Source organism: Limanda limanda, chromosome 7 (assembly GCF_963576545.1).
Source record: "Limanda limanda chromosome 7, fLimLim1.1, whole genome shotgun sequence".
In the NCBI taxonomy this organism is placed as follows: Eukaryota; Metazoa; Chordata; class Actinopteri; order Pleuronectiformes; family Pleuronectidae; genus Limanda; species Limanda limanda.
This window is the reverse complement of record NC_083642.1, coordinates 22,218,997-22,291,085: the sequence shown is the minus strand read 5'-3', so window position 1 is coordinate 22,291,085 and position 72,089 is coordinate 22,218,997. Positions and strand designations below refer to the sequence as shown.

The window sequence follows — 72,089 nt, the reverse complement described above, 5'->3', positions numbered from 1 at the left end:
TGTTCAAACTTCAAAGAGACCGCCAGAGACCAATGTCTGGTCTTCCTGTAACGACATGGAGAGAAGCTGATTGGACAAATGTATTTTACTGTGGAGAGGAGGGATCTGATTGTATAAATGGAGTGTACTTTTGAGAGCTCATGGCCATTGCCCTCATATCTGTCACCGTGATGTTTGAGCTCTGTGCCATTGAGGTCAAGTCTGTTGTCGTGACTTGACCTTTGTAAACCGTCCGCAGACGGTTTGAATTAAACATCCAGAATTGATAATTGCTTGTTGTGTCATGATATGTAATAATTTTTCCATTACATTTGGCTGTTGTTGGCAGTGACATCCACGTGAGCGACTCTGGCTCTCGGTGCTGAGGGTAGGTAATTGCGCCGGGGCAGTACGTTTGGAACTAAACCTTTATTATTTCAGTGGGCCTGATGTTCTGAGAATCCGGAGTGCTCACTGAGGTGGGCTAAAGAACCGACTGGGACAGGCAAGCAGTTTCATTCTGGTAAAGTATAATTCTTGTTTTTAGATCTTTTAAGGAAAAAGGTCCAAAGAAATTCACTCATTCAGGGAAGTGAGTTACAGACGTGTATATACTAAGGAGGTCTTAGAGACCGGTGTAGGATTCACAATAAGCTTAATAGGTTAAGATTCTTTTCAAAAAAAGATCAAAATGTTAAACAGGGTTTAGCGAAAGAGTTTAATGCTAAATTACTTTAATATTGGGCGCTGCGGCATGCTCATAGTTATTGTAAACAAGCAGAAGAGTAGAATATAAATATATCATAGTATTATTATTTTGAAATGGAGGAAAAGCTGTGACAGAGAGACCTAGGCCAGGTCTGTATCGTCTCAGCATAGCTATCTGTTGAAAAATCTGATAAATTCCCATACATTTTATACCTGCATGTGTCTTGTTTAAGAGAAATGTGAAATTAAGTTTTCTCTAAGGCGATTTGATTCATGCAGAGTTTTAGAATTGTATTAGGGGAATTAAAATTAAAACTTAGTAATTACAAGAGGTGATTACAGTGGCAATATTATAACTGAAGGGGTTTTTCTCATTGTCTCTTAAAAAGTGTTTTGAAGGTGAAAGGTTACTATCAACGTTACACAAATGTTGATGATTTGATACAAGTAACATGCATGATTTGATGAGACTAATCTGAGAATTACAGCTGAAAAAGAAAAAGTGAGGAGTGAGTGAGAGAGGATTTCTTGGAATTCTCAACACTGGAATAAGGTGAGTATAATTTCAATCATATTTGGGATATATGTGTAAGTTTTAAAGGCTTATATCAAAAGAAAAAGAAAAAGATTCAGATCAATCTTAAAACGAATTTGAAAATAGACGTTTTTTAAGAAATAGGAAAATTATTGGCTTTAGAAATTAATTCTGAAACATTAGGGTCTTTTCCATATCAGTAGAACTTAAATTCCCAAAAGATTCGTATTCTACTGAATAAATCAGAGTTTAAATTGATAAACAACCATTACAGAGATGAATTTACCACAGATTTCTTCTCCTACAGTTCAAGATATGGTTCTGAAGTATGGTCATTATAGTGTTACACAGTTTGGCTTGTGGGTAAAAAACTATGATTTTCCAAACACAGGGAACATAACTTTAAATCAGTTGGAGCAACTTAAGATCAAATTGCTCATTGAACAAGAACGAAGCAAAGAAGCAACAAGAGGGAGAGATGTGGAGCTATTTGTGCCAGACTGGAGAGCATTTGAGTGTTGGTTGACTGAAGTCAACATAAGAGACAGTATACAGAAGGAAGTAACCGAAATAATCTCCAGGTATCAGTCTCTCCAAATAGGTTCTGATCTGGATACATTTCCACTGAGAGGGAGATCGTTGCAGACAGAGCAGGCGTCGGCCTCAAACGTCCCAATCGACACTTCCAGAATTCAGCTTTGTTGTGGAGGTGAAGGTGAGCAGGCTTTCAGTTTCCACCATTTTGCATGTGGAAGATGTGCTAATTTTACAGGGACGCTGAAAGCTGCCCAGCCAAATGCTTGGAAAAGCCAAGCCCGCGGACGTGGGAGAGAGAGAGGACGTGGGAGAGATGGGACTTGTTTCATATGCGCTGAAGCAGGACACTGGGCAAGAAATTGCCCTGAGAATCCACACAACAGTGTTACTGACCAGCAGTTGAGCTGGGAGCAGTAGAAAATGTCATCAAGAGCAGACCATGATGGAGAGAGAGAAGTTCAACAAAACTTCATATCGTAAGAACACAGCTGCAGACACCATGTGAATTAATGTTACACATAAAGCATATGGTTAACATTATTATAGTTAAATTAGAAATCAATAAAACTAATTGCTAAAAACACACAAATTAAATCTATTTTTAGGTTCAGGAACTAAAAGCACCAGTAAATATGTGTGAATAGTGTGATATTACTCTTAGAATGAATGTTATATAGCTCATAATGATAGAAAAACATATGCAAAGGTTGTAGATAGATCCATTTTTATCATTGGGGTTTAATAATGTGGTTAGAGGCTAAATGCAAGACAAACATTTATCTCTGTTGTCACTTTACTGCTGGGTAAAATTTAGGGGGAAGATAGAATAGTATGCTAAATTTTAAAACAGCAGGGCAGTAGTGGAAGACAGAGTTGAATAACATCTGCATTTATTTAAACGAGAAAGGGGGATCTGACACAAGCGTATCAATGGATGATCCGAGACAAATTTCTCACCTCTAAATTAACATCCTCTTGCAAAGAGCAAGGGGAGAGATCAAATTAGAGCACAAATGGTATTTACTTAGATTTATCTAAACACTTGGTAAGACAAATTTAGTTTTAAAGGTTATATAGTAAGTAAATTAAGGATAAAATAAGTTTGGTTGCATTTAGAATAGTAAATACGGTGTTGTCTCAGTAGTTTTTGATAGATACATTGGCTATAAGAAAAGAAAATACATTTAATCAAATTAAAAGATTTTAAAAAGGAAGGTTTAAAGTTAATCGCAAACGATTTTCTTTCATGCTAAATCACATTGGGGTTTCTGAACACATTTCTGCATGAAAATGTATTTCTTTGATGTAATTGATTGACATTTTTAGTTTTGTTGTAAACATTATTGATTTTTCTGAGTTGATAACAGGTACTATCATGTTTGTGAAACGGACACATATATGATTTTGGTCTGATCAGAAGAGCAGACGCAATAGAAAAGAATATCTGAAATCTTCTTGTGGAATATGAGTAATCTTTTGTTTAAACAGAAAAACTTTTTCCTTTAGGGGAAAAGCAACAGATGCAAAGTTTCAAGCAAGTCTCAGAGCAATGGCAGCTTCTGAGAGAACAGAATAATGTGATATGTGTGATACTTTGAAATAAGACTCTACTAGTGTCATATGCTGTAACAATGATATTTGCTGGAGAAAATAACGTTCACTTTTCAACAGCTAGGAGGTTCAGCTATGATACAGTATTGTTTTGGATGATAGACATTACTATTTACAAATAGAAAGTTTTTAACTAGGAAATTCTTAACTTTATCAGTAGAGCAGATTTAAATGGTTAACAGCTGATTACTGTGAAACTGAAGTGTTTGATGACAGGTTTTCAGCATCACAGTGTGATAACGAATGACAGAGGGGTTTTACGACTCTGTTTGAAACAAAGGAAAACCGTCCCCATCATTACATGCATGGACCAAAGAGATGCAAATATGCTAGTGGCGAGAGTGTCAAGATTTACACTGATAGCTTGTTTGCATGGGGGTTCTGCATGTGATTTGGGCTGAAGAAGAAATTCATGAGATTGACTTCACACCATTGTCTTGCCTTGACTGTGTTACTGGTTGCAAACAGTATGCAGTCTGTAGAGGACATGGAAGGCATTTGAATGATTCTTAACACTGACATTTAATGTGGGTTACAGGAGCGGTTAGCAAGACTACATCGAACTAAATTTTTTTTAGAATGTAGATTTTAGGTTTATTAGTTTAGGAATTACGTAGTCTTGATAGACTGTGTTTTGTTTAGTGGTCGATGGACTTTTGATGTGAGATATGGATGATTTTGTTCAACCTGTGTATGTTTTCTCATTAGGTTGGATTGACACATGACTGGAGTCAGTGTGTCAAGAGAGAGGAGTAACATATGCTGGATATAGATGAATTGGGTTATTGGGTGTACACAAGAAACACTCTAAATAATATTCAATAAAACTTTTTTAACAGAGTTATGTAATTTGAGTTACAAATAAAATAAGGACATCCAGATTCTACAAGATTGACATCCACCTCAAAACAAACGGTTTAATCATTTATAGAGAGGTTTAATAAAGATTAAGTTAAATAAAGTAGGTTAGGGAAATAAATAAATACTGTTTTGTTTTATGACATGATTTCTATGCAAGCAGAAGTGTTTCCCAAACATCTAAACAGGATTCTCCAGCGGTGAAACAGATACTGTTCGGAGAACTCATTCCATGATGGAAGATTTCAAAAGGATGTCCGCTGACAAGGGTAACATATTCATAAGTATAGCATTATGGATACTGGTGAGCATGAGTATCAACACAAGGCAACATCATGCCACATCCCGCCAGGGATGGGACAGTGGAGAGAGAAGGAAGTAAAAAACAAACATAGCAAACACATTGAAAAACACATTGAAAAACAAACTGGTAGATATTGTTTTAAACTGTTTCCTGTACTCTTTAAAATCCACAGGCAGACGAGGAGATTCTATCTAAATCCATGGAGAGAGGACTGCGTGACCTGAAACCAGGAGACTGGATTGTGCTTAAGGACGTGCGGATGGAAGAAGAAGACGACGTCGATGGAACGAGTGCAAGCCAAATGCCTCTCAACACAGATGACAGGAAGGTCGCAGAGGTCAACCTGGAGATGAGGGCCAACGCAGGAGGATTTCCAGAGCCAGGGGTGGATCTACAGGACGGGAAGTGCTTTGTGCCAGTGTGTGAGCTTCAGTCTGAAATTTTTAGGTGTTGCAAGGAGAGTCAACACATTTGAAGAGCTACACGCTGAACACAACCGCACCAACAGGAGATCAGCAACACATGATTATACGACTGAGAAGCATTCAAGGGAAAAGAGATGGTTTCCCTGCTCACGAATGCTTGGCAGGAACAACATCAAATTTCTGATCATCAAAGTCAGAGCATACAAGATGTCTCTGAAACAAGATGTTCTTCAACAAGGAGGTGTTCGACACACGATCAGGACGAAGTGTGGCACCAATACAGTGAACATTTTGATAATATGATGATCATCATGTTAATAATTGTAAAATACGTTATTGAAGTTTGTAGAAACTGATCATTTTCAATTGTGTAACTCTGTTGTATTGTTTTTGCGCTAAGACTAGTGTTACTTCTTTAATTCACATATCCTGGAAAATTCCCAATCTAAATGATGAGATGTTATAAAGATGTTGATCCCAGATGGATAAAAAGGGAGGAATTGTGATGGGAATTTTGTATTTAGACATGTTCAAATGTAACAGATTACATTTATATAGAAAGAAGTTTACTGAAAGATGTATTTCTGTGTTTAAGACTCATAGTCAGAGTTTAGCTCAAGTTAACACTATGCATAATACTCTTGAAGGGCCTTATAGACGTGGCCTTCTCAGTCTAGTGTGAACAAAAGGTTTCTCAACAGGGGCCAATTAAGTCTTCTGCAGCAGGGAGCTTCAAAGGCTAATAGGTGTGACCTGCAGAGACAGGAGATCTCTGAGAAACTCACAGGGTCTGGAACAAGATGCGTTTAGCATCTTGTTCAAACTTCAAAGAGACCGCCAGAGACCAATGTCTGGTCTTCCTGTAACGACATGGAGAGAAGCTGATTGGACAAATGTATTTTACTGTGGAGAGGAGGGATCTGATTGTATAAATGGAGTGTACTTTTGAGAGCTCATGGCCATTGCCCTCATATCTGTCACCGTGATGTTTGAGCTCTGTGCCATTGAGGTCAAGTCTGTTGTCGTGACTTGACCTTTGTAAACCGTCCGCAGACGGTTTGAATTAAACATCCAGAATTGATAATTGCTTGTTGTGTCATGATATGTAATAATTTTTCCATTACACCCTCTTACATGTAATTCAGCCTTCCAAGGATCCTCAAGCCTTGGAAAATGTGATTCACAGGAGGATTGGACACACACACACACACACACACACACACACACACACACACACACACACACACACACACACACACACACACACACACACACACACACACACACACACACACACACACACACACACACACACACACACACACACACACACACACACACACACACACACACACACACACACAGACACACACACACACACACACACACTGTGTCCGGCCCATCTAGCTCCGTGGCCCTATCTTCAATTCATTCACCATGCATCATCCATACACATAACTGCACTGTAAGCTATGATTCAGTGCACTATTCTTATCATAACCCGGCGCAGTGATGTTCTGAGGCATGCTGGTGCACTGACCCCCCCTCCCCTCTGTCTCCAATGAGCATAACCATATCTGACAAGGCCAGAGCTATTGAAGGGGGGGGGAGATTCTCGCCTCCTTTAGATAGCTTTTCACGCTTCTGTTCTCTTGGCTTACTTCCACCGGCGCTCTGTGGCCTAGACCTCCTCCTCCTGCTCCTTCCTCTCCCCCTTTCTTTTAAATGTAGCCGTTTTCCTTTTTCATCCCGTGTTTGCTCGTCTGTTTCTTTTTGCCCCCACTCCGCCCCCCCGCTACATCCTTGGGCATTTAGCGTCCACCGGCAGATGAGTAAACAATAACTGCGCAGACAGCTTCCGACAGGTAGGGATTGGATCCAGCAGGGAGGAGTCCAGATGTGGAGTCGCACCGAGAACCCATTGGATGCATGTTTTTTTTTTCAAATGTGTTTATTGGAATTTATTTCCTTTCAAGGAAGAACAAGTTGCAAATACAGTAAACATAAGAAACAAGCAACCAGACCAAAAAAAATACAAATTAAAAAAAATAAAATAAAATAAAATGAAAAAAAACCAAAACATGGATGCATGTTCCAGGATCTGAGGCCACCAATCATTCTCTGCGTTCCTGTGAGAACACTTAGCAATGCTTGGAGGGTTGGATATCGGACACACACACACACACACACACACACACACACACACACACACACACACACACACACACACACACACACACACACACACACACACACACACACACACACACACACACACACACACACACACACACTAACACACTTGAACGAATTTCATTTACTACTTACACACTTCTCCAGTCGATCTTGTGTCTACAGAAATAATGTGCATGCGGCCATTATCTCAGGAAGGGCCCGCCGGAGCGTGAGGGGCATCGTCCGCCCGACTGACTTTCATTTACAAAGTGGCCATGTTACTTTTGTGTGTGGAAATGAGATAGCACTGCAGCAGACACCGGGCTACATGATCCCGAGCCGGGCGAACACGTCCTGCTCTCTTTCTTGTTTCCCCCTTTATCAGCGCCTTTTTCTCACATTGTTCACCAGCCCGCGAGACACACACAGAAAGAACCTGTCTCCCAGGATCAATTAGTCACTTCCAGGGAGTGGCGAGGCCGAGAGGAGCCGGGGAGACGAACGCCACGGCCACATGGCGTCCCAGCCAGGTGAGGAAGAGACGTGCTCTTCCTTCAAGGACATTAACGTGACACTTGTCCTGGGGGGGGGGTGGACCCGACAGCAGAGTGGTGCCCCCCCCCCCCCCCAGGACACGAGGAGAGCTCTCAAAAAAGCAGTCGCCTTCTTTGACACACTTCCCCCCCCCCCCCCCCACACACTTTGCATCTTTACTTCCTTCTTTCTCCCTGATGTTTTCATCCAGTCTGCCTGCTCGCTCCTTCTCTTTTTCACAACTCCATCTCTCTCCTCTCCCCAGAGCTCCTTTCCCTTCTAAAACTCTTCCTCCACACATTTTCTTAAAAGCTGTCTCTTTCTAAAGCTCCAAAGTCCTCCCCTCATCCCTCCAAAATTCCTCTTCTTTCATCTTCGACTCTGCTGCAGCCTCCTCTCCCCACCCCCCTCCCTCTTCTCTCCCCACTTCTTGCTTTTGGATATTGCCCTGTCCACCTTTTCCTCTCCGGCAACAACTCATCTGTTCTCTCTCTTCCTCGGAAGGCGATCAGAGGTGACACTGCTGATGCAGAAACAGTGAGCTGGCACAGAGAGTCACTGTAGGACACAACACAACAAGGGGGGGTAAACAGGGACTATTTTTAGGAGCTGCCGCCTCCTAAAGTAGTTTCTGTGTACCTCCTTAAAGTCCGGACATCACAGGACCAGAGGAGTTCTCCTGAGGTCGTTAATGAGACATGAATGGGAAGCATGTGAGGTCATCACTGTGGCGTCCAGTCACTCAGAGACATGATCTGAACCAAGGCCTATTCCAGAGGTTTTAAAGACCAATTTCTACAAATCACTTATACCGAAAGCGACAAAATTCAAACACATTTACGGTTCAGTCACATTGTTTTCTCTTTCCTTTCGTCTCTTTTATTTCTCTGTTCAATATGTGTGACATGTTTTCCTTTCCTTTTGACTACACATCTCATCACCATTTAATTAAATTATTAATATTATTGTTATTCCTGATTTACTCTGGGTCATATCTTTAAAAACCCAACACGACTATTGTTAAAAAAGGACTTTTTTAATTAAATCACAATGTGAAAACAATGTGACATTGTGAAAAGGGTTTCGCTCGTAGCGAATAATCACCTGCATGTGCAGCTCCTCGCAGCTCTGCAGAGCTTTATAGTGTGTTTCAGCTTATTGTTGAGCTGTCTGGCTCATAAATTTACCATATTGGTTCACTCTCACTGCTCCCATAACATTGTTTCTGGAAGCAGCAGGCAGTTGTTTCCTGTAAAAGAAAAGCTCTGTAAACCCGCTGCACACTCCCCAAACAGCAGGCGCAGTCACAACTCAGATGTTCAGTGAAAGTGTTTTTGAAAGTGACTTGAAGAACATGATCACTTGCTCGTTAGCTCTCCGTCACTCAGCTTATGTCAGAGGTTAAAGTCAAACAATTATCAAACCTCCCGTTTCAAAGGGTAATTTTCTACACGACGAGTTACTGATGGAATTGATGACAGATTGATGACACTACAGCTCCCCAAAAGTGAACCCAAATCCTCTTGATCGCCCCCTGGTGGCTGGCAGCAGTACAGGTGATAACCTTGGTAACGCAGCTTCACTCTATGATCACTACATGGCAAACATTGGCCCCAAATTAAGTCAAAAGTGCAAGATAGTGGCATCTGTATTTGGGATATTCTAGCTTAGTTTTCATAGAATTGTAAGAAGTGGAGATGCTTTGACCACTTTGAAAAACAATCCATGTTTTTCCCATCACAACTAAGCATGCGACCAATGATGCTTGTGTGTGATTATTGATTTCCATTAATTTCTAAGTGTTATTAGCGCACTCTTAATCTGTCACAGTAAACATCCAGTGGCATCACAGTAACATTTTCTTATTCATTTCACATCCTTAGACAAATCCTGCCTTGTCAATAATGTCATAAGACTGAAACACAAATAAAACGTGCACAAACTGAGAATGAGTGGTTATATACTTGCGTTGTACTGAAAGGCTTCAGATCAAACTCCCACTGTCATACCAGGAGCAGCATTCAAACCCATAATCATTAGTTTTGTTCACTGAATTGTGTTGATTTTGAGCTGCTGAAAGTGTTTGGACACAAGAGATTTATCAAACGCGTGTGTGACCGGCAACCGAATACATTTTTTATCTTTTCTGCTTCCCTGGGTACAAAGGCTACCCCGTTCTTTGAAATGTTCTTTATGTGTGTTGCATCTAACACTTAACATGTCTTTGGATGTGCAGAGTGTGTTTATGCATGGACAGGCTTTATTTGCGATGGCCCATCATACACTTATTCCAAATTGTGGAAATTGGTCGAACAGGGAACAAATCTTGCAACTCGTTAATTCTGCTCGGCGTCTTCACGTCAGCGAGTAAAAACTCTGTTATTTCTGCTTTTATGGGATTTATTTGGCGCGTAACTATTCCAAGCCTGCAGCGATGGTCTTCACAATGTGTGAAGTGAGGGGAAGGGAGAAGGAGTGACACACCAATCCACCCTCTCTGTCTCCTCCTATCAGCCTCGCTTCCTGGACGAGGGCACCGCTGAGTTTGACCCGGCCTCACTTCCTCTCTCGCGGCACAACCTTCTGAAGGTAAAGTACCACGCTATCCCTGTGACCTCTTTCTCACAATATGGAGCTAAGCTGATTTCCAGTGTTTGTTTGGTCATCTCACGTGCTGAGCTTGTGAGCTTGACTCAAGTGTGAAAATTTGAATCCTAAAACTAACCAGGACAATTTAATGTACACAACTGCTCAGATTCACATTGAAGACATGGTGGGCCATACTTACCATTTCACCCAAATGTAATAAAGTAACACATTCTCACTTAATTTGAGATTAATGAGACAAATTTCATTCTTAAATTGAACCCCAAAGGCAATCAAATCAAATCAGATTACTTAACACAAATATTAGCAGCAACCAGGTTGATATTTTTGATTGATGAAGAATCATCTATACATCTATTGGATGGATTGTAACAGCCTAATATTCAGGATTTATATATTTTTATTGCAAATAAAAACCAATATACTTAACCAGCTTTATAACACATACAACCTAGTTGTTGTATGTTAAATATATTTGGTATATTAGTACTATTACGTAAATCATTTATTTTATGCATGACTGAAAAATATGAATCACAATAAGTTTATTTTTTATGATAAAACTGTGTAATACAAATTATGTTTTACAATACAAACTTTTTAAATATCAAGGTGATTGAATGAAATTCGACAGTTTCATCTTCCTTAAAGTAGACATTTTCAATAACTTTGAGGCTCGCGTCACTTTTTTTGAAATTCTACATTTAAAATATCAGTATCTTGAATTAATAAATAAATGAAACCTCCCACACCAACACTAGTAAGATCAACCTCAGCTTGGCCTTAGTGCTAAATAGCATGATATACTAAGCAAAGACCTTGAGTTACGTTTATACCTGCGGAACGTCTGTGAGCCAGTGTTTACCCCTGAGACTCCAGAAGTGTTTTGTGGACTCACCCATGCCTCCATCGGCACAGTGGTCAGTAGATAATGAGTGGATTTCCATTTTTCTGAGAACTATCCCTTTAACCTTGAGTAAATATCATTTTTCAGAGCTTTGAGCTTCACAAACAAAATTCCATTGTCCTACACTGTGGTGGTGATTTCTAATGAGAATCGAAGATCTGCATTAGCCACATGAAGTGACAGGTCTTGAGGCACAGATGTCAAGCTGTTGAGCTGCAGCAGAAACGAACACACACTGAAGATGTCGACACTTGGTGAAGCTCTTTCTCCAAACCTCTCCACAGGGCAGAGCCACTCTGTGTAAGCTGCTTACATCTGAAGCTGTTCATCTGCTGTTGTAAGAGGAAACGTCTCCTCATTGATATTATGAAACTCTGATATAAGGGAAACTCCATGCTACAGAGAATTCAAAGCTGTAGGTGGTCACCACACCAGCACGACACTGCGTACATTACCACTGATGGCAGATTCCTCTGTTTACTTCTTCTCACCATTATCCGATACAGTACATACACACACACATATATACACTCCGTCTCCCTCCGCCCCCTTTACGCTGCCGTGACAGATTTGTCACAAAGATGAATTCATCGTCAGCGCTGCAGCCAAAACAAGTAATTTGATTGCCCCGACCACAAATTAAGTTAGTGTGATTCAATTTTCGATTTGGGCTTCTCCCGCAGCCATACATCAAGGAAGACATATTTCATTACACAGCGAAACCACAGGCAGGCCGGCCGCGGTGGCCCCCCCCTCCATAGGAGGACATCATGGGTGCATAATGCCATTTACTCAATACCGCTGCAGGTACAGTGAGGCCGGTGTCAGTGCTAACAGACAACATGTTTAGCTTGTGCAGATAGCTGAATGCCAAGCTGTGACAACGGGCTTACAACCATGGCTGCACATAAAGAATAGAAAAAGTAAAAAAATGCACACCGACACACTCCTCCCTCTCCTTTAGCAGGTGGGACCCTCCTGGTTGAATGAAGACCTGCAGACTCGTGCTCAAAGCAGGACAGGAGGAGAGGAGAGGAACAGGTTTGTTCACTTTCACAACGCTAACAAGGGAGAAACAGTCTGCCTTCAGTAAATGCGCTGTTGGAGGCGTCACATTTACATAACATTTACATTTTACATTTACATTTTTGTATCCAAATAACGCGTCATGTCACCACATCCTGGTTTCACTCTCACCGTAATGACGCTGAGTTCAGGGAATCGTCTTGTGACTTGCTTCAACTGTGCAGCATTATTTTTGTCTGCAGGTATCAGAAGGTAAAATAACCTGTTGCCTAGTTTCATACAATACACAATTAACCATGGAGCAATGTGGGCTGGATTGATCTGATTGATAGATAGATAGATAGATAGATAGATAGATAGATAGATAGATAGATAGATAGATAGATAGATAGATAGATAGATAGATAGATGGATGGATGGATGGATGGATGGATGGATGGATGGATGGATGGATGGATATATGGATGGATGGATGGATGGATGGATGGATGGATGGATGGATAGATAGATAGATAGATAGATAGATAGATAGATAGATAGATAGATAGATAGATAGATAGATAGATAGATAGATAGATAGATAGATAGATAGATAGATAGATAGATAGATAGATAGATAGATAGATAGATAGATAGATAGATAGATAGATAGATGGATGGATGGATGGATGGTCGGACGAACGGATGGATAGATGGATAGATGGAAGGACGGATGGATGGATGGATGGATGGATGGATGGATGGATGGATGGATGGATGGATGGACGGACAGACGGACGGACGGATAGATGGACGGATAGACGGATAGACGGATGGACGGATGGACGGACGGACGGACGGACGGACGGACGGACGGATGGATGGATGGATGGATGGATGGATGGATAGATAGATAGATAGATAGATAGATAGATAGATAGATAGATAGATAGATAGATAGATAGATAGATAGATAGATAGATAGATAGATAGATAGATAGATAGATAGATAGATAGATAGATAGATGACACAATAACACAGAGAATAACTTTTTCCAGAATTTATCTTCTTATTTATTATTCATCCATTTCAAAGCTTATGCAATGCAATATAAAGTCACACGTTGTTTGAAAAGCAAAAGATATTTAAATAAATATATAACTGTATATAATCAATGCATGAGGGGACAGGTCGACCAGACATCAAATAATGAACAATTCAAATCAATTCAAATCCAATAGACTCTGTACACACTGACAACATAAAAGTAAAAACAACAATTTATAATAAATACGTTATTGAGAGTGAAAGAAAGGCTCGGTGTGTATTCCCAGCTGTAAAGGTAGTGTGCTCATCTTGTTAGAATTCTGATTCAATACCATCACATCTCCAAGCTGACTTCCTCCTGCTGAAGGTTTCTTCCTGGATTCTTGTTGACTAAATGGGTTTGAAAACACGGTGCTCAATCAGGGACTGCTTCCTCCTCCTCCTCTTCCTCCTCCTCCTCCTCCTCCTCCTCCTCCTCCTCCTCCTCCTCCTCTTCCTACTTCTCCTCCTCCTTCCCTCACAAGGCAGCCAAGATGTTTTCTAATTAAACTGCTGCCTGTTCTTCTGAGTAACCAGAGTTTGAAAGCTGTGTAGTGAGTATGCACCACTCGGCCTTTATTTAAAAATGAATATCTCTGGTGTGATGCTGCTCCTGTTTTAGTTTTTTTTTTTTTAAGTGCTATCGACAGCAGACCCTGTTCCGGTGTAGACACTGATGTTGTACCTAACAAATTACCTTGCTGTTGTATTCATGAAGTACAAGAGAACAATGTCTTTGCAGTAATGGGCCGTGATCAAACATGATTAGACGTGAAGGCGTGTGATGGTTGTGGTATTTTCCAATGCAGACATTTGTTCTGTATGTAAGATGCAGGAGAAACCTTGTTGGCACGTGAGAGGCTCACACCTCTTTTAAATTTCATTTGCGACTTGCAGCTGTAAAAATGTACAGTTATTCATTCTTGTTTTCCTGTTTTGTTGCAGCAACGTGACTGGCAAGTCAAGCTCGACAAACAAAACACTGTGTCATATTTCAAAATGCAAATGACTGTCAAAGACACTTCAGCTGCAACTATCTGCAGACACAGAAGCCATGTTAGTCTGAGCAGTTTGATATAGAGAAAACTGAGGTTTTTTCTTAATCCCCTGCACTGTATGTTTAGACCTACATGTTTAACGATGACAGTGATGGAGTGTGATGTGACGTGCAACCCACCCCATCAAAATGGTAATTTATAGATAGAATTTCAACTTACAGCTGAGGGCTGGAAAGCGTCCAGAATCCGGGGCCACTGGATTGGATGTCTGCTTTCTGCTGATGATGGAGTTCCTCGGGCCTCATCAAGCTGTGACCTGGTCAGCAGCTCAACTCTCCGGGCATGGTTTACTGTGCGGAAAATGGGAATTGCCCCCTTGAGGTTTGAAAAAACTGTTGCTCAAGGTGAAGTATCTCTTGCACAACTCAAATGGCAACGAGAATGTCAAGGAGTAAGATACATACCTTCGCTAAGACCCCCTATCAAACCACATTTCAAATTTCACACACTCATACATATCAGTTGAAAAGTGCTCACAATGTTAAAAAAGATAAATGATCTGCACCAATATTTAATGGGTTCTTCCTTGGGTCATCAGGCCCTACCCCTCCATAAAATGACATGGAAACCAGTTGAGAACAAACAAACAAACTGGAATGACCCTCAGTAGAGTGCAGATCTCCAGCAGCCTCCCTATGAAACCACATTTAAATGCAGTAGATCCGGATTTTCATTCAGATCTGCACCAGAATGTAGGCAACCCGCTTGATGTGTCAGATTGTTTATTCACACCAAACTCCCTCATAATTAAAAATGATAACTAACAGACAATATCACACATAACTTCCTTGGTGAAGTTTAAAATCATAATTTAATAGATCATCTAAAAATGAAGTTTCCCACTTGTTTCCTGTGCTACTTGTAGTAGCTGTAAATGTTGTTTCTTGGATGTTACCTGGACTCATAAAATGAATGTGTGCAGTTTCCCTCATATTTATGTCCCTGTCATGTCGTCTATGTCTCTATGACAGCCAGCATGTCAGTCCTCATTCTAACGATCTGGACGTCATATGAAACAGAGTAACTTGACCCCTGGGCAGCGGAAAGCGGCTCCATGGGACATCTCACACCGTAGATATATGGTGTGAGATGTCCCCCCCCCGTCTGATCTGCAAACCCTTCAGCAACGTCTCCAGGGGACACAGCTTGACCTTTGGAAATGAATGAGTGCATCCTTTTGATGGATTGCATCAGAGTTCATTAGCCATTGAAATGTGTAAATACATATAGAGTGAATTGACTTTATCTCTTTTGGGTTCTGCAGACTCCTAAATCACCAGCGTGGTCTCTGTCTTTCTCTAACTTGTGTCCTCTCCCTCCAGGGATTCTTCCGCATGCTAACTGCTCTCTTGAGGCCATGAAACGGTTCATATCTATAATCCCTGGAAGCCCTGTCCTCGGGTAGGGCCTCTACTAATGGGCAACAATATTCCGAGGAGAATATGGATATGATGACTTTGCAGATAGTTACTCTAAAGAAAAATATGACCAATCAGGTTTGAAGCTTAAAATGCCCCGAAAGAAAAGTGCCCTTCTCTTTCTCTGTTAAGTCTATCAATTCACATTTTCTTTTCTCCCCCTCTCCCTCCACTACTGGAATGATCCCTCGTGGCATTGTGTCTTCAAGGCTGGCTGCTCAGTTCTAGTGGAGATATGCTGCCTGTCTGGTGACGCAGGATGGAGGAGCACTCCAGAGACGGAGAGAGAGAGCAGAGACAGGAGGAGGGCGAGGGAGGCAGCGACAGAAACACCCACCAAGCGTGGCCTGTTTCTGGAAAATGATAATCTGTTGTGCCTCCCTCTTCATCCAGATGCCAGGGCTGTGGGATTCCAAATTACGGCTGTACATTTTGCACAACTGCCTCATGCTTGATTACCCGTGATCTGAGTTTTCACTCTCTTTTTTCCGTCGCTGCACTTTGCGTCTCCTTTCATTTAGTCTCTTTTGCTTTCTTTCTCCTCTGGCGGCCCTTGTTCATTCTTCTTCTCTGCGTGTCCAGCATGTCCACGCTTATAACCTCGACGTACTTTTAGTTCTGTGGTCTTCATGATCTTTCTCTTAAGATTAAAATTATCCAAATGTGACAACATCCATCGCTCTTACTTACGATGTCGCACACACACCATCAATTTTCAAAAAAAGGCCGTGTATTATGTCTTTAGTACGATTACTCCAGCCCGATATTTTGCAACGTAGCATCTTGCTTCTATCAGCCTCCAAAACTCTGAATGGATTGTCCACTCACTGCAGATCACTTATTCCCTCCGATGGGGGAGAAAGGCTGAACCTTTCCTGCAACACCCAATTCTCATCTTTCCATCTGATTCTAGACATCTGTGAAGTCTTGTGGCTCACTCCCTCATCTGGTCTTAATGCTTTAATATTTCATGCAGTTCAGGGCCTTCTTTGTAATCTGCAGCCGCAGCACTTTTTCTGGACAGTATTTGAATTATGTGCCTCCCGGCCATTCTCTGATTCAAGCAGGAAGCAGTCGTTTCCTTGAAAAAGAAATAGGGGTCACTTGTCATAATGGTGGAACACTTCTTCGCTAAATGGATGCTAAGATTAGCTCTTCTGTAAAAGCATGAGTCATTATCCTCACTATGCAAAGTAAAGGAAGAGGCCATTCCATATTTAAGAGGACAGGGCCGGGATTTCAGTAACAAAGGAGGAGGAACTCCTGGGGGAGGTGAAATGAACGTCAATGGCAAACGTCTGGGTGGCAAAATATTCCATCACAAATTCTAATTTAATTTTTTTTTTTTTGGTAGATGCTTTGACTGCTCCTCCATGAAATGTTAATGTGCACTGCTGAGAGGAAGACAACATGAGGCGAAGCTGCAGAAACAAGACGCTGTTCCAGAGCCGCGGAGACACTTTGCCTCCGACTGCTTGACAAGCAAACACAACACAAAGTTCCTGCTGTGGCTGTGTGTCTGGCTGCTGCACCACAGTTTAACTCCATGGCTGAAATATAATTACAGAGGGACACAAGTACCTTCTCCAAAAGAGGAAGATGTTGTAATAGCATTCACATATGAATTTGTACACACACAAACACACACACACACACACACACACACACACACACACACACACACACACACACACACACACACACACACACACACACACACACACACACACACACAAACACACACACATACACTTGCCTCTTTAGGTCTCTCCACAGATGTCCTGTAGTGTTTAAGGAAATACACTACAGACAGAAACATGTAAAACATCTGTTCCATCTACCCCAAAATTTCCCATTGTATTCATATCTATATTCTGAAGGTGTTAATTAGTGTTAGTTTTGTTTTTATATCAGTCAGAGTTTTCCCCATTAAATATGTTTTTTCAATGACTGAAACTTTATGTAGGCATAAAAAGACCTAATCAAAATCCCCTTTGTTAAACGAGTGTGTCTCTAATATGTCAACAAAGTTAAATCAAGTAATTTGATCCTGGCTTTATCCAATGTCTTGGAGTTCTGTACTAGAAATGTATTGAAAAGCAAGGTCTTGTAAATACATTTTAGAAGATGGGGCCTCATTTGCATATTCAAATAATTTTTTAAAAAGGGGGACGTTTCCTCGTGATATTACTTGAATTTTTTACCCTACTGACTCGAAGTGTTGTGCCCAGTCCGGACCTGTGGCCCCTCAAAGAGAGTCCGGGACTGTCCCGAAGCCACTTCTGCTTTTCTATGGTATTGTCCTACTGAACCATTGCCCCAGTTTCAGGTCGCGTGCTCTGTGGACGAGGTTTTCTTTCAGGCCCTCTTTGAATTTGGCTGCATTCATCCGTCTTTAATTTCCAACCGGCCGTCCTGTTCCTGCAGCTGAGAAGCCGACTCTGTAGCCTGATGCTGCCGTCAACATGCGTCACTGTAGGGAAGGTAAGAGCGAGATGACGATCAGCCAGGAGGTCTAATGTACCTCTGCCCAGTGTGTGAACTGTTCACAGTGAGGTGTGAGATGTGTGATTTATGTAATTTTGCAGAACAATCATTTTCTCCTCGGTAATTGGATGCAATTTCAGGTAAAACTATCATTTGATTATAGGGTTAATAAATTAGCTTTTGCTGTTTGGAACTTTGACATTTTCATCTGCAAATTGTACCTGTTTTGTTTCCTCCTCCTCCTCTGTCTGAACTTTGCAGATCAGAGTGAATTCAGTGCTGCAGGTTGTTGTTCAGCACATTGCAGATTCCCTCACTTCTTTCTTTTAGGATGGTAATATTTCACTGCTCCAAACTAACGTTGTGGGTTTTTGCAGCTTTGATTCCACTCATGTCACCATCCCCCCAAAAAAGATGACCCACGAGGCGTCTGGCTCCATACTTCTGCCGCCCCCCCACCCCCCGTCTCTATCAAAGTGCCATTTCTGCAGCATAGATTAAATTACTGCCTATCAACTCTGCAGCTCCTGCACAGACAGATATATTTTAAATTGCTGTGGAAAATCAGAAAGATCATCAGAGCGTTCCCTGTAATTCACACTTTTACTGGAGAAATGATTCAGAGTAGCCAATAAGTTTCCCTTGTTACAAGAATTGTGGAGGAGTTAGAGTTTACCTGCTGGCTACTCCTGCTGTGGAGGAAATATGGTCTTTGACTGAGGGATATTCAAGATTGAATTTCTGTATGACTTTGCATACTGCTCGACTTGTGGAACAGTGATAACACAAGCATAGTGACGGTGGCATTTTTTGCATAATATAGCCATCTTTTATTCTGGCCTTCTACGCCTGGTCTCATGATCGCAACAGACGACAAAATTATGACAGCAAGTCGACTCAAGGTCATCTTACTGGCTTTTTGAATTGCTGCACAATTTACGGAGATCATGGTTCAACTTTGTGCCACAGTTCTCACCGTACAAATCCCTCATTCCATAGTTTTCCTGATCTTTTTTCAGACATGAATTCCTGAGAATGTCTGAAAAGTATCAAGTATTTTTGTTTACAGTTTTACGTCTGTCTTGTGTTAGGAAAGGCATGAAAACACCTACTCTCCTCCTCCAGTACTCGGCTGGCAAGAGAAACTCAAGAGGATGTTCCCAGCAAATGATGCATTCTTTCATACTCTGGAGGATATCCATGAGATTATCTGATGTTCAATTCATGTCTGAAAGCAGCTCTCGTGATATTTGGTTGCATTTCACCTCCAAAATATGTGACTTCATTAATCTGCTGGTTTACAGCTTGTCTGACTGAAAGCTTGTGTTTCTTCTAACTTTGAACTTGTTTCCCCGTGTTCAGATCTCAGCAACTCTGTGGAGTCCCATGCATGCACAGTATTCAGCCAGAGCAAAAAGAAGAAGACCCAACTTGTTATAAACCGGATTTATCCTTTACAGTCTGACACGTAACAATAAGTTCACAGTCATGCAAATACCTCCCGATTAGAGGCGTCTTCTAAATCCTCTGCGGGGAAAGTTCATTGATAGCTTCTGCAGCCACGACTTACCCAGGCAAGCTTCTTTTCTTGCCTGCCCTACATTCTGCAGCCATATTGTTTGCATTCAGAGGCAGTGCCCACACAGCTGGAGGATAAGCCAAGTCTCTCGGCAGATAAAGTATGGCGCCATTGGCTGCTGCACCCTCTTTTCATTTCCTTCTGTCTACTGGGGTGTCAGGGGCTCCTGGCCACAGCTGTAAGATGAATAGTACTGCACCACTCCACTTTGTCATGGTGTCCAAGAAATGGCATTGAGAGAGTCTCGGGCTCTCGTTAATGGGATCTCTGCAGCCCTCTGTAACCTTGTCCGTTCAGAATAGGCCGAATCTTTAAAGTTGTCCGATACCAACATTCCCTAGAGATTCAAAATCTCCTGTGGATACTGATGCAGGCAGAAGACCCCATTAACTACATGCAGCAATTCAATCTTAATTTATTTCATTTGACTTTTAAAATCCTTTTCAGGATGTGATAATTGAGAATAAATAATCAACATCACCAGTATTCATTAGGCAGCCTTGATATGCGTTACCATGTGTTTTAGTGTGTGCATGATGGTGTAGCTGAGTGCTATATTTATCTGTTTGTACGTGTGCAAGGCCGCATGTGTGCTTAAATAAAACCTCGCCTTAAATCCAGACGCACACGCCACGCATCTTCCAGCGCAGCTTCCTCCCTGTTCAGTTTGGTTGTTCCTGCACCAGGGGCAACAACAGCTACCTGCTCCGTCTCACTGTTCTCATGGAAACGCATCAAAGCAGCCGAATGACAGACAAAAAATGAGAGAGCGGGAGCGGGGGGGGGGGATTCAAGGCACCCGAGTCACCCACTCAACCAGCACACACTGCACGCATTTGTCGGTTTCAGGGTGCGCCCCATACATATTTCAGTGGTTTGAAGATATTCCTCCATATTGGGTTGTCCCCATGTGATGAAAGCAGGGCTGACACATGAGAGAGCCCGGGGCCGGAGGAGTTTGGAACCGAGATTAAATCAGAGATGCCCGTAGGCCCACAGGCGGTGATTACAACAGCTCCCATTAAAAGCAGCCTTGATGGAAATCCACAGCGGCATGTGTCTATGGGGAGGAAACGAGGGAAGGATGCGTGCACGGCCACCTTGTAGACATAAGGCAGTAAATGTTGTGGGGTTGAGTGGTAGTGATAGCCGGGCATATGCAGCAGCAACTGTTGTCAACTGTCACAACAGCTCCTCCGCCAGCGAGCGGGACGCCAGGACCAGACTGGGGCTGGGCTGAGGCGTTCAAGGGTATAAATTAGGATTGCCGTCTCGGATGAGCTTGTTGAGTCTGTGGCGTTTCTAGAGCACAAAGGAAACCTGCTGCGTGCAAGAGTAATGCTGATGACTGGATAATTCCTTTGATATGATCGCATAGCAGGCGTCCTCTGTCTTCATGAGCCGGGCTCACACACAGCCAGAGCTGTTCATGGCTCAATATCACTGAAATATGCTGAGAAGATGAAGGTTTGAAACTTTAAAAGACATAATAATTCACTTTTAATTCACAGTTAGATTTATGAGCAACAAAACACATTAGTACTTCATTTAAATAAATTCCAACAGCTTTAGTTAATGTGTTATGGCACGTTCACACAACACAGAGATGAGATTACAAACAAAGACAATACAAAGACACAAATAGACATGAAATTCAAATCATTAGCTTCACTCACTGGAGTCGAAACATTTGAACTTGAATGAAGAAGCAGCTTTGAGAATGAAACTCACCGGGGACACTCCTGACACCAACCTGGTGCTGCCTCAGCAAGTTTTGACAAACTGACGTTATCGAGTCTGTTTGCTGACCTTTAGACTTTATGACATCATGTTACTGCCCAATTTCTTTATAAGCTATGGATGAATATTTTTTTGCAATGATTTGACTTGGGACTTCTGGTTGTGTCTGTGGACCTGTGCCTTGTTGTTGTCATTGTGTTTTTGTTTTTTTCTCTTCTTGCATTTTAAATGATTTCCTGTCTTATCTTATTTTCCCCATGTGTCTCTTTTCTGTGCACTTCACTTCCTGTCTGTTTGCCCTACTTCACTGATCACTGGCCCCTCCCTGATTACTTACACCTTCATCCTGTTAACTCCTGTATTAAAACCCTGTGTTTCCCTCTGCTCCTCTTTGAGAGCTTCAGTGTTTCTCTTGTGTTTTTGACCAAGCTTTGTTTGTTGACCATACCTTTTTGCTTCATGGTTTTTGGACACCTCTGTCTTTCCGTGCACAAAACCTTTTTAGTCTTAATTAAAAAATTGGGGCGTGCATCATCTACATTTGGCTCCAAACCATCTCGATATGACAGTGAGGGAAGTGACCTGGGAGACGTGGTTTCTAAAATCACTTGTTTGCTGATAGTATATAAGTGTCAGTTTTAAACATTGGATTTTTTTTATAAAACGTATAATCAGGGTCAACTGCTTCACATTTGAAAGCAGCTACAGTAAAGAGTGTTGATATGCAAACAAAACTTTACATGAATATTGACACCAATGGGTGATATGTTTCACTGTTTTTCTTAGTCCAAACTTTGTACTTCATATTATCATTTCTATTATTCCTGTAATATAAAAGCCATATTACTTTTATAATGTGATATGATCGTCGTCTATCTAGAGTGGACTCCATGAACACGCAGCTGACTCAGCTGAATGAGTTGTAGATTTGGACAGACCTCCTATTTTTCCCAGTAACACAATCTTAGAGTCTGCAAATCTAGACATGTGGGCGCAGTTCCAACCTGAACTACAATGGAGTTCAGGTTGGAACTGGAAATGGAGTGATAATAAAAGATGGAACAAAAAGTGAGAATATAAAAAAAATTGGCACTGAATGGACAAAATGTTGGCATTGACCGTGAGCTGGGGTTTTGCAGAATTGTCTAATATTGACAAGTTCATCTGTGTGTGGCTGGTCGGGCTCAAGGCTGTCTCGCTGTGAAATCAAACTTTCAACACAGACTTTGCTGGAGTAAGAAACCCACAATACAAAGGTTTTATTAAACATTCGGAAATTCCAGCCTCACACTTTACATCCACAAAAATGCCTCCAGGGAACCTGATTTTACAAAGTGCTGTGTGCTCTCCCTCACACAGTTTGGCAATGTGACATGTTTCTGCACTCACACTGGGGTGTAGGGTTCAGTGCTCAGGTCGATCTGGGGCCTTGAGTTCAGCATTGGTCAGGTGACCCCAGTGATGATAACAATACAAGAACGTCTTATGAAAATGTAGAGAAAGTCATTGCACCATTTTACTGTAATTGCTTCAGTTTTTATACAATTTTTAGTGCTTCATTTTATTTGAGTAATTTGTTTACTTGTTAGGTGAGATTGGACATGCTCAGGGGGATGAGGCTGTTTTTAATCACTTTCACTTTATTTTACTGGATTTTAGTTGAACCTTATTTTTATTAGATCCACTTAAATTTATTTCACTCACTTATGAATTTTACCTACTGCCTTATGTTTAAGGGGCTCTGCAAATAAATGAAACCTATGAATATTTTGCAGAACACCACTCGTTATCGACATGGATTACTTTACACGCAGTGAATCCAACAAAACACTTAGGACCCTTTAAGATGCCCCCCTTCTTGACACGTGGCAATAGACAGGGGAGATTTGGCTTTGAGAAATACAGGAGAAAAAAATGATTGCACACAGAGAGATGAGGAGGCCATCCAGAAAATTCCTTTTATTGCTTGATGTAGTTGATGCTGCTGCTGTATCACAGCAACTAGTCAAATTGAGGTTGGGAGCCCTGTTCATCTCTGACACTTCCGGTAGAATTGATTCAACCAAAAAACTTGCACCCGTGTGAATCCTGGTGGGAGTGTGCTCTAACTCCGAGGCCCGCTACAGGAACAGAATATTGTTGGCACCGTGCCTGGCTCAGCCTTTGAAAGTCTTTAACAGAACAGTTCCTCTCAGCGCTGACAATATTCGGCACGAGGATGTGAAGGCTATCATTTGATCCACACTACAGAGGCAAGTGTTTATCAGGAGGAGGTCCTTCAATTTGTTTGGCAGCGAGTTAATCTATTCCACTTAGACTGAGAAGAGACAAGAGGAAGGAGCTGCACCACCCTTCACAGCAAGAAAAATAAAATGGGCAGGAAAAACCTTTTGGTATTTATTTCTGGTTCAACAAACGGAACAAACGCAAGCAGACAAAGGTTTTGACATGATATTCACATTCAGCTGCACAGGGCTACATCCCTGCTACATTTACATTTGAAAACCATTTCAGTCCACTCGAGCATTTTGTCTCTCTAGCGCTTTGAATTCCAGTCCATTTCAACACAACTGAAAATGCACATCACATGACCACTCGTATAAAGGACATGAGCATGAGCTGAAGGTTGTTAGATACAGAATTGTTGCAGATTGCTTGAATGAGAAGTTGTATCATTGGAAAATACAGAAATTAATTGCACAAGAGCGGTTAGCAAAGACAACCGGGTCAGCTACACTTGTAATAGATATCAATGCTGTGTTCTATGGTAGCCGAAGCTAACGCTGGTTGTTATCTTCTGGAAAGGGGGGGTCATGTTATAGGAGCCTGTCTATCTGTTTCAGCCCGTCCAGACTAAAGCGCAGCTCCTGGAGTTTTCAAACTAAAACAGGATCAGCAGTGTTTCCAAACTTCTCAGTTTTAGTGAATCCAAAAGGTAAGTTAGTTGTGTATGGCTGAGATGTGCACAGAGGCCAAAGCAACTTTTCTGCTCTATCAAAAGCAGCAGCAAACAGAGCTACTTCAACACAGAGAAGCATGATTTCCATTATGTTATTTTCAGACATACTATCACTAAAAGGGATACTTAGCTAAATTCTGGCAACGTTTCTAGAGGGATTGGAAGTCCCACCTAGGAGGATTTAATTAATGCTTTGAATGAATAACATTTCACCAATTTCTCTCTCAGTCCTTGGTAATCAGTTCTGGGCCATTAATGAGAGGATGACTATCGACTGGCAACGCAGGCTGCTATAATTGAATGTGTAGAGGCCATTAAACATTCCTAATCAAAAGCAAAGACTCCAAAGCCGTCGTTCCTGTAGAACAATAAGATGCAACAGCAATGGGAGCGTGTTTGCATAGGGACAAGGGGGGAAATGATGGCTGAGTATCTATCCTCGTCTACAGGGTAGGTCTCTGTTTTCTTTATTGTGCTATCAGTGCCAACAGTTCAGAAGTTGACAGCCCAGAAAATAGGCTGGATTTCTCAGGGCACGGCACCATATTGAATTTGCCAAGTTAGTGTTTTGATCCAGACAGCTGAAAGGGGACAGAGTAGAAAAACACTTTGTAATGGAAATGTTCTCCGAGGCTCCATCCTACATGCAAACAGGGCAGTAAATCACTAACAGTGACAATGGTGTGATGTTGGGAACCACTGCCCTCTTATTGACTTGGCATTATTGATCCGACTTCACTAGCACCACAACTCATATGAAGTTGTTAGGTCAATATCGCCGGTTAACACAACCAAGGGGGCCTGGCCTCTGCTCGAGCCCCATAGTCTTTCGTGTGCCATAAAGCACTTTGTGAAAATGAGATTTGTGGAATTAATTGTGCATAAAACCCTCGTTATTGCGATTTTATTATCTTTCAATGTTCTTTACTGTCGTGTTTATGCAACTCCAAGAGATCATGTGTCAATCAAAGGCTGTGGGTGTGTGAAATAATTTGATTTCTGTGACCCTTGTGCTTCTATAACTGTCAGACAGCCACGACTTAGTGTTGTTGTTAAACCTCACGTATGATTGATTCATCACATGAGCACATAGAATTGATGATTCAGAGTACATTAGTCCTATTCCCACATTACTCATGCAGGAATAAATATTTAACTGCAAGCAAATGTCATTATATGCAAATCTGTGGAGACCTATTAGGTTTTTACGGTGTGCTGCAAAGATTATCAGCCCCTGGGTGTTTGGAACAGGAAATGTAAACGCCCTCACAAATTGGCTACGCAGATTCATGTGTTATATCTCTCAGCATATGAGATAAGCAGAAGCATGCGGGAACTCTATTGGTAATTAAACCTTGAGGTTGTTTCATCGCGTATATACAGACCTGCATGTTGATGATGTGGCAGATCGGTGTTCTCTTGATGTCACCCACATGATGATCCATAGAAGGAAGCAGGAAAGAGGGAAAACTCGGCGTGAATCATTATGAGGAGCACGTTGCCTCTTCAGTAATTGCGCGAGGGACCTTGTTGTTGCACTTCAAATTGTTTGTTTTGTCCTTTCAAGGTCTGCTGCACCTCGGGAGCACGGGCGCTCCTTTGCCTTTCTGCAGCAGTTTGTCAACATGACTCTCTGTCCAGCGGAGCAGAAAAAGGGGTCCGGCCCATGTCTCGTCTCCTGGCATGTCGCTCACATTGTCCGGATGAGGGGAGCGAGAAGGTGTTTATGCTTGTAAATACCAAACAGACATCCGCCTGCTGCAACCATCCGCCGGTCAAGCCATGTATAAAATGCTGTTGGGGTCTTGAGACCTCGCCTGGGTTCCAAACTTTTGAAATTTGGAGACCGCAGCTATAAGTGTCAGTATCCTGGTAGCACACTATCAGCACTGCAATACCAATACCAATCCTGAGTCAGCATCATGATTTATTCAGTATTTTTTTTATTTGTTTGTGAATCCTACTTTGTGTTCTGACTCCATACGTCCATTCTCTATCCGCTGGTCCTTGTGAGGGTCTGGGGGGGGGGCACCCTGGACAGGTTGCCTGGGGCTCGCTGGTTTCACGCTTTTACACAGGTGGTTGTGGTTTGTTGTTGGGTTTGGCTGAGGGAATTCACCTCACTGCAGATATATTGTGTAAAGCACATTAACAAAACCAGTGCTTAACTGGCATCCAGTCTCCTACTATAAGTCTCAGTTTTCAAAGTATTCTATAGCCTAACGGTGGCAGCTCACAGCAAACCATGCTAGCAACAAATGGTACCTCACTGTGTGTCATCATATCAGTGAAAATGTCAGTTTGAGTATCAGGGAACAGAGTGAGGACACAGAGGCTCAGAGGAGGAGGAGGAGATGCTGCAGGAGTGGACTAGGATCTATCTGGTACATTTCGGTCATATTTTCCACTCTGAAGTTGGTTCAACATTGGATCTGCTTTGAATCCAAGCAGAAAAAATTCACAGCTGGTGTTTTCTGCATAAGAGCAAGATCCAAACTTTTCAGAGCTATCTCTCTAGCCCACTGGCAGTAAGAGCCTTAACTTGGGAGAGGCGGTGGACTAGTGGCAGAAACTTGGACTATGGGCAGAAAAGGTCTCTGGTTCGTCTCTGACTCCACGGAGAAACAACAAAAAGACGAACCTGGATTGATCTGTCCAAAAGTCCAAGAGGATTCTCCCTCTAGTGCCCCTGAGCAAGACACCTTACTCCCCCAACATCTGCTCCCTGGGCGCCGTACATGGCTGCTCACTGCTCTGTGTGTCCTGCACCAGATGGGTTAAAAGCAGAGGTTAAATTTCCCTACAATTGCATGAGTGTGCTTGTGCATGTCTGTGCATGTGTTTGGGACAAATAAATGTATCTTAATAAATGTATCTTAAAAGAGAGCTTTTCTATAGAGTTAGAGTTCCTGCATGGTGCAGAAAAGCACAACTTTTAAGTGATATGTTCTGAATTCTCCTAAAGATTACACAGTTTGTGTAGCTGTGGCTTTATCTGCCCACCGTTTCATTATTTTGAAGAACAGAGGTTCATTGGAACAGATGCTTTGAGGCATCATATATGGTGCCTCAAAGCCTTATCTGTATATGCTCCTCTGCAGCATGTTAGCAAAGCCTGTAAACTGCCGGAGGATGGAAACCAAGGCCTGGAGCTGAATGTCCACCTGGATGTGGTCCGTCTTAATGTGAAATAAGCCAATAAATCTCAATCCTCAAGTGTCCGCTTTTATCCAAACGCCCATGCTCATGGATTTGGGGGGGCCTAATTGTTTTTCCCCTAATGATTTGACAAATGTTGCAATTAACTGAAACAAATTCTCCACCTGCTCCTGTAAAGCCTTATTTATGTGAATTCTTGTAAACATGCATGATAAACAAAACAGAAACCTAACTGAGATATGCAATTGAAGTTTTTTTTAAAGTGAAGCTAAGAAAAATACTTGTTGATTACATGTTCAGATCACTGTGTGACAGCGTTCTTGATCAAAATCGATCTCATCAGATCTGAGGCCTTCTAGTCGACCCTGACCTTTGACCTCCCTCTCCAAAGTCCCCCAATTTAAACACACTCACATATCTGCTCTGCCTATACGACAGCAAATATTTCTGCTCATGTGCTTGCAAACACAACAAAACATTTTATATCCTTTAATATACAACAACTGAACAAAGCTATTTTTGTGTGGTTGAGATGTGTCACATGTAGAAGTGGGAAGTAAAGAGGTAGAAATACTTTGTGACTGTACTTAAGTAGATTTTTCACGTATCTGTACTTTACTTGAGTATATATTTTCCTAATGACTTTTTAATTTTACTCCCTACATTTGAACACAAATCTCTGTTCTTTCTACTCCTTATGTTCTCAAAACTGGTTCGTTACTTGAGCAGCCGAGGTCGAGTGGCTGTACCGTTAATGATCATTCTCCTACGGAAACCTTGTTACGACTTGTACTTCCTCTAGATAGTCAAGTTTGATGGTCGATCCGAGGACCTCACTAAACCATCCAATCGGTAGCAGTGATGCGTGTACAAAGGGCAGGGACTTAATCAACGTGAGCACATTCCTCATCAATTTATTCCCTGTAAAGAATTATCCAGGAGCTCCTGCAGGACCTCGGTTCAGTTCAGTCTTTATTCTTCTGTCTGAAATTTGGCAGCAAAACTACACCGTGTCCAGTGATATGTTTTCTTTCCCTGTACTAGCACTGAGCAGGTTGTTGACAAAATAAAAAAACAAGAATTATCATAAGGGCCCTCGTGTATCATTGAAGTTAAAGAAGAAATACTTTTTACTTTTGTACTTAAGTACATTTTAGAGACTGTACTTTCTTACTTTAAATTGAGTAAAGGAGTTGAATAAGTACCTCTACTTTTACCAGAGTCTTTTTTTAAACAAGTATCTGTACTTCTACTTAAGTTTAGGACGTGAGTTCTCACATGAAACAATGAAATGACTCCAACTCTTTATTTTACATTTTACTGTGAACCTGTACTTCCTACTTACTTCGCGAGATCAGGTGTTTTTCAACATTGTTCTTTGAGAATAAAACATTGATCTTGTTAGATCCAAATAAAATCCAGTATTTTCATTAGGAAACCTTTGGCCCTTGATGGAGGTATGCCCGCTGCTGAGTGCCAGTTTACTTTATACTGATATTATTTGATTCACCTTTAAGATGATTTTCAATCCCTCGTTGACACATGTGAACTCCGTCTGCTCTGAAGTCAGCAAACTTCAGCTCTGCCTCACCTTCTTAGATTTTCTTGGCAGAAAGCTCAATAAGAAAAATACTGTGCTTGCTGCAGGATCTTACACATTATAGGCGTCTCCACTTCAAACTGTAACTTGTTTAAGTATGAAAACCCCTGGTTAGTTCTGCTCTGTTTAAGTGTCAAAGGCTCAAAACAAGGACCCTGAAACTTAAAAAAAGCTAAATTGAAATCAGCAGTTTCTAATTTCATTATTTAAACCTCCGCTTTAAAGGGGTAGTTCACAAAAAAAATGAAAATTCACTCATTATCTACTCACCACTGCTGATGGATGGATGAGTGAAGTGCTTGAGTCCACAAGACACTTTTGGAGTCTCAGGGGTAAACAGCGTTGCAGCCAAATCCAAATACGAATCAAGTAAATGGTGACTCCTTCTTCAGATAGGAATGAGTTAACAGACAGAATCCACAATGCACATAACAAACCTCTAACTTCTTTGTCACCAATAACATTCTAGACAAATCGCCAGATGATATATACACTCGTCATGGTCCAAACAAAAGCAGGAGCAAGGAAGAGAATTTAAAAAGGTCACGCACAAAAATGTGATCCAATGTTGGTATAAATATTGACATTGACCAGATCACTTTAAGTAGAGGTAATCTGCAGCTGCTGGGAGAGCTCAGTGACTGATTGATACCACTCTGATGAAGGCTAATCTATACTACTGTAAACATGCAGTTTCAGCGTTCAGCTTGCTAATTAGGGAAGCATTAAGAGTTAAATCAGGAGAACAGCTAGTTTACACAAACAGATTATGTATGGATTAGACTAACGAGATTAAATGGGGTGGTTTGTGAACCATACTGGTGCTGGCTATAGACCTTGTGTAAAGATAGACAATGCAACTGCACTTCCTCCCACTATCCAGAAATAAAGCAAAATATCATGTGTACAATCGCTCCCATTTAGCACTTCAGTAGCCATCGGGAGAAGGTGCTGCAGTAACACAGTGACACTCAACTAAGTGGGTGTCAGTCGCAGCTGTCAATCATGATGTTTCAACCCATTTTATAGCATCAAATAAGTATTTAAAATCAAACTTAACAGAAAAATGAACACTTGAACATACAGCAGTGTGATAAGAACTGCCTACACTGACAGAAACCATTGTTTTTATATGAAGTGTAGCCCACTTTGATTTTTAGTTTGGCCCATGTCCTCTCTACTAACATGGAGGCTTTATAACCTGTTCTGTAGCCAGCCACCAGGGGGCAATTGAGACACTAAAGTTTTCTCTTTTGGGGAGCAGACATAGTCCATCTTCGTATTCAGTCTACGGTGATGGTAGGATGATCTTGTTGGCCTTGGACTCAGCTGTTTCCTGCGTTGTGTTCCAGTTTTTAAGCTAAACCTAGTTAGCTGGTTGCTAACTGTAGCTTCATTAGAGTAGTAGAATTAACTAACCTTCAACTTAAAACATTTCAGTTGAGTTCAAGACCCACAAAGCTTTAATTAACAACAGTCCTTGGGAAAAGAAATTCAGTACTATGTTATTTTCTACCACCTTCTACAGATGACAGCAAAATGACACAGCAGCATTAACGATCACCTTTGCTAAAGCATAATAAAAAGTGCTCAAGCATTCTGCACAAATAAATTGCTTTTTTATTTTGTGTTTAGCACAGCCTCTTTAGAATACATTGTGTGGTGTTGCTGACATTACAAATACAATCCACACACGCCTTAATGCAAATAAACAAGTCTGTATATAAAAATTGACTGGCAGAACTTTTACTTCCTTGTCAGTCACAGTGATGGATTATGATTAATTATACTGCAACTCCTGCTGGGGAATCAGTCAGACAGACTGAGACGTGGTTCTTAACTGTGATGCTCGCTGTGCTGAGCTTCAGACGAGAGAAGAAAACAAACCTCAGCTCAGCACCAAACTCCTTTTTTCTTTTTCCAACTATATATCATACCTGAAGTAAATAGGGTAGAATTTTGATTCTGAGTCTGGAGGCATGATGGAGAGGTTTTATACATAATCAAGAAATGTTTTCCAGTTCCAATGGATTAAGTTCGTCCCCTAAGAGAGAATTTTCATCTTTTCAAAGCTTAGAAAAAACATTACATCATTCAACAAAATTGAAAAGGAGGTTGGTTTTGGAGATTTCCAAGATATAAATTCTCTTTCCTTTGCTAAGAGTTGTAAAGGTGAAGATATTTCCATTTCAGCCTGTACATTGTGCAATGGTTCTAATGGCTAACAGTGATCTTGGCTTTATAGTGGCACATTTAAGGGAGTTGATATTGTCTGAAACACTGAAGAGCAGAATCGTTAAAGTCACATTCTGGGTTAGACTCGGGATATACTGTATATTCAGCTTATCTGGGTTTATGGAAGACAACTATGGAGGGAGGGGAGTTCAATGTATGAATGATTTCTTAACCGTTCCTTATACTTGAGAACAAATGTTGAACTGTGTGGTCAACTGAATTAATCTGTGGGAGTACAGATTTAAGGCTTACATTTTAAATTGATATGGGACGATTATTATATTATCCATAGTCGGTGAGTTTGTTATTTTTCATTTTTTTAAGACATACAGAACAATTAAATTATAATTTTTTTCCGCTGTAAACTAATATATAATCTGTATCACATTAATCACAAAAACTAGAAAAACAAATCTTATCAAAGGTGGGTGTTGTGAGTTGGAATCTGGAAAGCTGCACTGGTTTTCAAATCTATGCTGAAACCTGTTCAACTTTTCCCTAAAGATTAATATTTGGGAAGATATATTTGTAGAAAGAGAAATATAGTTTGTCTGAAACATCAAATGGATTTTGTGAGGGGAAAGTTGCCATTAAGATATGAAGTGAGGCAGCTGGATGCTTGAGATGAGGGACACATAACCTGCTGCCTTTCACTCCATAATTAAACGTGTAAGCGTAACACTGTAATATTATATACTGTATATACTACATTTTTGTAGCGAGGATCTTATATTAAATTCTGATTGTAAACCATGGAGAACTCATGGGGATTTTTTAGCCATATTGCCTATCAAGTATACTTATTGCATCAGTAAAATCTGCAAGAGGTTTAGGGTGTCCTAGAGCAGTAAATTAGAAGCTGAATCAGAATTATTCTCCCCCATGAAAGTGTCTATAGTTTAGAAACTCCTCATCTCTGAGCAACAGAGCATGTAAACCCAGGAGGGAAGGGGCTGGGGGTTGGGGAGTGAGGGGTGTTCTTAATATTAAGAGGAAAGTAAAGATCTATCTCAAGTGGTACATGATCAGATATTGCTATAGCCGGATAGTCCACTGATTCAGCAGGGCTTAGAAAGTGCATATCTATAGTATAATCCTTTGGTATCTATAATCTTATGAAATATATCAAAATAATCTATACAAGAAAGTATTTGGTGGATATTAAAATAAAAATAAAGACTTATAGTTTATGGATTGAATCATATCCAAAGGTTGAAGCACCCATTATCTTCCAGAGATGATCCTCCTTTGATCCCTTTACTCCCGTCGCTATCTCCCTGTATTTCTTCCACAATTGGCCGGGTATAAGTAAACTACTGGTGCTTAGAGTGATGCAAAAAACAATCCAATAAAACTTCCTCAGTTTTAAAGGAATACGACAGCCTGCTGATGTGGCAGCGAGGTGGAATATCGACGAAGCATCCCTTTAGTACACAACCAATGCTAAGTCTTTGCAGCCTGAGTAATTTTTCATACATTCCTCTGATGACGTGACAGGTCTCGGCCCCGGCCTATACGTCATCATAAAAGCCATTCAGTGAGAGGCTGATGGCCCAGCAGCGCATTTAGGGAACTTCTCCATCTGCTAATAAAGTGCACATTTACTGGTCATGGAATGTGGTGTGTCTGTGTGTGTGTGTGTGTGTGTCTGTGTGTGTGTGTGTGTGTGTGTGTGAGTGTGTGTGTGTGTGTGTGTGTGTGTGTGTGTGTGTCTGTGTGTGTGTGTGTGTGTGTGTGTGTGTGTGTGTGTGTGTGTGTGTGTGTGTGTGTGTGTCTGTGTGTGTGTGTGTGTGTGTGTGTGTGTGTGTGTGTGTGAGAGACACCAGGGTGAGTTATAGTAATAGTCTCCGAGAGGCAAGGGAGACTTAAATGGTTCTCTTTCAGAAGAGGGACTGGCATCTGCAACGCTTTAGCTCTCTCTCTCCTTCTCTCTCTCCCTCCCTCCCTCTTTCTCCTACACCCACACAAACACAGTGTACATACACACAAAGTATGTGTCCCTGTGTGTGCACACTTGAGTCTTGATTTGATATCATGCAGTATATAATAATCTTACTTCTGCTATAAAGAGCTCTGAGGCGCTGCCCTCGGTATAACACCAGTCGTCTTAAAGGAGAAAACCTCCCACGTTTTCCCCCAGAATGCAAGTGTGCTGAATGACAACTGTATAGTCCCAGGACCGTGCAGGCCCTGAGGGGGGGCACTCCTGAAAGAGGGGTGTAGAGAGAGAAGTAACAGGTCAGGAGGTGGGTCTTCATGTGTATTAATAAGCAACATCATCATCTACAGATTGGGATTTATAGCCTGAGAGTTTTATTTTTTTACCACTTGGAGGAAGGAATTAGGACACTGTGTGTGTGAGAGAGAGAGGGAAAGAGAGAGAGACAGAGAGAGGCAGAGAGATAGGGAGAGAGAGAGAAGTCAAGGCAACTCAGGGTGCAGCAGCAGTATAGCAGCAGTGTTGCCTTCCATGGATTGAAGGGGGGGGGGTCCTCCTGTTCCACGTTGCCTGCTGCATGTAAATGGAACACACCGGGACAGAGTAACAAGACAATTCCTTCATCACCGAGGACTGGTCCCAGTGTCTCCATCAGAGGACTCGAACTGGTGAACAGTGCGCCCAACTCCTCCGCACCTTCCGGGTTTGGACGTGACACTTGTCGTGTGGCCACACATGACGCATCTGCGCCCATAGCTGTTTCTCAGTGTTTATTTATGGGCAGGTGAGGACACGTTGTCTGACAAGTTTCCCAGCTGCTCTCTCTCTCTGTGTGTCCGCCAGGCTGAACTTGCTCCTTCCGCTGTAGAGTCGCACGGAGCTGCAGAAGTTGTTCGGGAAGGAAAATACTGAAGATGAGAAGAGTGCGGAGCCCGGCGGAGGAGGAGAGGAGGGGGGTGCTGAGCGGCTGATTCCTCTCCCAGCATCATCCAGATCTCTCTCCCTGCGAGGATCCAAACTGCAGGCGGCTGCTCCTCACTCCTCCTCTGCATCTGCACACTTCCAGGGTTTCTGCAGGAGCCCGACGGAGGATCCTCAGCTCCCGGAGCCACAGCTGCGTAAACTTGGGTCTGGTGACAGTGAGCGCAGCCGCCCGGGTGGAGATGCGGCTCAACGAGGGCATCTGAGCAGCCAAAAAGGGGGGGGCATTACTATCAGTCCCTCTTTTATTATAACCTCAAAATGGATGCCGACAACAGGCTGCGGAGACGCCACTGGATTAGCCCCATTTGCGCTCATCTGCGTGACATCTAAACGGCACACACAGGCGGTCAAAGTTTGGATAACCGGAGAGAGGCTGCAAGGCGCAGGATGCCGGGTGGAGTGAAGACGCTCTCCGCAGGTGGAGGTGCGTCACTCTGCTGCCTGCTGCTCCTCTGGCTCATCTACTCCCACCTGCTCAGAGAGGGTAAGGGCAACTACAGCTGTTTATCACTTTGTTACAGGCACCATTGTCTCTGAGGGCTTGGTGGTGGGTCGAGCTGCACATGCTGGGATCCAGGGGAGAAAATCCACACAGATAGATAAAAGCGCCCTGCATGGACTACATGGATTATGTCTGGGCTCATAACTATGGTGACCTTGTCTTATAATATTTGAATAGCGATTATATGATACTGAATAGCCAGTATCATAGAATCTAACACTATACTTAAATAAATAAAGACAGCGTCGTTGTGACCATGTTTTCACAATAGTATTCCAATAGGACTGTCTCTAAAGTTAAATCAGTGTTTTCAGTAGCTGTTACCTTGTTGCAGCGACGTAGAACAGGATCTCTGCCACATCTATGGGGTCATAATTGTGCTTAAAGTGAAAAAGCAGTACACTTGACTTGTTATAATTCCTGGTGCAGACAGAAAAAAAAAGGCCTGACACCGGCCTGCAGAGCTTTATAATTTCACTCAGGTCGAGGCTATATCCATCCATGCCATGCTTTCCCCTTGAATAATATATTGACTGGTGCAATTACACCGTCACCCTGACACAGAATAGAAAGCAAAAGGATGTTTGCCTGCACTTCATTGGCTGCCGTCCATGACATAACAGTTTGGATCCCAGCCGTCAAAGAATACAGAGAAGAGGCTTAAAGCACTGGAACTTGTTGAGAGATGTTGAACACAAAGTTTGCAGATTAGATCTTTTAATCAAGCATTGGCCGGCAGTATAATTACAGTAGAGGGGGGGGATAGTGCCTACATCAATGTCTTTGGCAGCTCGCCGGGAACAAAAGTAGACACTGATGTGAAAAATGAACTGCCTTTGTGCTGATATGTGCTCCCAGTGCCTCTAATTTGCAGCGTTTTCTCCCAGAATGCCTCTGTCACCAGCAGCTTATTGCCACCCGTGATTCAATGGTGGATTGTTATTTGTCTTCCAAGCCTCTGCATATAATCGGAGGAGTCGCAGCATACCTTCCCCTTCCCCTCAGCCTTTTATTATTGACTCATTTCCAGCCGAAAAATGAACTCATTAGCGTGTTATTATGGAAAATCTCTCAATCAATCTCTCGTGAACTTTACCACCCTTGACATTGGGAGAGTAAATAGATCCTGCCGGGTTTGGCCTGATTGTTAAAACCTGTGGAGGATCTGAGCTTTGACATCATCTGTATGTTGCTCACTCCTCTTCTCAGCCCTCTCCTGAATTTTAAGGATAAAGTTATATTTTTAAATCCACAATTGCAATCTTCAAGTACGACTAAAATCCTCAATTGAAACCAGCTGCGTTCACCAGTCTGTTCTGGTGCAGAAATATTTCTGACCATCACTGATCTAAATCAGCTAAAGTATTCGACACATTCACCGCATTTTTGTTTATTTTGGACTGAACATCCCTAACAAAGACAAAGCACCCTTCACTTTCCATCAGCAGAGACCAGCTCTCCACCTCTATGACCCCCGAGGGCCCTGGAAGCAGCGTCAAGTGGGGGTGAAGCGGTGGGCACAGAGAGGTGAAGCCTTGTGGTGGCGAGTGGCTGCGTCGCCCCCCCCCCCCCCCCTCTCCACGGCTCATCTGTCATGGCAGCCAAGACAGGAAATCAAAGCGCAGCAGCCCTGTCCGTGCACGCCATTGGGCCAGCGCCCCACCACGATGAATGGCCTGTCAGCCGCTCTCGATGTTGCCAGTTTATTCAACAATAAATTTGGAAATGTCTGGATTTCCCCCCGCTGGAGCAGATTTGGGGTTCAGCAGTGAAGTAACAGAGCAGAGGCAACTTCTTTCTGCTTTGTCAACCAGAAACCAGAGGACACGGGCTGGTGTGGAGAGGTGGTGGGCTGTATTGTTTTTTACCCACATTTGTAAGGTTGAGGTGAAGTCAGTTAGCAATTCAAATTCAACACATTATATAAAACAATTCCTCAAATTGAGATAATGTGATATAATGAGGCCAAGGATTCTTGGAGCAATTCCTTCGATTTAGATTTTTCTTTTCTTTGATGCTCAGGCAAGAACACTTCGCTGTGGGTTCTGCATTCCAAGCAGCTTACACAACATCTTTTTTTGGAAGAAGTTTAAAGCTCTACTCAAACAATTCTTACATTAAAATGGAATGGAATTGTCATAAAAGGTTTGTGGTGATGAACACACAGAGAACTCAGCTTTTTAAGATTTTGTTGTGTTTCCACCATCATTTGAATAAGCAACAGGCAAATGTCAGACAGACAAACTTAGCAACTAGCCTGTGAATGAAATTGAACATCCAGAAGCTGAGAAACAAGATCTTTTTCCAGGTGTTTGTCGACTAAACAAGAGCTTGCAGTAGAGGAAACAACGACAAATTCATGGTAAAGAGATAGTCCACAGAGAAATAAATAGGGATGGGTTGTGTACAGTGTGTGCGTGCAAATGTGGAGGCAGGATATCTTTGAGATTCATTTTAATATCGTGGCTTACACAGTCCCCAGTTACTGCAATTGGATTGGATTTGGCTGCAAGCCCTCAAACTCCAGATGTGTTTTGTGGACTAAAACACTTCACCCACTCCCCATCTGCATAGTGGTTAGGAGATGAGTGAATTTTCATTTTTGGGTGAATTATCTACACATCACACATTCATATATGAAGGGACATTTTATAGAGCCGAAACTCAGGAGGATGTGAAAGCTGGAACCCCTCTAAATATAATTAAAGGTGGAGTGACTCTGGGGCGCCACAGTGCTTATTTTACTCCTTGCAGATAAATGAGCCTCATCCTGTTATAGCGTAACATAGCTAATGCTAATACATTAAAACAACCATTTGAATATTTGGTCAATTGTGTCTTACTACTTCCAAATGGCATTAAAAACACAGTTCATGCACCTTTGAGTTTCAGGTGTTTGTTTGTTTTCTCAGGTTTTATCTACCACTCAGCCCTTTCTCGGATTTGTACAAATAATCTAGAAAAGTCGAACATCACTTCCCGTGCAGCAAAAAAAAAACGTGATTAAAATGTGGGGAATTGCAAGTATTATTCAAACAACAATAAAAACCTTGTGACTTGAATATGAATGAAACTAAACGTTGTGTCATATTAGTGACAGGCAGTAATGACATGTTTACAGCACATGTCTTGGTCTGTGTCCCAGTGACATGCTTGAATAACCCAATCAGTGTCTCTGAACACAAACAACAATGTCCTGAAGCCGAGAGGCAGACACAACAATGTCTGTCCTGTCCTCCTGGACTGTGGCACAAGCTGTCGATGGGAATGACAGCACACATTTTATGAGAAATGTCTACAGGCTGTGTCACTAAATTTTGAGGTGACTCACTTTGGCTTTTACAGTCAGTACGTGGCTCCCCTGATGATGGACTCACACAGTCGGCCCACTCTCTGCATCTCCCCTACTCCAACATATCCCCTGACTTCTCCTGTCCAAATGCAATTCACAGAGTAAACTGATTTTATCTCTCTAAATTATCCTGGATGCTTTCACAGCTTTAACAAGTCAGATTCTGTGTCGGCGACAGGAAGTCTTCATGGGGTGCCAGAGTAATGAATTTAAAAATCTTTAGTTGGTATTCTCTTTTAACTCGAGGAGCAGCGGCTATCCATCCAAGCATTAAACTAATCAGAGTGGCAGAGAATTACAGACTTTTTGAAGTGAAAAATGTGATTTTCATTCCAGTCTTCTACAAGGCGGCATTACGCATGCAGAGGGACATCCGCTTTGATTATGACCTTGGCTGTAAATTGTAAGCAAATCATCGAGGCCTGCTTCTATAGGCGGCGTATCTGTAAAAGTGTGAGCATCTTTATGCAACAAAATGAGAAGAATTTTTACAGCTAAATCAATTTGGCAGATCACAAAGCTCATATCTCACAGCCCCCTGAATATGAATTCCTTCTCGCCGTCAGCTTTGACCTCCCTTGCGGTTGAGAGTAGTGCACCGCTGAGTTTATTTCTGCGTTGTTGTTTTCTCTGCAGAAAGCTCTGGGCTTGAAACTGTTCCATCATTGGCAGAGTGGTGTAAATGATTTGAGTTATGTTCCTTCAGTCTTGTCTCCTGTTCGGTTTTCTGCCTGATGTCATGATCATATTTTCTATGGGGCCAGTTCTTGAATATTAAAGCCACATTATGGCATCATGTGGGGACATAACGGTCTCCTGGAGCTCGCCATTGTCTTTGTGTCTGTATTAGAGCAGGGGGGCATCCTGGAGGGTTATCTGAGTGAAATGTGAAGTGACTCACCGTAGCTTTACAGTCCTCTCTGCATTACATTCAGCAGAGCTGTTTATTTTCGCAAGGCATATTGCATATTCTATCTTTGTGCCTCGAGCTTGTATTCATCCACAACCCATTTGTCTGAGTGTACTCTACATGTTAATATCTCTTCGGCCTGGATTGTGCTGCACCACTGCAACTGCAATCTATCAGGAGCCCCCATCATGTGTACTGTACGAGACATGTTGAAGGCCAGACCTGAATTACTGTGTCAGTCCTTGCAGGGGATGTATATGCATGGGGGAATATTTTCCATTTTTACGCTGCCCTTGGCAATGTCACACAATGGCGGCTTTGAAATGTTAGCCGGTGGTAACTGTACAAAAAAAGTGAACTGAGAAGTCCTGTAGGTCCTGTGCAGTGATGTTCAGAGCTATACTGCTCCTGCTTTCCAGTGAGAGAGGAAACAATCTCATGCTTGTGAATGCGGTTTCCACCCAAGGGAGTTTCATCCTACTGCTGCCACGAGAAGTTTCAATTTGTCGTTCCCTGTGGGTGGAGTAGTGTACACACCTGACATGAGGATTAAATTTGGACAAATAGAGCACATCTCTGGCATCTCAGCGGGTGGGGGTGCCATGCTTATGTCTCTTTCTCTGCTAACCCCACTGGGTGCTTGTGATGGCACGAAAATCAGGCTTGGTGCGGTTCTACAAATCCCCACATTTGGACACACAACACATATGAAAGGGCCTGTTTTTTGAGAGCAGAAACTCCAGCTAGCATTGTCAGGAGGATGTGAGAGCTGGAACTGCTCCTCAGTACAATTAGAGGTGGAGCAACTCTGGGGCACCACAGTGCTTATTTGACTCCTTGCAGATAAATGAGCCTCATCCTGTAATAGCGTAACATGGCCCTCATCTCCACAAGTCACCGCAGCTGCTCCCACACTTCCCTGAGCCATCGCTACGGATTCATTTCTCCAAGATTCAGATTAAACTGCATATTTAGGGACCATTACAGGTTCTCCAACTTCAGTAGAGAGTTGTTCTCGTGCATAAATATTGATCGGATCGCTCTAGAGTTTTCAAATGGTTAGTGCTGGTATTCCCTTTAAACCAAGCACATTAATATAAATCACATGATTCGCTCCACTGCTCTGCGTCTGCTCTCGTTAGCAGCAGCAGAGTCACGACGGTGTCAGGAAGCGTATAGCATCGGGTCGGTCAAACATCTGCCTCTCTCACCTGGTGTCCGATTACATGCTACCGACAGCGCCGTGCACGTCAAGTGGTGTTAAGGTAATGAGATGCACTTGGCCGCGGCTGCCTTGAGTAGCATATGCTCAGTCAAACCAGATTGCTGTCCGATGTCATCCCGTGTTGTTAGTAACAGGCGGAGCTGCGAGACCATGAGGGGAAACTAGCACTGCAGTTAACATTGTCTAACCAAGGTTCAGAATCACTTTGTTGGAGGGCGACAATCAGCAGCAAGAACAATTTAATTGAATAGTCTCCTGACATAATGGGGAACTATTTGGATGATTGAATAATTGTTGGAGGTAATTTTTGGAGCCAGAATGCTGAACATTCCTCTCCGATATTCTCTCCTGAATATCTTTTGGCTGTTGGAGGGTTGGTGAGGACAAAACAAGCAATTTGCTTTAATCGACTTAGGCTCTAGGAAAGTGTGATGGGCTTTCATCACAATTTTCCAACATTTCAAATTTGACCAAATGATGAGTTATCAAACGAGACATTTGTCAAGATTGTCTCATCACTGAGAATGAATACGACTTGACATGATTTCAGATACCAGGTGGAGCCCTGCTCACACAGAGTGGTCTGCAACTGAGGTGGGAGGCACTCAGGGAGACATGTCAGTCCCAGAGAGAGAAGAAAGGATATATTTCATTACACTGTTGGGTGTTATAATAAATGATGTTCACCAGCAGGCACCCGTTGTACTCATGTGTACCACTCAAGAGCTAATCTGCCTTTAGTGCTTGAATGAGGCCCAGTCTCTAGTTTCACTAATGTGAGAATAAGATGCTTTTCTTATTGGGAATCAAATATTTTTGCACTGTGGGACAGAGCAAACTGTTTTTCGTCATTTTATGAAAGTCGCTAATCACACCAAAGTTCAGTTAATGAGTTGTGGGAATCTTTATAATTTGTTAAGGTTTTGATATCCTGTTATAATGTACATTGTGAGTTAACGCTATATGAATAATAGGAATGAATACCAGCCACAGCCTTGTGTTAGGTCATCCATTAATTATAGGGTTTGTGTTTTGATATCAGCTCATCCTCAGCAACACATTAAGATGTAAATTGCGCCTTGCATGGCCATTGCTACACGAGTGTATTTGAGTGTTTTTAATCTTCCATAAAAGATCAGTTGAATTCACATCTGATTTGATTAATGTTAATATGATTGTCATGCTCCTCGTACCCGCTCTGTCTGCACTCGGCTGCTCCATTTTCATCCTTGAGAATGGCACTTCTATAACAAAAGGAACATACAATGCTATGGAGATAATCATCCTCACTTATTATTGCATGCCAGGGCTGTGATTTGAGTCTGATTGGCTCTTTCAGGGAAAACTGGTTAGATTCAGTGCCAGGGCATCAAAGCCGAGCCAGCACGGAAAGGTTCTGTGCTATAGCTGCGTCTTAATGTGGAATAATACCAAATACAATACATATTGTCATGAATAATTAACTGCACTAGCTTAACAAGAAGTGGAATTCTTCATAAATATGGATCAAAACTGCAGTTTGCAAAAGCACTCTTTGCAGTAAAGGATTGTAAAACCTAACTCACCATCTGTAGCTGCCCACAAGTAATTACAATCTATAAAGGAAGATTGTTTTAATATGGAAATGGAATCATTGTCATTGTTCATTCAGTGCAGCCTGTCATATCATTTTATGGCAAATTCCCTGAGGAGAAGCGTTTCTCACAGCCCCCAATCTGGTTTGAGTCATACGCGATTGCCTGTTAGATCTGATATAAGTATTTTATCAGTTAGAACAAACTATTGATGTACTTATCTGCACTGTCTTAATTAAAGAGACACACAAGTAGAAAGATAAACTAGAATGAACCCGGTGTCTGATTAATCAGGACAAACGACTAAAAACAACAGTAAATAGCTGGAATAGATTGATGTTTTCCAGTGAGATGATAATTGCTGCTTTTCATTCACTGGGTGTTGTTGGGGTCATCAAGTGTATTTTATCTATAGTTTAATAACCTCATCATGCCCACCAGTTCTTAGTCCTGCAATGACGCACATTGAGTCAGAAGGCATATTGTGAAAGTGATTGTGGACTGGTGGCAGCCTATATCAGGGTGAGATATGAAGATATATGTGCTCCTGTGCTTTGGCGATCTGCAGAGTGTCTGATCAAAGCTCTGATATGTACTGCACAGACACATTGCTCTAAGCTGTGTGTGCTTGAATGCCCGTGTGCGCATACCCGCTGCCACTTTGCACTGGTGCAGTGTTGTGATTCAGCGATAAGGTCATCAGGCTGCCTGTCAGCGCTGAGAGCCGGTCTCCACGCTGTGTATCGGCTTCCTGTTGCCCTCTAGATGTCGTATATGACAGGAGCCAGAGCCTGGACAGCAACGTGCCGCCATCCTTCACCGAGCAGGCTCCTCGCCGCCGCGGCTGTACGCGCACGTCATCATGTGAAATAGAGACGAGGCTAAGTGTCTTCACGGTGCTGAGTGACAGAAACCCTCTGTCATATGAATTGACTCCTGCGTGTGTGATAGAACGTTGGCCGTGGCTGAGGGCGCTTTGCAGAGCACCCCACCACCCACCCACACACTTCACAACTCCCCCACTTCAACTACCCCTCCGCCTTACTACTCTCTTCCTTTAGGCTTATTGCATGAAGCCCATTCATCTGTTCAGTGTTGAAACATGGCAGGGACAACTGATATCTGATGGCTCCTCTGTCCTCCAAGCGTCCACCAAGTACACAAGGACTTGCCTCAGCAAAAAGAGAGAGGAGGGTGGGCCGAGCGGTAATGGTGATGGTGGGTGGGGGAGAAGGATGGCCAGCCCGGCTGATGCTATGAAATGAAATGAGTATTGCAGGTCTTTGTAGAGGTGATTGTGTTTTATGGCTCCCGACGCTGGTCTAGGTAATAATTTGATGTAAAAATACACCTATCTTATCAGCCTAAATCACAAAGTGTGGCTTCCACTGAGAACAGAAACCCACCAATCTATTAACTGAGCTGCACATTTGTCCCATTAGCCTGGCAAGAGTTAGGTCTTGTGTGGTTATTAGTGAGCGGCCCATTGAACCTGGTGCACAGGGGCTGGGGTGCCACATGAACGCTCATGAGCAAGTGCTGATAATGACAGAGGGTTCATTCTCTGGAGAGAAGGAATAGGGTGAATCTGTTTAATCTGGGGATTACAGAAATCTGTCATTTCTGGCAATTTTGACTCCTGCGATTTACTCCAATATCGGTTTTACACATTACGGTAACTTATTATACCTTTCTGTAATCCTTAAAGATGTTTTCTAACCACACCTGAAGAAAGAATGGAGATATCATAAAAAACTAAATCACCTTGCTTAATGCATGTCTGGGTCAATATTAGCGATTTTTAAAGCATTATGACAAAATTACAGAAAGCTGAAGAAGAAGATGTATATTATTAAAAGAAATGTCATTAATTCATATTTACATGTAAAAGTCAAAATTTTCTTCATAAAGAACCCGAGTCCAAAAGAGGAAAAAAATCAATTACAAATTGATCAACAGCAAGCAAAGATAACAATAACAGATTATTGATTCTGTAATTTGCTATTCTATTGGGTTTACTCAGGGAACAAACAGTCCTTCCAGTTGAGATACTCATCATCATTGCTCACCCTATATTGTCAATGGCTGCAGACCACCTTCTGGGCTTTTTGGAGCATCTCTGTCCTAGAGAGCTAACTTTATATGTGCTAGTTAGTTAACCAGACAATCAGTTTATACAGACAGGGACAGACTGTAGTTTCCATTAACTCCTGTCTGACAACTGCATATCATATGCTACATCTCTTTAATTAATCTTTTTTCTTTTATTCAGGAAATCCCGAAATGTATAATTCCCCCATTTAGAAACTTAAATGACTGTCCCACCTTATCAATCATTTTTGATAAAGTGGCTAAAAACTAACTTAAAAACTAACACATTTTAAACAACTCAATGCATATTTTGTCGCTTGAATGGATCATAAACAACTGAATTTGATAACAATTAGGAACATTGTCTTATTTAAGACAGATTTATATCCTAAAAATTAATCTTGTCACAATCTCTTTTCACTGACCCTTCCAAGGGGGGGCTTTTGATTGACATTTGCCCCGCCCCTTTCTGTAGCATCAAACTCATGAAGTCATTTGATTTCAGTCACATGAAATCCATGCTAACCTATAGTAAAAGTCCTGTTGGCTAGATTTGGTTGGACCAGGAAATAAACAGACTTAAGCTTAGGTGTCCCACATAATCCAAATTCAACCTATGCTTTACAGACATACATCTTTTCCTCTGGGGTTCAGGAATATTGACTGAGCCATTAGTTTTCCAGATAATTCATCACAATCCAACTTCCTGGTTAAGGACAAATTTAGCCAATCTGCATTAATGTGGATATTTTGCAAAATGTTTGCCTCTCATCCACAAGCAAACTATGTTTTGAGTCACTAAACAGAGGTAAGTCCACTTTGAACTGAAGTTAAATTAGCAGGACCTTTAAGGAACTGTCAGGAGATTCGTGCTTACTCACTTTCTGACAGTTTCTGAGTTTAATGACAAGATTAGTAACTTCTTTCGAGTCTCTGCTGGTTGCCTGGCAACTACTCAGAGCTGCCAGGAAATAGTCTGGCACACAACTCCCTGTAAAATGGTGAATTGCATTTTATCCACTTTGGTTTCTAGACAGGAAACGTGTTAATTACTAAGCCTGAGAAGTGCTGATAGACCTCTGTTGTCTCGCGAAGTCTAAAATTGATCTCTAAATGCATGTTTAAGTGCGAAGAACTTTGATGTTTGCTTTTATTCTTTTCACAAACTTAATTGACATAATTTTTCACTGAAGGCAAAATGTAACATTTAAGCACGTTGATTAATACAGGCCTGTGTGTACCTTTTACCTCCCTCTAATTTTTAATGTGCCTAATTGGTGATTATTCTTAAATATTTTTTTATTTAATAAAATTACCATAAACTAATTGAAGGTTAATAAATGTATATTACTTAAAGGTTAAGTTTCATTCTCTAGATTTGGAAGAAATTGCAGCTAAGGGGTCCTAAATACATTTTTTTACCACAAAGCAGGTTAATCTGGCCTTGGTTAGGAAACAATGTGACCTTATGATGATTAAAATAAATAAAGGATATGTGGTCGCCTTGATCAGCACAAACGATCCCCTTCACATCTGTGACATGTCTCGTCCTGAAACTTTGTATAGTGAAGCTCAAAAGTCCGAGCAAACTGCTGTGCTAATTTTAAGAGTAATTTGTGTTAATCAACAGTCCTTTCAACCTTTGCCATTATTACCGTTATTTCATGCTGTAAGGCAGTTAGCGTCTCACTTAATGAACCTTCGAGGGTGTTGTGAGGCGACTGGGAGCAGCAGTATAAAGGAGTGATGGTTGGTGAATGCCAGGGATTGACCTTAAAGGAGCTGCAGCACCGACTCTCCTCTAATCTACCTCCCTGAGCTGATTTTATTTCACTGTCAGCCTGAAAGGCTTTCACTGGCAGCTCTCCATTCAATAAAGAGAAGAAGCAGCAAGAAACTGTGTTACTTTTTCCAGATCACTTCATAGGTGAGAGGAGTCCCAACAACGTTTGTTTTCTGTTTGACCTTTGCTACTCCACCTAGAGCTGATATGTTGTGATATTTAAATTAAATCTAAATCTAGTCAGACATAGGGCCTGATCTGCTAAAGGTTTGCATGTGTAAAAACATGTGCAAAATGGATTTCACCCAAACAAACTTGCAAGCTGATCTACTAACGGTGCACACTGAGGATTGCTTGCAGAATAACACACGCTGTCTAATGAATGCCTTAATGAATATACATTATTGGGCGTCTCTAGCTTGAAAATATTGCGGTTGCTGTGACTGCGTCTATATTTAGTAGGTTTGAAAGGTAGGTGCTTCTCTGCGCAGCGTTAGCACAGATGGCTGCAAAACGCCCACCAACTAATCAGGCAATCTGTTATAATGCACAGGCATTTCAGCACTTTTTATTTGGGATCATAGTAGATCAGGCCCATAATGTATTCACACGTGATAATAGTAAAAAGCTTTATTTCTATATAACTTTTCTTTACGAAGATACAAGTAGGATTTCACAGTAGGATAACCAAACAATAAACAACAATAAAATTAAATGAAAGAAAAAGATTAACTAATATTAAATGTAATCAATTAAAATTCTGCTTCGAGTTAACAATCAGGCTTCAGGAAGTATATGACCATTGTCAGCTGATCTAAGCTGTAGGATGTTGAAAGTCATGCAGAAACAAACAGGAAGCCAATGCAGCGAGACTAGAATGACTAGAGTTATGGTCATGTTTTCTTTAACCAGTAAAGATCATACAGCAGCAGCATTTTAAACCATTGAATGGTGATGCAGGAATGCTTGAGTTGTGGATGTTATGGAAATATGGTTGAAATCCCTCATGGACAACCATGTGGGAGTCTTATAGTGTTGCTGGTTATTGATTATGTTTGCTCATTTTACACTGCAAAAAAATGTCCTTAGATTTAAGTGAATAATGAATCATCTACATACATTCAAAACTTTGTTTTATCAAAGCAGAGACCACCTCAAGCAGTTCACTGTGACTAAAACCTGTTTATCTATACAACAAAAGACTGTCAATACTGAATGATTCCCTCAAACACACCAGGGAGTCCTGAATAAAAGGCAATTAAATGTTCCCTTGTGTTTCCAGATTTTTCCCCGAAACAAAAACTGTTACCTCAAAACAAAGAACTCAGTAAAATTGATAGCTGCAAAAGGCCACACAGAGTTTACATTTCATAAAAGCCAAACACGGACAACATGTTAGTTACAGCTCTTCCTTTGTTCGCCCGCAGCTGTTGACAAGTTTTATTCACAAATGTAAATTAGAGCCATGTTTTAGCTACATCTAGAGTTCTGACCTCAAAACCTTTCCCTTTGAAGTCTCTTCACCTGGACAAGGAGTACGTTCGAATACGAAGCTGCTTTCAAATAAGCCTCAAATGAGAATCTTTTCGGTGGGCAAATTACAAAGTAGAAAGTTGAAGGAAAAGTTTTTTGTCACTCCCCTGACATGAAAAAGTCAAGATGATGAAGAACATTTACTCTTAAATGGGGTTTTTTGTTTAATTTTGTTCTCTTTCAAGTATTCCATTTGCTGTAGAAACACCCTGGTGTGTTGTAGATTTTCTGCAGATTCTGTAATTAATTTATAGATCATATTCTGACAAACTCTAAACCCACAAACATGGTTAACCACAGGTTCCTGTCCAGGGACTTATCCATCAATTTGTAATGCCTGGAGAGCTCTGAAGTAATTCTCTGTGCATGGATAGAAGTTTAAAAATAGCGCACACACACACACAAACACACACACACACTGCAGAGATTTGGGAGCGAGGTAATCATCACTTTAAGACATTCTGTCCATTTGCCGTCTCAGTAGAGCTTCACGTGGCTTGAAAATGAGTCTTTAGTAGAAACACGGTGCCTGGCAGCCACTGCCATGTCAAACCAAGTCACGCAGCATTTTAGCCAGTAGTTACATAAATAATTCATGAGACAAATAAAACATCTAAACACCAAAGTTTCATTATTTTAAAATAGGCTTTTGTTGCCCCTGGAACTAATGTATAATTTAAACAAAGGACGTACTGATCACAAACAGCACCTCGGGATAGAAGATGTAAGTTGACGTATGGCTTTGATTTAACAACCTGTGACAAAATTATCGACGGAATATATTGTTAGATCTAAAAATGTTATTAAAATTTAATGATAACCCAAAATGAAATGATTGGCTGATGTACCTGTCTGTCACTAAGCAACCTGTCTGCCTACGTGCACCCAGCCAGCACTCTCACAGCACATGACTGGAGTCCACAGACGACGAGTCATTCATTGCTGAAGCTGAGACGATAGACAGAAGTTGGTGAGCGAGTCACGGAGAAGTCGGCTTCTTGTGGTGGTTAGTGCACGTTCATGTCTTTTGGGGGCGGAGCTTTGACATGACGGCAGATGGGAGTGGGTTGGATCTATCGATTGCATCTTTTCATAGTGAAGCCTGCTCCTGTTACCTTGTCCAGGATTACCAACCCTAACTTTAAATGAAAACCACAAGATTGGAGAAAAACGAAACTGAGAACTGTAGAATAATCCATGCTCAACTTCCAAACAACACTTGGTGGTGCTTTCTGGGGGACAACATTATTTGATGTAGCATGTAGCATTACGACAGTGACACTTTTAGAATAGACACAAAAACGACTTGCTTATGGTTATTTGACAACCAAGAACCAACACTAAAGGTCGATAGAATACAATAAACAAACTGTGGTCTTGTTTTGTTGAACTAACCATCCAAAGATACTGTGTGTATACTGTGCTGGAACGACGTCAGCCATCTGCCCAGGCCTCTTACAAACTGGAGTCTTTATTTGCAGGGTATAAGTGGTCCTGATCATGGACATGTAAAATCAGAGGTTGATTTAGTTTTAAGAATACTGAAACTGTTTAAATGTTATCCCTACAATCTTAGAGCAGTAAAATGGACAGTATATTGTTTAAGTACTTCCATATCTTGAAGCATGAAACTTGCATGCTTGTTAATTTGCAATTATGACTAACCAAATATAAAATGTCCCTTTAACAGATGCTGGGAAGAAGTTTTGTTTTCCACATGATCACTTGTGAGGCACTTTTATCACAGCAGCAGCCAGCCATGCTGTATTAAAACTGAAGAGGCAATCTAGCCCTGCTGCCTTTAAAACCCAGGCATCAGTTTCTCATTTTTCAATTTGAGACTCTAAATGAGAGTCATAAACTGCTCTGTGTCCAGGCTGCCTGTTGTTTGCACCTTCAAACACCAGTTGCTCCTGTGTAATATGTTTATCACAATCTCATTAAGCTGATGTGATGTGCTTTGTTCCTCGCTGCTGTGTGTTGCAGGCCAGTTGGCGGTGGGGACCTGTGAGATAGTGATGCTCAACAGAGACAGCAGCGTTCCCAGACGGACCATCGCCAGGCAGACGGCCCGCTGCGCCTGCCGGAGAGGCCAGATCGCCGGGACCACGAGGGCAAGGCCGGCTTGTGTAGACGGTAAGTTCAATGACCTCTGTCGCCCCAAGGAGAGCAGTTGTCCTGTTGAGGGCAGATTTTACACACTTAATTTAGAATGAGTTCAAGCCACTGGCCGATGGTTTGAGAAGTAAGTGAAACACTGCTTCTCAGAAAAGTGAATGTTTTTGTCCATTCACTGGGTGGAGAAAATGTGTGAATGTGAAGTAGGTTCACAACATTCTGTGGACACATACATGTTGAAGTAATCAAACGATGTTCATCAGAATATCAAGTGTTAAATGATGCCTCTTTGCTAGACAGCATTTAGATTGTCATCACAACTCCGGGGCACCACAGGGCTGTGTGACTTCACCGCTACTCTTTACACCAGTGTTAATTTCGTTGACAATAACGATAACGAAAAATATTCGTTAACGCCCCTTTTCCCATGACTAAGACGAGACGAAGACAAAACGAAAACGGATCTTTGCAAATAAAAACTATGACGAAATCTATTTTAATTTTCGTTAACGAGACGAGACGAAACGAAAATGTTGGCGGTTGACTAAGTCACAACAATTTTTAAAAACATAATCGTATCAGGCCGTCATGAAGTACCCGGAGCGGCGAGTGTGTGTGTCTGTGTGTGTGTGCGTGTGTGTGCTCCCAGATAGCGCTCCGGTCCCGCGGCTCCGCCCCCTGCCGCCGCGCACTCGTTCAGAGAGAAACAGTGAGATAAGATCTCGTTCACGTGAAGCAGGCCGGTCACTGACTCACCGGCTGCTTCTTAACTATGGAAACAGTGAAAACACAGAGTTTCTCTGGTCTCAGCTGCTCTGAGATCAGCGCCGCAGCTTCTGGATCAGAGCAGAGGCTGCAGTTGGTTTCTACAGAGCTGCAGTTTCTGTGTCTTCCTCCAGTCTGATCTGCTTTCACTTTTTGTTTTCACATTTCGCCAACTAAAATATATAGGCTGCAGCTATATGTTTTTATTTATTTCAAAATAGGGTACTTCTTATTTCATACATTTCCCACAAATATGGGGATGACTCAAATAACCCTACATAGTTCTGAGTTTAATTTATTTCAAAGTAGGCCTACACTTGCCTGTGTATTTTCTTCTCTTCTCTTCTCTTCATAAGCATTTGGTGTTTCCCTTTGTTGTAACAGGTAAAAATAAATAAAATGTCAACAGTTTTCTTTATTGTTGTTCTATAATTTCATAAATGCAATAATCTACAGATTAGTATAGTATAACTTTATATCAAGTTTTATCAGCTTTGTTATCAAATGTGTTTTGTGGCTCCAGACAAATTTTATTTGGGGGAAGAGGGGGCAAAATGGCTCTTTTGATAGTAAAGGTTGCCGACCCCTGCTATAGACCTATAGGAAGGATATCTAATGGACAACCTACGTACTGCAAGCTAGACTAGTACGCAGTTGTAGACACAACACAGGGGGTCCCTGGACCTGAGAAGGGAAGATAAGGAGTTTAATGTGGCTATTAAATGTGACTAAAACTAGACTAAAATGTTCTGAGTTTTCGTCGACGAAAACTAGACTAAAACTAAGAAGGATAAAAATGACTAAATGTGACTAAAACTAATATGCATTTTCGTCTAAAGACTAAGACTAAGACTAAATCAAAAATAGCTGCCAAAATTAACACTGCTTCACCCTATACACAGATGACTTCATTTATATTGAAGTTTTCAGATGATACTGTACTGTTGTCTTTGTTTGGACCTGAAGATGACCCAATAATTAATCAGTAGTGTGCAGATAGATTAGTGGATTGTTGTGAAAAGAACTCACTAATTAACTCAGAGAAGACAAAAGGAAAAAGGTTGGGTCTTCAAGTGAACTTATATCCTCCACCAGTTACCGTCCACAGCTCAGAGATAAAACAAGTTTCTTCCAACAAATATTTGGGGCTCTATATGTGGACGATGCTTTAACATGGAGTGCACTACATAACATGCATACAGCGCTCTCTAGGTCATTCAGAGCAAAGAAACACATTATCTTATTATTTTGTCCAGCCTATTATCCAGAGATTTCTGGAATCAGTGCATGGCTCAGTTGTCTTTCTGTCTGGCTCACAAGACTGTTGCATATATCTGCTCAAAGATTTTGGGTCAACAGCTTGATTCAAGCTTTCAAGCAGTAGCCACTAAAAGCCCACAGGCTCGACTGGACACACTGAAGAACTCTTTTGTTCCTCAGTCTTTCAAATTGTTAAATCAGAGTTTGAGCTCATTTTTTCTTTGAATTACTTCTAAATTTGCACAGTTGTTGACTGGGATGCAAACATTAACAGATTTTGGTGATTATGAAAACATTATCCTAAGACTGTGACAAGGGAAAGTCAACACATCTGGCACAAGCCCTGATTAGATTTTATGGTCAAGGCCCAAAAGGCTCTTATTTTAAATACATGTTTGACCAAACCTAAAAAATGAAACCTCAGTTAATGCAGTGTTTCCCACAGAATTAAATCTATGGTGATAATGGGAGTGTTCATGCACGCTACATGAAGGTCACTCGTGGCAGGTACACAGATTAAAGACAAGTTTCTGCTTGAGAGAAAGAACTGATGCCACAACTGCAGCTGAAACTATGAGGTCTGACTGTGCAATGGGCTGGATCAACATTATGGAACATAGCACAAGTAGCTCAAAGTCATGCGAGCAAGCATGCAGCAAATAGCGCGGTAAGTAGCACTTACATTAGCACACACTCAGTTAGAGGTCTTTTATGGTATCATGGGAAGTACAAAAAAATGGTGGGCCGGCACAGGCTTTATAATTAATGGTCTGGTTGTTTGTAAATCAATATATCTAAGTGAATACAATAATGAAATGGTGATGTTTTATATCCAAAAGGTTGAAGGTCAAATTTCACTGTGACTGTGAAAAAACAGTCACAGTCTGGCCATTATTCATGAACTGTAGTTTTACTATAAAACTGGACGTTTATTTGTTGAAATTATAAACATTGCTGAACCCATCACAGCCACCTCTGTCTCCGCTGCAGTGACCATAGATCATAAACAACCTTCTGGATCAGAGGCCTTTAATGAGTGTCTGTGCTAGACCACTTTATAGCATAGCTGTGTTGTGTTTAAACTACAAGCACTCTCTGTTTCTTTGAGATTGGTAAACTGAGCAGTGGAGTGTGTGAAAGATAACAATCAAACAACCAAGCTAGCAAAGTCACCAATGTGACATTTGTAACCAATTACAGCCAACACTGTCAATAAGGTAATTGCAGTGTTATTTAAAAGCTTTTCATAAAATGAAATAACAACAATCGTATTTAAGCTCAGTAATTTTTTAACATATCTTATTACAGATGAACGTATCTAAGAGGACATTCATGTTACACACTACAGAGCAGTCCTGAGATAAAAACTAATGCAACACATAATGAACAATACTGTATTCTACAGCAGTGACTAAAAATACATTAAACACACAGTGATAATGGTAAGTAATAGAACGTGAAACCATTAACTACGCTTCAACAGAATCCAAGGGCCCTTTCTCCTGCTCGAAATTTTGACATAACAGGAACATCATTAAAAATCCTAACAGCACTTTAAAACACTTTCTCTGATCCATTGTGTCCCAGCATGCACTATAACAGGGCGCTACAACTGGAACACCTAAATGTAGTTGTTATTGTTCAGCTGGAAAATTACAAAATATCACAAGTTACAATACTCATATTTTACTTCTTATCTGGTGTAGCACGACGGGTGGGGAATTAGTATAACTATTTCATACATTGGCATTAAAGATTCAGTGGGTTGAATTTACAGGCATCTCTCCGCTGCCTCTCGCCTTCCAGGCAGGAAAACATTCGGTGGCCTTCAGGTGCCTCCATCTGGAGCCAGTGTTTTGATTGTCCATTCTGGACTCCTGAAGAATCCTCATGACAGACTCTGTGGAAGTCGACCTGCTCATTAGAAAAAAGGTTTCATTATCATAGTTTGATAATTGAAAAGTGATTATACACTGAAAACACAATTTTTAACATTATATTCAATTGCTGCAGATACGTCTCCCTACAGTCTGGACCGTGGACAGTTTGCCAGCATGTCTGAGAGAAAACAACCATTAACCCACACATTCACACGTCTAACCCCGGTCTGCATGTTGTTGGTCTGTGGGAGGAAGCCAGAGTACCCAGGGAAAACCCACACAGACACGACGAGGACATGCAAAGAACATCAACTTTACAGTCCAGTAATTGTTTAGTTTGATGGAAAGGTTTAAGCTAACACATAACACTTAAGAGCTATTATTTGCAGGACTGTAACTGCAGGAGGACGAGACTTCTCCTCTTTCTAATGCAAAAAAGTTTGTTTCAGTTTTAATTAAGGTTACTCTCTGGATTATTTCTATGTTGAGCTGTAAGTGCACATAATGCATTTAAGTCAGAAAATACCATTATTGATACAGACCAATTTGAATCCTTAGATTTTTTTATAGGAGGTACTTAGGCCTCTGATCACAAACAAAATACCAATATGTCCACACAGGTCAGAAAAAAACATAATGTGAAACTCTTCTATTCTACAGCAGCAACAGTGCACCTGAGCAAACCCCCAAAAATACAATGGAACAGAATGTATTGGCCTCTTCCTCTCTCCATTCAAAGCAACTGCCATTGTGAGGTGGTTGTTCAACCAACCAATCAATAATCACCCTGCGTGTCAGCCTTATTGGTGCCTTGTAGACCGTTTAACTCTCAACTACGTGACTGATCGTCTGCCTCTGGCCTTTCTCTTGTCTGCCTCTGTGAGATCAGCCAATCACTATGTGCATCCTTCCTTTTCTTCAGTGTGTATCATGTTGAACTCTCTTAAAATCACTTAAGGCCACTTGTGGCGAATGCAGTGTTTATCCACTTTATATGGTTTTATACTTTGGAGTTTCTCTCTGTGCGTTATTGGACCGTGTCTGGAGGAGGATTATAAGACGGATGAAAAGACCGGGGGGTGGACAAGGTCCATCTGAAATGCTGATTGGATCTCACAAATATCACAATCCCATGCATCGGATGCACCATTAGTTCCATCATGCAATGACTCATGTTGGTCTTAATCTAATCGGCCCGACACAAGGCTGCAGTCCCAGCGCCTGTGTCACACTTCCCACGCTGTTCTTATCCAGCTCTCCCTCTCTGCAGAAGCCTCTCAACACATGCTAATTAACTTACAGAGGACTATGATTACAGCAGCAGGAAATTGATTATTACTGGCTTCCCGCCGCACCACACCCTACACTCCATTAATACCCAGCGCATTAATGGTGGAACCTGTTGCTAATTTACAGGCTCTCCGCTGACAGCTGAGATGGTATCCATCATCGCCTGGCTTTAAAGTGGGATTTCTGCATATTGCATGAGAATGCAATTGGTCTAATGCTGCCACCGCACAGATATCCTCTCTGACCTTTGGTTCAGAGTACATCCAGTTATGTTTGCCTTTCATGTGAATTCCCATAAATGTCCCTTTGCCCCTCTAAGCACATAAACCAATTTACTGACTTATAAGTGTGTTTATTTGTATCCCTCACAATCGCTAAATTTTATTTCAGCGTGTTGTCATTAACACAACAAGGTCTCGCTGCCCTCTGGGTCAGTCTAATTTAAGTCTCTCAGCAGCAGCAGCAGGAGTAGATTTCCGAGATGTGGTGATAGAACAGTGAACCTCAGTGAAAGTGGAATCATCAGTGAGTGAGTAAGAAGAGGGCTTAGAGCTCCATCCGATCGTTCCTCTCCTTTCAGCCATGTTGAGTTTAGAGACATCAATGTAACCTATAGGTTTGGGTAATGTTTGGGATATTTGTAGATATCTGTGCTGTATTTATACTTTTAAAATGGTAACTGTGCCAGAACTGATGTTTTTCTTAAAATTAATTAATTATTAAGAGCTTTTCTTTTTATTCATGATGCAAATTTCAAGTTGAGATTTAACATTTTAGTTGTCAACAGCTTAAAGTATATTTAACTTAAATACACAAATATTAAGTGCGAAAAAAATTACTAAATCATAATAAATCAATAATGAAACATTAACAGTTTCAGTGTTTAAACGAAAAGTACAAAATCCAGGCGATATTGTTTATGGAACCTTGGACACAGCAAAATTACAGAGTAATGTGCATTTACTCAGATGTGAGTAATTCTCTCCATCAAGACATATAAAAAGAAATCTGTTCTCAGTTGTGTCTGACTACCACACACAGCAATTTCTAGCGTCATCAAATGTTTTGGCCAAAGGTCAATGTGATACTAGATATTACCTAACATTCCTCTAAATCAGGATTTATAGAACCCTAGTTACATACATAACTCTTGTTTGAATTAATATTTACATTGTCAAGAGATTGAGAGCATTGAACCATACATGTTACGATCCAACTGCTATGTCCTTGATTCACTTCCAGCGGGTGGTTGTTTTTGAAAGCTGTGGCTCAGTCACTCTCCACATGTTTCCAACCATGTACTTACACTGTCACTGTCTAATGAAATGCTAAGGAAAAAACTGGTGCTGTAACAACGATCTGTCAGAGCTGTGAGGCAGGTGGGGGCGTGAGTGACTGTCAGTCTGTAGTGTTGAACACTCCTTTCTTTCTGTTCGTAAATTAAAACAACAGCAGAGACAACACATTTTTACAATCTCATCTGCACAGTGCATCTTTGTGTACAACAGCGCGATAAAGGCTGGTAACAGCACTCAATGCTAAACAGGACCCAGGAGCACAGAGAACATGTGACGACAAAACTCAACTTTGCTGCAGAAGCAAACACACTATAGGCTTCAGCCACAGTGAACAGATAAACGTAATCATTATTCGTAAACTACACTCAAAATAACTAAATTACTATTAATTAGCAGTAGACCGAAGACCTGCTGAGGTGTCTCCAGGACTCGGGGATCAGCCTAACCGGTGAAGGGAATGATGACACTATGGAAACCTACTTGCTTTCAGTCTTAAGCAATAGAAATTCACTGCATGGGCACAAAGATGACAAAAAACTCCAAATTCAGCACCATGGACAGCGGTCAGAGCAGATTTAAGGAGTGAGTTCATTTTCCTGGAAAGACTCGACATGAGATTCAGTTCCAAACCACAGCCTCCAATATAAATCTAGATGTTTATAAGTATGTAGTGATATTACACTGTATTAAAGGGCTCAACTAAATACTCAGCAACTTCAAATAAGCCCGCACATCCAAGCTTGATAATCACTCAGTGCTGGACATTGGTGACGAAAACTTTAAGACAAGAATTGTCTGCACACTAGTTTATGCTCCCACAAACTTTTGATTTGACCTCACAGGGAGGTAGCTTTTCTGGCACAGGCTCTCTAATCTGTCCATCCATTATCGATACCCTTTATACTTTGTAGGTCACTGATGCGCTGGAGCCAATCCCAGCTGACATAAGGTGGTTACACCCTGTACATGTCGCCAGTGCACACAGCTTTCACACCGAATTAGAGTCGCCAATTAACCTAACCTCAATCTGCATGTCTTTGGACTGTGGGAGGAAGCTCGAGCACCCGGATAAAACTCACACAGACACAGGGAGAACATGCAAACTCCACACAGACCACAGACGAATAGGGATTCATAATGGAAACTTCTTTCTGTGAGGGGACACTGGTTACCACTGCACCACCATGCCGCAACATGCACAGGACCTTCTTTAGACAACTAAACATTTTACAAAAAGGTATTTTACAATTGTGTTACAAGGTTAGATTGACGTCATATGTCTTATATCATTTCCTGTCAGTACAAAAAGTGCATTAATGTCTCATATGTTAACTGGGGCAGTTTGCTACTGATTATTATGTAGTCTGTACTTTTCAGTATTGATTATGTGATTTTGGGACAAAGCATTTATTTTACCCTTGGCCGGCAGCTCTGTCTGACTTCTCTGAATTCTAAATTAAATGTGTGGGCAGCGACAGATCTGCCTGTTGACGGGTGTTTATTCCTCTGTCACACACAATATCTCAGGTACAAGTGGCTGCATTTTTAATGAAACCCACAGAAATGACACATCTTAACACAGTGTTCAAGCTCCACTGTCAGTTTAAGTGACTGGCATGTTGCTGCTGCTGGTGATGACGCACTAACATATCAAAGCTGAATCTTTAATATACACGTCTCTCCGACACTGCAGGTTTGACAGTTCAGTTTCGTGCACTTGCACTTAAAGAAAATACTCAAAGGATTATCAGTTTATATTAAATAAGATTTTCCATTATTTGAGTTTCTTCCAGTAGCAATAAACACAGGATAATCAGTTTTCGACTTTCTACTCTTCAAATATCTGCAAATACTTGAAAACCGTCTTCAACTGACAATTTTAACATGCAATACTGTTTTTTAACTGTTTTACTGTGCAATATCTTATCACCATGGACTTATTTTTACCAGCTTTTCAACATGTATATAAAATCTTAGTACTCGTCTACATTTTATGTATTAATAATCTTACTATTTATCTATTTCTATATATATTCATAATCGCATTACTTGTCTATTTGTTCATAATGTTAATACTTTTTATGTATTAATTATCTTATTACCATTATTTTGATCTTTTTCGTATATATCATAATGTTTTGAGATGTACAGCAAATTTTGTAGTACAGTGCGAAATGACCATAAAGGCATTCTATTCTATTCTATTCTATTCTACTCTATTTTACTCTATTCTATTCTAATTTGTTTCTTGTGAACACATTGTTGCTACACATACTTTTCATGAAGCACACCGTTTGATGTACGATCATGTTTGCAGTTGAACTATCAGACTGTGTCCATGCAGCTTAATACGGCGAGTTAAGATTCACGAGTCCCGTCTGAGCGATTAAAATCACCATCGAAAGCTCATGGATTTCAGCCACTTTGCTGTTTCCTGCAATGAATAAAAAATAAAAACCCAGGCTTACATCTGATGCAGCCCCTGGGATATTTTAAAATTTACAACAGTCTGCAGCTGGTGGCTTAAAGGAGACAATTGGACTGATATTTTCTTCTCTCTTACCATTTTGCTTAAATTCACACTTCCATAACTGCACACCAACTGCCAAGCAGTGAATTAAGTTTGTTACAAGTGAGATACCTATGAATTTATTGGCTGATTGGTCCAGACAAATTCACTTGGTTGGTCTTTATTTGTTTTAATTCACTGAACACCATGCGCATGTTTATACATTTCTTTTCTCTGAAGAATACTTTCTATTATTAGTCTCTTTAAGGACATATTTCAAGCGTTTTGCCCTCTTTTTGTGCTGCTGTGTGTCACTGTTGTGCAGGTTTGGTGTGCACACTGTACACAGGAGGATTATGTGCTTTTCCTTGCTTGTCTCCCTGCTCTCACTGTAATCTGCTCCCGGACTCTCTCCCTTTCCCTTGCTGCTCGGCCCATTGTTGCCATGCCACCACATCACACTGTAATCGTACAGAGCTCGATGGCCGCTGTGATAAGAGTCTGGAGGCTGCAGGGAGACGGTTTATTTGCCAGCTGCAATCTTCTGCTTTCACGCCCAGCAAAATGATTATTGACTCTAAATTAGCAAAAAAACGTATAGCGGAAAAGAGGCTTAACAAAAGAAAGGTTCCCTAAACTGTACAATACAGGCACATAATATATGCTTATATAGGAAATGGGACTTTTAGTACATATTTTAACAAAATGCTGTAAGAAGCCTCCATATTTCTGAGCTGCTCCTGTTTATCCATGTGCAACAACAGAGTTATGTACTCCAGAGATATTGTGTTAATTTACATACATTTTTTCCCCCAATCGTTTCATTGAGGTCGATGCATTGCTGATGTTTCCCTCAAAGCAACATTTGTAATACAGGAATCATCTAAATTATCCTGATTGAATTGATCACGACTATCTCATAACTAAGATAATAACATTGGAGTTAATCAGTTTAGATTCAGATTAATAATACTGTCACAGTGCGGCCAAATGGTGGAAATAAACAACAACTAATTGAATTGCTTATTACCCAACCCAAGTGTTACCAGTCAGTTTTCCCACAAAGCCCTTTTGAAAGTGAGCCCAACAATCTCAGTAATTCCAAGCAACAGCTTGCTCAACAAAACACACAGTTTATGATGAAGTGTGTCTGCTGGCCGTGTTTAAAATGCATTCGCTTGAATTTTTCTGTAGTCATAATTAGAAATGAGAGACCGTCAGGCCTCTGGTAGCAGGACGGAGGACAGAAGACTGAAAATGTGGACGCTATGAATTGTTTCATGATTGAAGCTTAATTAACATCAGACAGAAACATAAAAAAAAAAACTGTTGTTGCTGGTGCTCAGCTCATCGTGTTGGATACTCAGGCGCATCAGTATTAGTGACATTGAAACGCACAATTAATTGTTGTAATTCATGCTTTACAATATATCCTTTTTTAAATGCAATGGACCTTCTCTCTTTATGGATTACAGCAACTGCCTCAAAGGAAGCACCAGTATAAGTACCATTATTCAATTACCAGAAGAGCCACAGTTAATTGTTGTGGTGATTCACGCTGCAGGTTGTATCGTGTTTTAAACGCAGCGTTCCGTCTCCTGGTGTCGTTCCTCTTTGTGTTTCAGACACTTCCTCTGAAGTCCTGTCTTTTTGTTTGTTGCACCTCATCTAAATACATTTTAAATGACCTGCTTGTGGCTTTGGTAAAAATGTGATGCTAGATTTTTACTTGTGCAGGAAAGAATTTCATCAGACTAACAGTGGGTCGGGTTTAAGTAAGTCACTGCTGTGCCTTCTGCCCCATTCCGAGTCCCATCTGGCAGTGCTGTGTAGTGCAGGGCAGGGCAGGGCTTGGCACTGTGCATGGGGGGGGACAGATGGCCGTATACGTGTGATCTAGTTGGAGGTCCAGAGCCGTACCCCAGCAGGGACCCTTGCAGCTGACAAGCCTGGGCCAACATCCACTTTCCCTGGGTGGGACTCCGACAGTGACTGCAGCAGGCCGGGCCACCCAGGTGCCCCCCCCCCCCCCCCCCCCCCCCCCGGCAGACAGAGACGCTCTCTCTTCCAGCTGTTTCACCTCTGCTGCTGTTACATCATTACAAACAAGGAGGGACAAGAATTACACAACAGCCCTGAGCTCATGTTTAAATACAACACAAACTACATCTACTTCCTAATTCAACAAGCGTCTGTATGTATGTGAGCCTTTCATCAGCTTCACACTTGTGAATTATTAAAGAATCAAGGAAATGCAGTGTCACATTTGGATTTGGACGCTTGATACGTTCGATATTAATAAAATGAGTCAGCACTCTATAGCAGACAGTGGGGGCGGAGCAATGTGTCTTCAGTCTACTGACTGAGTAGAACATGTCTTCTTCTATATCAGCGGTCGGCAACTGGGTTAAACCACAGACACAGACTATGAGACCCGCGACAGGTGATGATCTCTGTCATTTAAGATTAAGATTAAGATACATTTATTTATTTGTCCCAAACACATGCACAGACATGCACAAGCACACTCATGCAAGGAGGGAAATGTAACCTCTGCTTTTAACCCATCTGGTGCAGGACACACAGAGCAGTGGGCAGCCATGTACGGCGCCCGGGGAGCAGATGTTGGGGGAGTAAGGTGCCTTGCTCAGGGGCACTAGACAGGGTAGAAAGATTCCTCTTGGATTTTTGGACAGATCAATCCAGGTTCGTCTTTTTGTTGTTTCTCCGTGGATTCGAACCAGAGACAAACCAGAGACCTTTTCTGCCCATAGGCCAAGTTTCTGCCACTAGTCCACCGCCTTGAACAACTTTCACAGAATCACTTCCTATATGGCCATTTGTTCTCAATGTATCTTGCTGCAATGCTTTATATCGAGCTGAACTACATAGCTTTTATTTTGAAAAATTGTGAACTTGGAACTGAAGATTGTGCATCTGAAATAGCCGACATGCATTGAATGACAAAATAACACCAGTCAGTAATGACAAGGAATCATTCTGAAGTAGCTCAGGAGCCTTAACACGGGACAAGACTTCAGCCCAAACAGACAGGACACTGCACTATAGTTATAATGATGCCAGCAAAGCCACAAAGTTTCTCTGGCTTTGAGTGATCCAATAAGCCAGGTATATTAACAGCAGTATGTAAAAATCACAGCACTGAGGGATGAAATATAGAAGCAGACAGATATTTATTAATTTTCATCAAAGCTTCGGCTCATCTGGCTTCGAGCCTGTCGATGTGTGTAGGTGGCTGCAGCATTTACGCATTTCACTGTGTCTACAGTTGTGTGTGCCAGCATGTTGGACAGATAGGTTTGATGAATGGAGACAGGCTGAAGCCAAACTGCAGCGATGCCAAATTTGTTCCATGATGTTGCCGTTGAAGAAGTAGTGATGACAACACTGTCATATGAACAAACGCTGCCCGAGCCAGCACCGTGGGTTATGGCACCAGGACGTTCATGAAGTCATCATAGATCAAATCATACTGTCATTGATGGCATTGAAAAAAGTAACAAGGACGAGGTATCGAGTGCCCAGCTACCCTGTGCTGCAGCTAACAAATGCATTTATTTCAGCCAACCTCCGCCACTCTGGTCTGGCCGGCCTGAAGCTCTCCACGGTTAGTCAGCACTCCAGCAACTTTGCCAGCTCAGCTTTTATTCCCGTACCCTGGAAATTGAGTTTTGCTTGCCATGTAATGTACTCAAACCTACATCTGCAACCGACTGATAAATCTACTTTTCGTTGCGCCTGACAGATGGCTGTGAGAATGAAGATTCGCCGCGGCATGTTGCTGTGTCAGGACGAAGGTCACTTTAGATCTTCCTCTCCTCTTGGCTCCGGGCGAGGCCGCGATGACCATTATGTCTCCAAATCAAGTTGCGAAGCTTTAATGATTTCTTTAAGCTTGTTTGGTTGAATGAGATGACAGGTTCCTGGATTGTGTTGTTCCACTGCTGAATCCTGCCTGACTACACTGGGAGGACACACCCAATATCCCTGCTCTCCCCTAAAGTGCCAACAATATCCATTATTTGCTGAGAGACGATGGCTCTATATCTACAGAGCAGTAATTGCGTGTGCGTGTGGTTACATACATGAGGAGGCCGTTCAGCCAGTTTGATAAATACCACAAGATGACAGATCTTTATTGCAGAGCAGCAGTCGGGGTCTGACACTCCAAAGACCAATTTCAGACTGTTAACAAGGCCTGGACCAGGAATACCTCACAGCGAAATGTCACCAGGCCTCGCTTTCCACACCTCTTTACCCTCACTCTCTCCCACTCCCCCCCCCCCGCCCTGCCCTCAGCTCTCCCATGGACATTCAACGAATTGTAGTTCCTCTCTTTCAATTTGCAGAGCGTGTTGCCTCGTTCCACAGTATGCTGCCCAGGGGGATCGTGGGTAGACGAGAGCAGCGGCCCCGGCCAGGTCCGCGGAGAGCTGATAACCTTTCAGTGTTGCTTTAGCACGCTGTGTAAAGAACAATCAGTGTTTATCACCGTCGACTACAGGCGAATGCTGATTCAATGTCATGCAGACAGAGGGAAAGTGAGTGCATCGCCGGCTTTTGCTTTGACATTCTCCAGCCGACAAATAACTTTCCGTCGATTTAAGATTTTTGGGCTTTTATTGCTTTTATCGTCTGTAATCCGCTTCCTCAAATCCATGGATTGAAATATAGCATAGGATGTACATTTCAGATTTACAGAGCTCTGCAGCTGTCAAGGTAAAAAATAAAACATTCATGCATTTTAATGAAGGATTGTGAACACTAACTATTATCCTACCATATGTCTTGAATTAGGAGGTGATGTAACATTTTCAACTCTAGAGAGTTGTATGTGTTCAGTCGAGCAGCAGCAGCCTGAACTGGACAGTGTAGCTAAAACAATGACCAATGTTGCATCACAACTTTGTAAAATGTAATGATAATGAAATGTAATCCACCAGGCTGACAGTATTGGTGAATGAATTCAGCCACATGAATACCAAAACACAGATGTTAGCCAGATGCTAACAGTGTCCCTCCCCAAAGCCCATTTTCCACTGGTCAAAAAACACACTACACCCACAAACATCTGGCTTTTGTCTGCAATGGGAATGGATATAATCAGCATTCACTTCCGGGTCAAATGACTCAGGTTTTAATCGGCTCTGGCTCCGGCTCCGATGGAAATGAGACACCCAGGTGAACGCGCTAGTTTGGCAAGTCAGCGAGGTTAAGCGTTTTAATTTTCTATGTGTTCCACATAAACATGATGCACCGGGGAAAAGAACAGAAAGACAAACTTGTCTACCCAATGTGAGAGGAGTTGATTGCCTTTTAAAAAACAGGTTTAGAAAAAATATCTTATACCTGCTAATTTAGGCGTAAAAGGGGTATTAGTGACCAGGGTAGTGAAAATAACCTGTAACTTGAAGTGTTATCCACCTGTTTTGTACTTAAAAGTCTACATGTCTCGACTGTATATGTGTATTTGGCTGGACAACATATGAACGTCCAGGCCACTTTAAGAGGAAGCTGTGTGAAGTACATTGCCTCAAGGGACGTCACTAGAGGCAGCTGAGCGTTGGTCGGGGCTGAAGTCTAAAAATGTAAAATAAATGAGACTGCCACCTAAAATGATTTTAACAGAATTATGAGGGTAAGATTTAATGTAAATCTCTATTTATATTCACAAATAGCTAATTCATAAACATAAACTATTCATTTAGAAGCACAAATTAGTATTTTATGTTTCACCATGAATGCTACTGGGTTCTTAAAAAATCCATTAATGAAGGTCAAGATGATGGTGAAGAGCTGCAGTGGTCCCCAGTTTGCACCCAGCCAGACAACCTCTTGTATTTCTCTTTCCCTGTCTCTCTTCTTTATTTCTCTGTCATCTCTCTAATGTCAGTGTTTAATTTAAAACGGGAACATGTAAATATTGAACAGCATTGACATGCCATCATTTAAAACAACTTGTATTGTTAAATTAGATTTGACAAGTATTTCCATCAGGCATCAGGAGGCTGTAATCATACTGCATTATTTTGTGTTGCAGAATACAAATGGTTTTTTATTCATTTAAAATGCGTAAAAATGCAAATGTGAAAACATGAGCATCTCAAGAAATTAACTACAATTACAATACAACATTTCTTTTGGCAAATGTTTTTCCATATTTATGCGCACATGTCTTTGTAGAGAGATTATTCTCAGTTGAGGGAACAAGGGCTTTTTCAGTCATTGTTTCAAACCAACAATGAACCTGCAGTGTTGCTACTCCTGCCATTTACTGTAGCTCTATTCACTCATGCTGCAGGAAGAGGTGCCCAACATTTATGTGATATAATTCATAATGTGCCTGGCCTTGATAGCAAAAAGACTGCAAAGACTCATCAGGAAGCTTTTGTAATGCCCATTGAGGGCAAGTTTCCCTGTGTAGCTTCAAGTCAAATAATCCAACAATGTGATGTTAATAAGTAATTCTCATGAGCAGGAATAGGAACTGAAACAACAAGTTGAAAGGAAAAAAGTGAAGTTGTGCAGCTGCAGTAAAAGCAAGCTTTAGCAGGAAAGTAATTTATGGACCACCAGCTGGTCCGTAAAGGTTACTACCAGAGGCAATTCAGACATGGAAGTTCAACAAGAACCTAATTAAAATACGACAGGCTTGTAGACACACCACCACACGAAGATGCTTTCCTGTCTGCTGAGCATAAAGATAAGACTGTTCTGCTGCTTGTTCGAGAGAAATTGAAGTCTTTACCGGGGTCTGTCTTTCTAACGTGCCTGTTTCCCCTCTGCTCTTTCACCATCCCAGCGCGGATCGTGCGGAGCCGCCAGTGGTGCGAGATGGCTCCCTGCATGGAGGGGGAGGTCTGCAGCCTCCTGTTCAACCGATCCGGCTGGACCTGCACCCGGGGCAGCGGTCGCATCAAGACCATCACGGTAATTTACAAGACGTGATATTCATGCACCACATTCGCGCCCCCTGCAAGCTGATAGTGTTACATGAAGCCTCAGCACCTGGAGGCAGAACGTTCACACAGCAGGTCAGTGTCCAGGTTTCAAATGCTGCATCAGTTGTGAATCTCAGAGGGAAGAAATTTAATGCTGAGCTGTTTTAGGTGAACCTGGACCTGAACTACAAAGCTTGATCAGTGTGCAACCTCGCAGTTATGTAACAGCTGATGTTATAATGGTTTGATTGCAATCCACAATTTAAGGGTTAGGGGTCAGGGTCGGGATGCCTTAGTGGAGAAAAGAAATCTAATAAACAAACGGTTGGGTATCACTTTCAATCACCGTCTCTTTTAGACTTAGAACATAATACTATAAACAACTAGAGTCCTTTTACACAGGTCAAAACCCGCTAACACCAACCGACATCTAGTTTTTTCTACAATGGGAATGGAAACAATCAGCAAATGACAGAAGACACAGGTTTATCAGCTCTGATTGGCACTGATAGAAGCATGACACTCGGGTGACCACTTAAATAACCACTGTATATTTCTTCTATATATTTTTTACATCCTGGGAACAACATTTTTCTTTGTATCATGCAAGATGCAACAGTGGCTTCTAAGTTTCTGCTTGTGACATCGAACATGAGTCACCAGGGGAAAAAACTGAAAGGCAAACTCCTCTACAGATAATTGGAAGGTATCAATCACCTTTTTCCGGCTGGTTAAAAGAATGCTAATTTGGTGTCAAAGAGGTAGAGGCTCAAGAATGAGTGTTCTGGAGATTATGAACATTTAAATACACACCTATTAGACTGCTTTGTTGTTTGATCCTCTGGTCAGGTTATAAACACCACCCAGAAACACGAGCTTTAACCAGAAATACTAAGAAATCTTAAGAATACTTGCATATCAGTTCAAACTATTCTGTAAGGAACCATCAGATACTAGGAGTTACAAGTTTATATCAAAAACATTAGAAATAGAATAAGCTTGAAGTTGCAAGTGAAAAACACTGAATTCATGGGGATTTGTTGAAGAGTATTAACGAGAGTTATGTCAGTCTCCTGCCTTTTTAAACTCATTATTTTAGGTCCCGCATCAGCTCTATCTGCTGCTGATGAGGCTCTTATAAAACAATAAACAGTATAAACATCAATACACGGCTGATGGAAAACATCTGCTGTGACATTGGGGTGTTGGGGTGCAGCCAACACGCAGTGCAACACACTGAACTGCTCACAGGCGAGCGTATCAGCAGCAGGTCTCTGTAATGTCTAAACCTGTTTAGGCAATAATCAGAGTCTTCTCTGATTGCATGTACAATGTACCTCCTGACTCATGCTGACAGAATGTAAAGTCAAATATGAATATTTGCAGTCGATTAAATAACCTGCTCAAACATGAGATTAGGCACTTTATATCTCAGTGTAAGGCTGAGGAGAATAACAATAGCTGACAGCACTCCGTGACCTCCCTGTGACTCTGTGGGAGACGGAAGTGAAAACACACCATGGTGAATTTTTAAAACCTTCAATATGGTGTCATCTGCTCCTCTGTAGGCTCCTCATGCAGCGACACGCCTCGGAGCTGCTAACTGAGGCTTTTCAATGTGATTAACTCTCATTCGATAAACACATCATTACTTCATCATCAGTAATGAAGATTAATTTCATCCGTTTTTTGTATCATTATAAAGGAAGTAGCATGATGAATGAATTTGAAAGCCATGAATGACTCTGAAGGAAACCTACAGGCCGGTCAACGATAGACGCTCCGCGGGCGCTACCGCTTGTCCACTCAATAGCTGCGTCGCCATGGATACAGGTCTCACTGTCGCTGTGAGCTTCACACTGCACCACTTGGCAATTTCACACTTTATACACAATAGAAATGGAGGAGTTCTGTGTTCTGTGTTTGTCATGCCCAAGAAACACGATTAAGTCCCTCCACTGTCCCCCCCCGACTCATCTCTTCAACCTGGATCCACTGCTACAGTTGGTTGCATGTACACGATTGTTGTTCTAAAGTTGCCACTGGATAAGTTCAGCTTTTTTGGTTTTGGCTTGAATTGAATTAAAATAAATTCCATGTTTCCTTGTGCAGACACTGGCTGCTTGATCTCAGAAAACGCTTTTGATGCCATGACTACATGTCGCCGTCGGAAACCACATAACATCCCATCAGCTGAGGGAGAATGTGGCCAAGCAGATGCTCAAATCTGAACAACCAAATCTGAATTTCTCTTTGCTTTTATACCTTTGTTTAATCGGTGATAAAAACCAAATGCTTTGCTAATGCTCTCTTGTAGACAAAGCTGTGTCCCAATTCAAGGGAATTGCACCTGTGTGAACCGGGAAGGCCAAACCTAAATGAGACGGTCTGGTCTACGGAGGTTTTTTAGAATTTTCGTCATCAGCTTGTCCCGCCCTTGCTTCTGTCGCCTAGCAACAGAGCAGTTGAACGCGACGAGAAAGTTATAATGCCCCTTGGTTTTTTGACATGTACCTTCAGCAACTGAGTTGAATCTAGAGCAGGGGTCTTCCACGTTTTTCAGGCCAAGGACCCCAAACTGATGGAGAGATGGAGCAGGGTCCCCCTACTATATATATAAGTTTAGTTTAAATAATTGTGTTTTATATTATACTGGGCCTAGTCCCATGTATAATCATAGCTACCCTGTCATTGTGCATTCAATACTAAGCTATTCAAATAATACACAGGTTCATATATTTATGTTTTTATTATTGTGTGTCGCTGAATGAAAGATGACGTCTTCTGCATCCATTTACCCGCTCGCTACAATATGTTGGATTCATGTTAATGTGTATTTGATTACATAGACTAATTTTAAAAAATATTAAAAAATTGTCTAATCAACCAAACATTTCGCGATCCCCCCTGCAGTTCCTCCACGTACCCCCTAGGGGTCACGGACCCCCTGCTGAAGACCTCTGATCTAGGGCATCGGAAGTCTCGTAGCCAAGCATTATTTATAAAAAAAAAAAAGTGATTGTTACAGAACCGCAATGAATTTTGGGATAGGTTTGTTCGTTTTTTTGGGGAGGAAAGAACACATTTCAAGGAGTCTTTCAAAAAGGAAACTCTAGTTGCACAGCATATGACGCAAACAGTTTTCGAATGCAGTTTAGTGTCGAAGGTTCTGCAGTTACGTATCAATCCACAAATCAATACAACATATTGGTGACATTCTAATGATTGGCCAATAAATCAGCATGGTTGATTAATAGATTCTCACAGACGATTTCAATCATTCTCCACCATTGTGAAAGGAAAAATATCTTCTCAACCAAAGCCAGTCGACAGAAATCTGCCTGAGGTATGAAGATGTCAAAATATAAAGATAGAGAGAGACCAAAGGGAGTCGCAGTGGGATGTGACCGAGTGAGTGAAACAGCACAACACAACATGTTGATGTCAGCAAGAGATGACACGACGGTCCGAGCAGCAGAGACCGTTGTCCTGGTCGTGAGGTACACAAGGCCAAAGGTCAACCTGTCACTGGCTCTGTTGATTTTCACTCTCCCTCTTTATCTCTCTCGCTCCTCTGCCTCGTTCGCCCGGCAGCCCTGGGCAGCTGCGGCAGATTTCATGCATGCATTCCCATCGCGCTCTAATCTACCCTGACAGCACACTTAGACGAGTGTTTTGCATTTGCACATATATTTGCTTAAAAAAAAACAAAATGCAGATTACGTGTTCAGCTGAATATCCCCCATTCGCTGTCGGTGATCCGTGTTTTTTTTCTAGAAGTTAAGAACTTCCCGAGTGATGCTTGTGTTTTTCTTTTTCCCTTTTTTGGGGGATAGTGAAGATTGAAGAGCGGTGCTGAGGAGGCATCCAAATGTTTTTGTTGTAAGAACTAGAATGGGTGGAAAGCACCGTCAGTGAGATAAAATGAGAAATCTATAAGGACGATTGATCGGGCGGTGGGGGGTGGCCGGGGGTGCAGCGTGCCAGGCGTTCGCTTGGCAAGTACATGCGAGAAAGTGTAGAGACGGAGCTTGAATTGTGAGAGGATCTGTCTTCACGTGCACAGGATCACATTCCAAAGCAATCACTGTGACGTGTCTTTTGAAAGCTGACAATGGCTGCAGTCATTATTCTTGTGATTCCTGCTGCGGTGCGCAGGTTGGACGCAGGTGGAGTCAGCCGCTGGAATGAAGTGACAAATGTTCCTGAATGCGGCAGATCATGCACGAAATTGTGCATCTAATAAAACATACATTATGCTGTAAATATCGATTACGCACAGGGTTTAGGTTCAGTCGCCCTTTTTTTACTGAATGAAAATCCAATGTCAAATTGCTCATTGAATCCAAATTATAACTAATGCCTTTTGGAATCCCAGCTCAGTTAAAAAATGACTTTGAGGTTCAGTGTGGTTTGATCAATCTGCGTTTTGTTGGCTGACGAGGCAGAAACACTTTATTTCTGATTGGCAGCCTCATTAATGTTCGCAACGTGTAGCTACAGCCAGCGAACGAAATGAGTAGCAGAAGATATGAAATGCAGCTTAAATTGATTTGACACATTGAATGTACGATATGTGATATGATATATTTTTGTTATCGGAAAATGTGCATTAGATATTTGCCTTGTACGTGAGGTTATTGAATTGGAGATAGGAAAGAGGAGTTCAGCAGATGTGTTGTTTAACCAAAAAACATATTTATACAGTTAATCCTCTCGGGGGCCATCTCTGCTGTCATCTGTTGTTTTCAGTTGTATGTGTGTTTCATGAATTTTTCTTGTTCATCTGTTTGGGTTAGCACCTGACCTGCATGGGGCCTGTACTACAAAGAGACTTCAACTTTACCCAGGATATACTTTCATTATCAGACTTGAATTAACCTAACATCTGGCTTCCTGGAAAACCTCAATTAACCCTGGGTTTTCTTGTCCAGCTACAAACACATTCATATAACACAGGTGGATAATTATGAGCAACTTTGTGCGACTGAATTTTTTTAATTTCCTTTATAATCCTCAGAGACATTGAACAGTGTTTGGATCAGTATTTAATCAAATCTGATTAGTATTAAAAGCATGAACAGTGTCAGGTAACATGTCAGAATCAAAGAATATTTGTTGAATTAAAATTAAGCTGTGATAAATGTTATGAATTTTTATGTATCATCAATGTCTCCCTCCGTTTGTTATAAACTTTGTTTTAAAAGATTTGACCAGAAAATTGATTTTGCTCAACTATGAAGAAATCTGCTAACATTAATTATGTCTCAATCCATTGGTCGGTAGTTCATTCGTTGATAGGTTTTGGCCTCTTATCTTGAGCTTAACCTGCAGGTTAGCGGCTCAGCATGAGTTACCATGGTGATTTACCGTGGAAAGAGTTAAATCTGGAGTTACCTTGATAACCACAAATCCTGCTTGGTACTGCAGGCTGCCATGTTGGATGCAGGCAACCAGTGTATGACACTTTATTCTTAGTGCTGCTGGAATTGATAAAGGTGGACCCACTGATATTATTGTCCTGGTTGTAGCTGGTTATTCTCTCATCACTTTCCCAACAGCTATTGGCCCAGGTTACCACATACCTCAGACAAAAATGGTCCCCAGTGATGGCTGCTGATGTCATTCCCTGATTTACCTCTCGCACCATAGAGACACCTATATTTCACAGGCTAATCATAAAATAACAATGGCTGTGCTTCAGTGAGATATGCTGTGAATGTTCGTGATCTTATTAGGATGAATCCTGCTTTGTGTAATGACTGGATGACCTTTCCTCTTGCACCACTATCAGGCCAACATTTAGACAGGAAATACTGAGAATTAAATGGCTGTTTTACTGAGCATATCTATTCTACCCAGAGGATTCTGATGCTCGGACGAGATGCCATTAGAGCAAAGATACCAACCTTGAAATAATTCAGGTACAATTTACGGATTATGGGAATATTCAACAAAAACCTGAAAAAATCCTACTAGCCAACCATCAATGCAGTCAAACAGGTTTTAATATAGGTGGAGTGTAGTTGTTCATTGGTTAGATTTCATTGTTTTCCCCGATATAGATTCAAATACCTTTACTTTTGTATAACGGCTGATACCGAGTATTGATCCGATACCAGTGCATTTAAAAAGAATAACGACAGTTGTATGCTACCATCCGTGGATGAAGGGATGGTTGCTATCATTGTTGCATAGGCCTGGCTCAGGTTAAAGCCTTACAGAGAATACATACTGACAGTCATTACTAAAAACGATTACAGAAATAATAGATTGGTATCAAATCAACTTGATGTATTAATAAAGTGATTTACGAGTCTAGCTCCATTACACACAAACACATTCTGTGCACCAGAACCTCTTTCATTGCACCCCCCTCCCTCAGGCTGCCCCTCAGTGTGTGTGCAGCTCATGGTGGCACTGCCAGGTCACACTCTCCAGCTCACCTGCTAATGGAGTTTGCATATGCAGCCCGGCTCTCCACTGCCAGCTCCCCATTAATATGAATCACTCTCTGGAGGCCCACCCAAACAAGCTGGCAATTTGTCTTCACTAGTGAGCCGCTGAAAGATCTACACATGATCCTCTCCGTGGCAGAGAGTGCGTT

The 72,089-nt window shown here is 41.6% G+C and overlaps 1 protein-coding gene across 1 annotated transcript; it reads left to right on the top strand.

Moving 5' to 3' along the window:
- Positions 1-34,817: 34,817 nt before the first annotated feature.
- tafa5l (TAFA chemokine like family member 5, like) lies at positions 34,818-68,446 on the top strand. Its single transcript, XM_061074660.1, has 4 exons — positions 34,818-34,914; positions 49,387-49,536; positions 65,344-65,471; positions 68,396-68,446. The coding sequence occupies exons 1-4, from the start codon at positions 34,818-34,820 to the stop codon at positions 68,444-68,446; spliced, it is 426 nt and encodes a 141-aa protein (XP_060930643.1).
- The last annotated feature ends 3,643 nt before the right edge of the window (positions 68,447-72,089 follow it).

Bases quoted from the DNA above. Each gene is read 5' to 3' on its own strand.
- tafa5l (XM_061074660.1), top strand. From the start codon at position 34,818: ATGCCGGGTGGAGTGAAGACGCTCTCCGCAGGTGGAGGTGCGTCACTC. The intron at 34,915-49,386 runs GTAAGGGCAACT...TGTGTGTTGCAG, and splicing joins CTCCCACCTGCTCAGAGAGG to GCCAGTTGGCGGTGGGGACC. The intron at 65,472-68,395 runs GTAATTTACAAG...TCCCCCCTGCAG, and splicing joins GTCGCATCAAGACCATCACG to TTCCTCCACGTACCCCCTAG.